General features: G+C 42.5%; 1 protein-coding gene across 4 annotated transcripts; it reads left to right on the top strand.

Annotated features, from left to right (window-relative positions):
* Positions 1-28403: 28403 nt before the first annotated feature.
* Positions 28404-71747, top strand: GK (glycerol kinase). 4 transcript variants are annotated; one of them, XM_045003930.1, is made up of 21 exons: positions 28404-28603; positions 34698-34771; positions 35556-35662; positions 36176-36253; positions 37267-37346; positions 38158-38295; positions 38866-38975; positions 39765-39831; positions 40965-40982; positions 42863-42898; positions 43888-43955; positions 49824-49866; positions 50925-51005; positions 51850-51928; positions 54114-54210; positions 56401-56485; positions 58168-58288; positions 60207-60350; positions 62210-62290; positions 64482-64568; positions 68973-71747. In XM_045003930.1, exons 1-21 carry the CDS (start codon positions 28526-28528, stop codon positions 68984-68986), a joined length of 1686 nt encoding a protein of 561 aa, XP_044859865.1. In that variant the 5' UTR covers positions 28404-28525; the 3' UTR covers positions 68987-71747. The 4 variants fall into 4 exon arrangements, with proteins under 4 accessions (XP_044859865.1, XP_044859960.1, XP_044860063.1 ...); XM_045004025.1 differs by lacking the exon at positions 40965-40982 and having other exon boundaries at positions 28406-28603; XM_045004128.1 differs by lacking the exon at positions 64482-64568 and having other exon boundaries at positions 28406-28603.
* The last annotated feature ends 342 nt before the right edge of the window (positions 71748-72089 follow it).

The following is a 72089-nucleotide window of genomic DNA, read 5'->3' as shown; positions in this document are numbered from 1 at the left end:
CCAGAAATGGTTGGCACCTTTAATGAGTTGGCAAATAGTTTGCTTTAGGAAGTAACCTTAGAAATCATTAGTTTTAGTATCCGCACCATTTGAGTATGTTTTTGTTGCATAATTTCATACCTAGATGAAGTCTGGATAATGATTTACAAGGATTGAGAATGTAAATTGGTTTCAGCTCCAAACTGAGCAGGCACTTTAAGAAGACTTATTGGGCACTCAGGAACTCAGAGATGTTGACTCTATGCACTTTGAATGCTATTGGGTATCAAAGTAAAAGTAATACAAAAATGTTTGCAATGTAATTATTCACACCCAAATACCATGGTAAGATAAGGAGCACCTAACACTAGGAGAGCACTTTGCCTTCTGCTTTATAGCTACTATTACAAGTATGGCTCAAACTCATCCCCCTCCCCCCATGTGATATATTGCACAATGTCCTATACTATTTCATTCAGAGCAAAATGAAAGACATGTTGCAATGGTTTCAGCAATTTTTGTTAGTAATAATTCCCCTGTGTGAGGACACAGTAGACATGAAGTTAACCATGTTCTTTCCATGCAGGATTCAGTCCTCCTCCAGGATATGCAGGACTGCTTGCTGCCCCGAAACAGGACAATTGTCTAGCACTTATGCTGAGCATGTGGGCTATTGAGCGGAGAACAGGCTAATTCCACACGCCGTACTACAGTGGTGTCCATCATGTGGCTCTGGAAGCTTAAAACCATGGCCCTCAAGGGCAACTGTGTTTGAAAAGAAAATTTGTATTCGAATATGAATTGGGGAGATGGCCCCTCAGCTGTGCCCTGTGGTTTTTAAACTAAAATGGCTGACTCACCCCTGTCACCATGGAGAGGAGGTGGGGCACCAGCTGTCTCCCTAGGTGCCTCCCGTTACATGCTCTATAGCCCATGAGGCAGCTGTAGTGTGAGCTGGGTGCTCATGAGCAGCGTGCTCATGAGCAGCTGCTTTCCCTTTGCTGCTACAGCTGCTCCTCTGCTAGATTAGCTGATCCCCAAAATTATTTGAACTGCTGGTCCAGTAGCTCCTCCCCATAGTCTGGGGGAGGGGCCGTCAGACACAGGCGGGCTTGTGCCTCCCAACTCCTGGCTTTCAATAGCTGCTCCTCTGCTGGCTGCCCACTGCATCTAAAGGGAGGGAGGGAGGGAGGAGTAGTTCTAGCTGCTCTGTGGCCTGTTTCCCTGCCAGGCTGTGGGATTCCGCAGGGAGAGCTGACTTGACTGTCTCTGCCTGAACACATGGAGACGATCTAGTGAAGGATGGTTGTCCTCCTGCATACAGTCATCCAGGGCATCCTAGGAGAGAGGAGAGGAGAAGCTAAGATCTATCCCCCAGTTACAGCCTCCTGAGTCTCTCCTGCAGACCTGGCACAGGTTAGAGCACCCCGTGGACTGCTCTAACTTGCACAATCTGGCTATGATACCCACAGCAGAGCACAATGGGAGCAGAAGAGGCCAGATAATCTGCTTGTCAGTATTAATTTTGGCCTTTTTGAGGTAATATGTTTGACCGTCAGGCTTAAAAGGTTGCACACCCTTGCTGTATTACGTGGTAAAGGGCCACAATCTACTTCATTTTGTGATGAGAAAAAGTAGGCATGTTTGTAGTGCAGAGCAGGGGAGGCGAATACCCAACCAGTGACACTCTGTTTGCCCTTTGTCAAAAGTGTCTGTTATGCAGCCACTTGGGAGTCCAGAAATTGCTTCACCTGAAGCCCAGAAGAAACAGCCCTTTCACGGTTATTCCTATTGAGGATCAGAAGATATTACTTCTTTCCAGGGCTGGTTGAGCCAGGCTGCCAAGTCTGCAACTTCAGAGGATTAACGGCCAAGGGGGATGTGAAGACAGAGGTTGTCCATTCCATGGACACAAATCAGACATTAGGAATGGCAATATACAAAAACCTGTAGGAGAACACTTCAACCTCCCTGGCCACACAATAGCAGATCTTAAGGTGGCCATCCTACAGCAAAAAAACTTTAGGACCAGACTTCAAAGAGAAACTGCTGAGCTCCAGTTCATCTGCAAATTTGACACCATCAGCTCAGGACTAAACAAAGACTGTGAATGGCTTGCCAATTACAGAACCAGTTTCTCCTCCCTTGGTTTTCACACCTCAACTGCTAGAACAGGGCCTCATCCACCCTGATTGATCTAACCTCGTTATCTCTAGCTTGCTTCTTGCTTGCTTATATATACCTGCCCCAGGAAATTTCCACCACTTGCATCCGAAGAAGTGGGTATTCACCCACGAAAGCTCATGCTGCAAAACGTCTGTTAGTCTATAAGGTGCCACAGGATTCTTTGCTGCTTCTACAGAACCAGACTAACACGGCTACCCCTCTGATACTTCATTCCATGAAGGAGATCTAAAGGTTTTTATCGCCATCTTATGGCTACTCCAGGGACCTGAGCACTGTTGAGTCTCATGCTGGTACCACATGGAATCCCTAACAATCAGTATACAAAATCTCCATCCTTACCTAGTGTCCTTGGCAGCTCCACATTAAGCTGCTGCTCATTTGACCCTCTGGCTGGTATATCTGTGCAGTTAGCTTTCCAGTATCTAGTGAGACATTTTTTTAAAACCCAATAACCATAGATGACTCATGGCTCTTGATACTGGGGTGGGGGGGAAGAGGTAATCTAAAGGGGAGGACACCTGACCACCCCATGTCTCTCCTCTGCCCAGCAACACCCCACCCTGTACCCAGTTCAGGGCTGCCACACTCTCCCTGCCCCATCAGAATTACCTGTGGGGTGAAGAGGAGCTCTGTCCTTCTCTCGCTGCGTCTCCTCTCTCTCCCCCCCACCTCTCTCCCACCGGCATGTTTGGCCGCTCTTCCTAGCAGCCAGGCCCAGGTAGGGACTGGAACGGAGCCACTGCTTACACAGCTGAAGCTGGCAGCTCCAGGTTGCTGCTCTGCACAACACAATGGCTGCCTGTGAGAGATCCTGGCAGAGGCAGTGGCCTGCCCCACCCCCTCTGCTTTCCTGCCCAAACTGGCTGCTGGGGACAGGGGCTGGAGCTCACCCTTTCCCCTCCAGCACGTTTCCGGCTTGCTCGGCCCTGGACCCGGCAGCCAGCCCCAGACAGGGAGCAGAGGGGGCAAGGCAGGCCGCCACCCCAGCCAGGCTCTCTCTTAGGCAGCTGCTGCGCTGCACAGAGCAGCAACCCAGAGCAGCCGGCATGAGAAGTGGCTGGTTCTGCCCCTTCTGCTCCCTGCTAGAGCCCAGCTGCTAGGGACAGGGGCTGAGCGTGCTGGGGGGCAAGCACAGTGGGAGAAGGACAGAGCCTCTCTCCCTCCCCCCCAGCAGGCCAAGCAGAAATCTGGAGGGGCGCTTGACTCCACATGCCCCCCCACCATGCATCATTTATGCCTAGGGTTGCCAACTTTCTACTCGCACAAAATGGAGCACTCTTGCCTGGCCCCCTGCCCTGCCCCTCCCCTGAGGCCCTGCCCATGCCCCACCCCTTCTCCAAGGCCTCGCCCACTCCATCCCCTCCACTCACTCGCTCATTTTCACTGGGCTGGCTCAGGGGGCTGGGATGCAGGAGGGGGTGAGGGCTCTGGCTGGGGGTGCAGGCTCTGGGGTAGGGCCAGGGATGAGGGAGTTTGGGGTGCAGGAGGGAGCTCTGGGCTGGGGGGTTGGAGCCAAGGGGTTTGGAGTATGAGAGGAGGCTCTGGACTGAGGCGGGGGTTGGGGTGTGGGAGGAGGTACAGGCTCTGCACTGGGGGTGCTGGTTCAAGGATGGGGCCAGATATTAGAGATTCAGGGTGTAGGAGGGGGCTCCAGGCTGGGGCAGGAGGTTAGGGTGTGGCAGAGCTGAGGGCTCCAGCTGGGGTTGCAGGCTCTGATGTAGGTCCAGGGATGAGGGATTTGGGATGTAGGAGGGTGCTCTGGGCTGGGATCAAGGGATTCAGAGGGGAGGGGGATCAGGGCTGGGGCTGGGAGTTGGGGCCGGGGAGGGGTCGGGGTGCAGGCGCTGGACTCTGGGCTCCTGCGCGGAGGCATGGCCAGACAGCTCTACGCGCTGCCCCATCCTCAGGCGCCGCCCCTGCAGCTCCCATTGGCCCTGGTTCTGCTTGGGGTGGGGGTAGCCCCCTGGCTGCCCCTACACGTAGGAGCTGGAGGGGAGACATGCCGCCTGCTTCCCAGGAGCCACATAGTGCAAAGGCTAGCCAGGAGCCTGCAAGCCCCGCTGCGCAGCGCCACCAACCAGACAGTCAACGGCCCAGTCAGTGATGCTGACAGGAGCCGCCAAGATCTCTTTTCGACCCGGTGTTTCAATCGAAAACCGAACACTTAGTCACCCTACCTATGCCAATAACCTCTCAAACATACCAGTTAAAACCAATCAATGGAGAGGTTGGTTTTGACTTTGTGATAAACATCTATGTCCATGCGCTACCCCCTGACATTTGGCGACGAATGTAGAACATACCACGTGCAGGGGAAGTGAGCGTCTCCCTTTTTTTGGGATCCCACCCAGCTAAGTATTTGCATATCTGACTTTTACATGATATGTAGTTGTTTCATGTTTACATCATGCAAACATCAGCACATAACCCTCACCATATAAAGACAGTTCAGAGCTTGCTTCTACATAGTTCCTGCACAATGATGTAAGCCCCATATTTAATATTATTGGATTCCTGCTTGAGCAGGCCACTTAATCCAGTATTCTGTGCTGAAAACAGATCTGCCTTGGGTTAGCAACACATACATTTTCAAGAAAAACGTCTCCTTTGGTTGTCAAGATATGTCGCTGAACTGTCTTTTTGCATTAGGCCCCAGATCGAGCCTTCATGTACAATCCTTAATGCTATTGTGTAATTCTTAAATCTTTCACTCTTGCCCCAGAAAGTTACATGTGCAACATGCTGCATTAGCAGAGGCCACCAAACATTGCATAGACTGCCTTAATCATCAAATTCATCAAAATAAATCCTTCAGCACATACATATAGAGTGAGCATGACATAACTGCACCACAAAGTTCCTTTTTGATTACAGGGATCTTGCTATTATTATCAAAATCTACAAAGAAAAGATAAGCAAATGGAAAAATAGCAGCAATTCATCCTGGAATAAATATGAAAAACATCCTCCTGTTTTGGTGCCATTCGTGCACATAAGTTTAAGGAAAAGCGTGCCTGGCTCACTACAAAAAGATCACCCACTCTGAGAGTAGCTTTCCAGTGATTTGGGTGTAGTGTCTTGACGATGGATGTTGAGGTGCTCAAAGAGAATGAGATCAGCATTTTCAGAAACAATTCAAAAGTTACCCCCCAGATTTGAAACAAAACTGAATATTTGTCTCTGTACAAAGCCCTAATATAGATTTAATTGCCTAAGTATGATAGCATATAATTCTGCTTGTTTCACAAATATTATGGTCTATAGTAATTTGGGGTTTGGTCAGTTTATCTGGGCCCACTTCCAATACATGTATGATTCTGTGTGCTATCTGACCAAGTTTTCTTCTTCAATTTCATAGTTTGTACTGTGGTCTTCTAGCAGCTCATCAACGGGGGTTGTATTAGCCCATTGATTCAGACATATGGTTTAACTCCTACTAGCATGAATGGAAGTTACACACATGTGGTTAAATAAACCCTATATATATTCCAATAATCTGGAGGATTATTTACTCATGGTAATTAGTTGTCTTTTTACTATTTTCACTGTGTTCTTGTACTACCCTAATGCAAAAACAAGCTCTTTGTTTTTAACTGCATCAGTGTGTTTTTTGTTTGTCTTGTATTATAGAATCAATAAAGCTTTTAATCACAAAGGGTCAAATCCTGTGAAGTCTTCAAACAGTTTTTATTCAGTCCTTATTTAGGCAAGACTCCCATAAACATAAGTGTAATCAGTGCATGAGAATGGACTGATGGCTTTGTCCTCTGATGGGTGCTGCATACCCTCATTTCTCATAGACTTAAGAGTGTTCAACATCTTCCAGGATGGGACCCTAAATAAGGACTGGGACCAAAGTATGTTGTAAAGTAGGTAATGAAAAGAAGGAATACTAAACCCATGCAAATGTATCATTGTATACTGTTTTGGGTATATAATGCCTGAATTCTTTTGACTATGCCACGATATAATTTCTGAGTAATTTTGGTACTTATTAGCAGCATCCTCTATTTAACTGCAGACTGTGCCTTCAAATATTGTTCATAGTTTTCATTAATCAAAGCATTGTATCAAATAGTTCACATTTCTGTGTCTGTTCCTGTTAACAATTCATGTACAGCAGTCTCATGGTTCTCTGTCATTGCTCTTATGAGGATTAGGTGGAGAGAAGTCCATAACGGATATTCTTTGTTTTTTAATGTAGCCACTATTCTATTAAAAAATAAACACAACAAACATACAGAGATAATGAATGAAGCTCCTCAAGCAAAGTATTATTTGCTGTAGTAATTCTGTAATCAAGGCTAATTCTACAATAAACATGGCAAAACAAAAGAACACACAAATTTCAATCCAACACAAACACCAAACAGCACATAGACTGGGCATAAATTAAGGCAGAGGTCCCATGCTTGTTCTTTGTGAACTCAATGAAAAAACTCCCATTGACTTCAACGGGAGCAGGTGCTGGCCTATAAATATTCTTGAATATTCAAGCAGTGGTGAACTAAGACTCCAGGCACCTAGTAGCTTGTCTTACTAGCTGGATAACAGCCCAGCGGCTATTGTGTATAGCAGAAATAATAGAACTAGGTATACAGCACATGAAATCAAATCTCAAAGACATGGCCCATGTTCAGTGTGGGCTGAAGCTGACTTCTTGCCTCATGAAGCATGATGGAAGTGCCAACATAGAAGCAGGTAAGGGTTGCAATTAAATGTCTTTTATATTGGTGTCAAGTATCAGAGGGGTAGCCGTGTTAGTCTGGATCTGTAAAAGCAGCAAAGAGTCTTGTGGCACCTTATAGACTAACAGACGAAGTGGGTATTCACCCACGAAAGCTCATGCTCCAAAACGTCTGTTAGTCTATAAGGTGCCACAAGACTCTTTGCTGCTTTTATACTGGTGTTATCTCATCATAAATATAACCTGTGCGTGCCGAATGAACAGCCAGGTATGAACTCTTCTGTAGGAGTCATGTCATTGCATAGGTCATTTTCCTTGATTTGCAATAAAATCTAGGAGCCAGCTCTTTAGCTGGTGTAAATCAGCGTAGTTTCATTAGCTTCACTGGAGCTATACTGACTCATACCATCTGAGTACATGACCCTAGGATTTTATCTGATGCCAACATCATGAAATATTAATTACCCCTCAAAAAGGGAATATACAGGCAAACGAGTCTTTTGTAGTCATTAGAATGTTATTAAATGACATGGATGTAATCAACTAATAGAACTCTAGCTTCTAAATTTAAATGACTTACACAGGCTATACCCATTCCTTAGGCTTTGTCTAAATTAGCACTTTAGTCAGCAAAACTTTTGTTGGTCAGGGATGTGAAAAAAACACTCCCCCCCCAACTGACATAAGTTTCACCAACAAAAGTGCTGGTGTGAACAATGCTATGTTGGCGGAAGAGCATCTCCTGCCAACATAGCTACTGCCGCTCATTGGGAGTGGTTTAACTATGCTAATGGGAGAGTTCTCTCCCACTGGCTTAGAGTGGCTACACAGGAGACCTCACAGCAGCACAGTTGCAGCAGTACAGCTGTCAGGTCCCTAGTGTAGACAACGCCTTAGACTGGTAGCTTCACTACGTAATGTGTGAAAGGAAACATTTGAAACTATTCAAAGAGCAGAGATTGCTAGATTGTTTGTATTCTTGACGGATACATAGTATGTTATTAGATGGTTCAGTCCTGCTCCAACTGGGCTCAATAGAAGTATTGTCAAACATTTCTGAGGGAATGGGATTAGGTCAACAGGAGAAGTTTAAGGACATGAGACTCTAATCCTACAAATAGTGACCCACTCTAAAGATTCATTCCTGGGTGGTTGTGCACGTCATCTCAATAGAAGTTGAGAGGGCTCAGTGCACTGCAGCATTGTCCAGTGGTTTGAGTACTAGCCTTGGACTTTGAGAGAGCTTGGTTCAATTCCCTGCTCCATCACCACGGACTGTGTGTGTGACCTTGGGCAAGTCACTCAGGCCCAGATTCTCAGAAGTCAGTGGGAATTAGGTGCCTAAATAATTTTGAGGATCTGGGCCTTAGTCTCTCAGTGTCTTGATTTCCTATCTGTAAAATGGGGATATTAGCATTTCCTTACCTCACAAGGATTATACATTAAATATTGTGAGGCATTCAGATACTATGGGGGTCACATAAGTAACTAAGATAGATCAATAAACTCTAAAATAGTGGGCAGTTCTGAATTTCCAAAACCTTGTGTGAAGATAAGATATCATACTGCGGGATCAGCAACATCTTTGCCACTCTGTAGCAGAACAGCAGAGGCTTGGGAGAGAATGTTGGTAATGTCTTTTTAAACATTTTATAAATGAATATATTTCTATAAATGATGCTGTCAGATGTTATAAAATAACCTACCCTGCAATGCTGAACTCCATTTCACTCTTGGAGCCCACTGTAGACATGTGATTGCTCCAGCCTGAAACCCGACTCATTTATTCTGCTTTATTTAATTTGTATTAGTTGTATGTGAATGTGGAGCTCAGACCAGCAAAGGATTAATAAAATTTGCTTGAGACAGAGTGATAGCCTCAGGGTTTTCACACAGCTCAGCTAATGCTTCTTGTTCCTGATGTGTCAATCCCTACTACTTCAGTCCTAGATTTTTTCAAAAATTTATTTATTTATGCACGCATTTCAGCTAGAGTTTAGGATGAAAATCACCAAACTCATTTTCAGTTCTGACCTGAGCCAGAGTTTACAGAGAGCAGACAGCTGCTGGTGTTTACAATAATTCATCCTTTTTTAAATGTTGCTATTAATCACAATCTATCAGTTTTACTTGCACATCATTTTTGGCAACATTCACCTGTTTATTATAAAACAATGTATGTGAAATGAGGCACTGTACAAACTCTCTCTGCCTTGCTTCTGTGGAGTTAAACTGGAAGACAGTGCAAGGAACAGAGCCTATGGAAAACTGTACTCTTCTCGTGTGCTTTTGGAATGTGAATAAGCTGAATTCAGTTGACTAAAGCAGTAAGATAGAAAACAAAACATGGCTTCTGGAAAACTAGCAGAAGGCTCAGTCTCACCTAACACTTCTCTTTAATATGATAAGCTTTTTCCTTCCAGGATCCTACAAACTGTCTCTTACAACAGTCAAATGCTTCTGAACTAACCAAACTATTGTTTGTTTGTATAATTCTCTTCATTTCTCCCCATGAGGAAGCAGAGGTCATACCCTGTATGATGAAAGAAAAGACCCAGAATCCCCTGCAATAAATGAAGTACAGCTTACCAAGGAAAGTGCTAGCATAAACAGTCTCTTAAATCGATAGTGACCACTAATTGACCAGTGAAGGCATGAAATAACCTCCCAGGACAGTACAGGTCAGGTCAGGTCAGGTTGAAATAATTATTATCTAAAGGTTTGTTGATCAAAATGTTTTGCAAACTTTGTGATAAGATGCAGTAGATATTATTACACCAGTTAGTGACTGTGGGCAGATGCAGGGAAACCCAATGGTACTTTTAGATAAGCCTAAGCCTTGTTGCAAGAAACATTGCAGTTCATTTTAAAACTTCTGCAGCACAATACAGAGAAAAACTTTCATCAGTGTGGATGGAAAAAAAAGAAAACAGAAAAAACAGCTCAGCAGAAGAGCATTGGTGTTTTTATACATTTCTAAATAAAAGTTTCTCCATGTTGATTTTAAAAGCATAGCATTTCATCCAGTTACTGTTCAGTTATCATAGGTTTTATGGTAAATGACTTACAGAATATAACTCAGATATTTGCTATGAAAAAATACACTTCTTTATCAGTTCACTGACTGATAATACGGCAATTAAAGTGGGATTTTATTTCAGTAAATAAATCCTTTTTGCCTGATTTCCCTTAGCAGTAGCAAAAGAGGACAACATATGAATGAGAGATGCTAGTACATATTCCAGCTGTTCTTTGCTTGAGCCTTACTTTTCCTTTCCTCTATTAAATGCCACCGTCCACCTTTTACCATTCATTTTATAAAATCCTCCACACACTTACTAGCATTTAACAAAGAACAGATGGTAGAGCTTCTAAGAAGGGAAAAAAATATGGTTGTCTGCCTAAAGAAACTGATAAGAACAGATATAATTTAGATAATTTTTTCTTCAAGGTTCCCAAGACACAGACCAGGTTTTCATCTCGAGGCCAAAAGACCAATAACATCAAGACGCTTGATCACGGCCTTGGATAGGCCAAGAGACTACTCACCCCATCTGAGCTCAAAGAGCCAAGATCTCTAAATGGCTTTGTCCAAAGAAAGCCTGGGGTCAGAGGAACTGAGTATTGGCAATTTCCATTTGTGCTACAGCGGGAGCTTAGTATGCTGGCAAAGTCCCTTTTCCTGCTGTAATAACAAAGATAAAATGAATCAGCCATATGAAGATAATTTGCATAAGCACATAAAGATGAAAAGTAGGAAGGAAGAATTATTTATCTGAGGGCTCAGTCAAACCTACTCTGCAGTGAACTGACTATGTCTCTTTCCCCTCCTGTTATGCAGAACACAGTCCTTCCCTGAAGAAGTAAATGAGTTTCCCCACTTCATTCTTTCTGTCTTTGAACACTAATGAGTGGTGAATTTAGAGGGGTTAAAGGCTCAGTTCTCGTTGAATTTCATTACTACCAGAGCACTTGGACCTATGTGTCTATTTGCACTGCATTACTGAATTTACCTTAAGAATTTTACAGTATGTTTCCTTTGCACTTTTTTAGTTCTTTCCATCCATGTATCCTGATTTTCTTTACCAATGTAAAGTAATCTAGCCTCACAACAACACTACGAGGCAGGGTAGTCAATAGGTGGACTGGGGGCCAAATCTGGACTGCCAGATGCTTTAGAACAGACCCCCAACTCTTTTTATTTACTTATTACCATTATTTTTTTTTATTATTATTTTCTCTGGAATCTGCACCTTGACTAGACCTTGCCCAAGAATTTTGGACCTTGCCAAAAAATAATTGACTACTCCTGCCATGAAGAATGTCTGATTATCCCCATTTTCCAGATGAGGAAGTTGAGGCACAGAGAGTTTAAGTGCCTGAGGACAGAACTGAACCATCCCTCTTGACTCAAAATCCTGTGCCTCAGACACAAGACCATCCTTTGTCCTTGGTTTGTATTTTTTTCTTAAGCCATTGGTCTTCCTTTCAAAGCTAACAGGTGTGCCATGAATGCCAAGACTTCACAAGTACAGTTCTAAAGTAGAATATTCAAATGTACAAACCCCATGTGAAATAACTGCATGTGAAAAAATTGCGTTTTCCAGAGCTACCTGCAAGCCCTAGGTTGTGCTTCTACAGTAGCTCTGCAGTGTCCCAACTGTGTGGAGTTTGGAGGGAGTGGAGTGGGAATGGGTTTCTGTCCCCAAACCTAAAGAGGAAAAACAGTGGAAGTTTTCACAACTTGAAACTATATTCATTTGTGCTGCTGTCCCTCTGTGCTGTGGAACCTTCTTCTGGGGACATTGTGGGGAGTGAAGTAGAGTGTCCAGTAGCACTACTCCTGCAGAAGCCCTACTTACCAGGGATCATGCAGCAATACAGGGGCAAAGGGCATCCACAAAGATGCTCTCTGCCTTCTGCGAATCCCCTGAAATATGAGAGTTCAGGGGTTGAACACCCAGCTTCTTCCATGGAGCACACAAACTCCACATCCATATGCGACAACATATAGGAAAATCCACACGTCAAACCTGAGAGCTCTTTCACCCCTTCCCGCCACTCCATTCCCCCAGCAGGTTCTTCCCATAAAGAAGCAAATGCTCTTCCCCAAACCATGAAGAAAAGCTTGCAAGAAGAGAAACATCTTCCTCACAATGAACATATAATAATCTCAGACGCTATGAAGGCCCAAAGCCCCTCTCATTATACATAAGACACAGGAATGTTGCCTCCCTTCCCCTACCTCTTAAAAGCTTCCCTGCACCTTTACAGATTTTGCAGTTTTCTGTAGTAACTTTGATTTACAGGTCTTGAAGAAGTTTTGGTTTTGCCCTGACTCCTCTCACATTTCCAAAGACAGCACACACCCTTCTTTGATTTTGCAGATAGTTTGAGGTTCTGCATAGGACTGTTATAGTACTATTAGCTGGTTTGGCAGCATAAGAGGTTTCAGCTTGTACATAAAATTTGGAAATGGATTTTATAGTAAATGGCAACAATTTTGGCATGCAAACCAGGGGATAAAATGTTTTATAGCTATAAGTTCTGAGGCAGAGAATACCCAACACCTTGCTCATAAGTATTTATTTCTCCAGTAATTATTTATTCTAGTTTTCCAGAAATGTTCATTTTCTAACTATTAGATTATTTTAATATATTATTTTTGCCTGGTTTTCCTTTTTTTCCTTTAGTTATATGACTGTTAATTGGTTTACATAGAAGAGTTTATTGAATTAAGCAAAGAAGCACTCAGGATAGTCCAACATATTCGACTTCTTAAATTTGAATTAATTTAATCTAAGATTTGCTTTTGGCCACAAGAATAATGCAAAGACTGACCAATGTGTGACAGAGCCTTTGTGTAAAAGGTCATCATGAGGCAAGAGACAAACAATTCTTTCATACCAGTTCAAAAGTAAAATGCCTACATACTACAACACAGCTATAAATTTCAACACTACAATTGCAGCTTCATGACTCAACGCTTCTGGCCAAATGCTGGCAGGGTGCTGCACATAGAAAAAACCCAGCACAGGGAGCATGGATTGGAAGTTTTCCACTCTAATCTTGACTTCCCCAACATCCACAGAGAAGCTCCTGCATATTCTTTATGACAGGAACTATAAATTGTCATTTTATGGTGGGGCCTTAGCATTTGGAGCATGATCTATTTGTAGGTGCCGCCTGACCCTAACAGAACCTGTGTGCCAACAAGTGCACTCCGACACACATTATTCATGCTCTCAGCAGGGCACTGGAGCGCATGTGACCAATGACCCAGAAAGTGGGTATGCATCAGTGCTTATGATGTGCACCTGTCTTGGAATAATGTGCAAACTGAGTTGGAATATGGTCAATACAAAATCGGAACAAATCTGTGTGGGATGCTGAATATTTGGATTCAAGTCGCTGGACTCTCACTCACATGAAGAGCCAGCATGGAAAGATGTGTTGACAGCTGACATCTATGCCTTAATTTACACTGTCACATGCTAGGACAAGCCTGGTGCAGTCACATTTTGCCCTTTACTTGGGTCAAGAGAGAAGAATCAGTTAGGAAGAGCAGGATTTAATTAGATGAATTCATCTCATTTTGCTGAGATGAAAATCTGCTTCTCTTCTATTAGATTATGGTTCTTTAGCCACTGGATTTTGTGCATGTGTTTAATTCCTCTTGTGACTGTAGCTTGAAACAAAAATTTTGTCTGAAGCTAGTCAGTGTCAACCAGAAACTGCATTTTGGGCAAATAAAGCATCCGTCTGAAAAATTTTGTCAGTCTCTACTCCCTGTGTAATTGATACCAATATGTACCAGGCTCCAACTCAGAACTCACTAGAAATTGGTTTAGATGGCTCTTAATATTTGCTTTCACAGTCAACTTTGTCATTTTTCTTGTGAAAGAATTCTTTTGAGTCACTGACTTCATCTCAAAGAATTATTTCACAACAAAGCCAACACCACCCACAACTGCTATGTCACCACTGATACGCATAAGAAAAAAGAATCGTCTGACAGGATACTTACATTGCAGACAAAACCACACACTTGATCTTTACATTATTGTTTCAGGAAAATAATGGACTAAATACTTGACAAACATCACATCCACCACAATCTTTCCAGTCCCTGAAATCCATCCACCAGATAATGATCACATCAGCATACAAAAGGGGCACCATTGTCATCCTCAACTGTGATGACCACATCAATGAGGCCGACACTCTGACTCCAACTCAGAGAAGACCCCACACTTCAGTTCACCCAGGAATTCAAGAATACCATCAAATTCCCAAACAACTCCACGAGAAACTCTACAACCTCATCCCCCCATGAACCCACCCCAGGGATGTACTACACTCTTCCCAAGATACACAGACAAGGGAACCCCAGACAGAGCCATCATATCCGGCCACAGCTCTCCTACTGAAGGAGTATCAGGACTCACAGAAACCATCCTCAAGCCATTCACCACATATAGGGAGAGTTTTCTCCAGGACACAACAGACTTCCTCTAGAAACTCCACAACATTATCAGCCTTCCTCAGAACAACATTCTTGCCAGTATGGATGCCACCTCCCTCTACACCAACATCCCTCACAAAGGTAGCCTCACTGCCTGCCTCAAATATCTACAAGACAATGGACAACACTCAGATATCCACACAAACATGCTGCCAAACTCACCCATAACAACTTTACATTCGACAACAAACATATTGTCCAAACTATGGAAACAGCCATGGGTATTAGGATGGCTCCCCAATATGATAACCTCTTCCTGGGCCACATGCAGAAAGAATTTCTGGACAAATGCACAATTGAACCAATATCTGACATGGATCAATATTAAGCTCTCTTTACAACACGCCCACACAACTACCAACTTCCTGCACACCACTATCAGTTTCAGCAGTGGAATCCTACAGATAACTATATACAAGATACCTGTGGATCACACACTTATCTTCACAGATCCAGTAACCACCCTGAACACACCAAAAATTTTGTTATCTACAGCCAGGCACTCATGTACCACTGAATATGCTCCAAGGAGAAAGTCCAGCATACACACCTCAATACACTTGAAACTGTCTTCACCAAACAAGGACACTCCACCAGATTGTAGATCACATCATGGAATGGGCTAACCAAATACCCTGAAAGAACTTGCCTCAATACAGAAAAAAAAAGCCACTTCTGACAACCTGAGTTGTAACCTACCATCTCCCACTGGAACCCATTCAGGGTATCCTTAAACAGTTACAACCCATACTTGATGGAAACCACATCCTGAAATAAATCATCCAACAGCACCCCCTAACTCACTAAGGCCTTGTCTACACTACAGGACTATTTCGAATCTACTTAATTCGAATTTGTGGATTCGACCTTATGAAGTCGAATTTGTGTATCCATACTAAATACACTAATTCGAACTTCTGAGTCCACATTAACGGGGCCGGCGTCGACTTTCGAAGCGGTGCACTGTGGGAAGCTATCCCACAGTTCCCGCAGTCCCCGCTGCCCATTGGAATGCTGGGTAGAGCCCCCAATGCCTGCTGGGGGAAAAAATGTGTCGAGGGTGGTTTTGGGTAACTGTCGTCATTGAACCGTCAATCACGCCCTCACTCCCTCCCTCCCTGAAAGCGCCTGCGGGCAATCTGTTCGTGCACTTTTCTGGTCAGTGACAGCGTGGACGCCACAGCACTGCAAGCATGGAGCCCGCTGCGATCCTCGCCGTTTTCTCCTCCTCGCACTTTATCGTCCACCTCTTCCACATTCAGCTGCTGAGAAATTGGGCTACTTTTCAATGGTTCTGCAAGCACTGGGGGACCATAGGGGACGTTTTACCAACATGAACGTCGTATGGCCGGGCAAGGTTCCTGATGCGTGTGTTCTCAGGAACTGTGGGCTGCTCAGACGCCTGCTGGAAGGTAGTTTCTTCCCGTACCACGAAATAACTGTTGTGGATGTGCATTTGCCTATAGTGATCCTCGGTGACCCAGCCTGCCCGCTAATGCACTTGCTCATGAAGCCCTATACAGGCGCCTGGGACAGCGACAAGGAACTCTTTAAATACCAGCGAGCAGCGTGACCTGTGACTGTTCAGTTTCTTTACAGAGAAGCTGAACCTGCCCCTGTTTCTTTACCCAGTTACTGTTGACTCTCCTCTTCGGTTAAATACCCCGTTCTCCCCGTTTCCTCCACTTCCAAGACACGTGTAAAAATAAAATACATGTCACACTGTTACTGAGGAGAGGTTTCTTTATTCATGACTTTTCGTTAAAGGGTCGAAACTGGAACGCAGACTGCGGTGGGTAGGGTGTGCGCTGATGTAAAGACCGCCTCTAAACTCAAGGAATGACAGGCTCCTGCTCCTACAGCGGTCCGCATTGCTGGACTGCTTGTTTCAACGGAGCCTGCCATCCCTCCTTTTTGGGATTCTGTGTGCGGGGGGCTATGTGGCCTTGTGGCGGAGGAGGACGGATACAGATTCCTCTGCTGCGTGACTCAGCGGTCCACGACAAGGACCGCTGTATAAGATCTGTACCTGCCCTCCCCCGCTAAAAAGTCACATCCCCACCGCCCACACAGAACCTGGAAACCACCTCCCATACCGACCACGGTGCCTGCTGACTGCACTGTGTGTGTTACCCGCTGCTGATCCGGCCCCCGTGTCTGTACCCTGCGAAAGGTGCCTGTCCTATGCAATTAGCAACGCACTTCCCCACGCACCCCATTCAAACACAGTCTTCAGTGAAGAAACATGACGGAAACAGTACTTAACAGCAAAGTATTTTTATTACTTAAGTACACAGTTATGGGATGGGACTGGGATTGGGACTTGTTTGAGTCCGGAAGGGAAGGACTTATGCAAACGTAGGGTAGGAGAGCTTTTGGTTACTTGAGCACTCTGCTGGGGTGCAGTGACAGTATTCACGGCCCAGGGCGGGCATCCTCCTGGTTATTTGAGGTGAGGGGGGAATGTGACTTTGTGGCGGGGGAGGGCAGTTGCAGAGATACTGCCGGGGGCTCTGTCCTGCAGCGGTCCTGCAGAACATACACAAGTCGCCGGAGCGTGTCCGTTTGCTCCCTCAGTAGTACAAGCATTGCTTGAGTCGCCTGCTTGTGTTCCTCACGCCACCTCTCCTCCCATTCGCTGTGTGAGCGCTGGTACAGAGAGACTTTCTCCCTCCACTGCCTCTGCTGGTCCGCCTCGGCTAGGTAGCAGCCCACACATTCATCGAAAATCGTGTCCCTTGTCTTTTTCTTTCGCCGCCTAATCTTCGCCAGCCTCTGCGAGGTGGATGCTGTGGCAGGTCTGGAGACAGTGGAAGCTGTGAGATGGGAAACAGTTAGTTAATTCCTTGCAATGATACTTTTTTGCGAACAATTAATTGAGTCTAGGCTGTCTCTGTGAATTTTTTGTTGAGACCCCTGTGCCTGCTGTTGCACAAATCATTTGCGCGGTGGATTCTGGGTAAATGTCGCCAGTCATTCCTTCCTCCGGGAAAGCAATGGCAGACAATCATTTCGAGCACGTTTTCCATGAAATGCCCTGGCACACGCCATAGCGTGGCAACAATGGACCCTATTTTGCCTTTTGTGTATGTCACCGTATGTGTACTGGATGCCGCTGACAGAGGCGGACCAGCAGCGCTACACAGCAGCATGCTTATGCTTTTGCATGACAGCAGCGATGGTTACCAGGCATACTGCACCGTCTACCATACCATGAACTGGTAAGAAGACGGTAATAAGATGGTCATGGTTACCTGTCCTTTTGCACTGCGCCATTTGGTGCTGTCATAAGTGCCCCTGGTCGATCAGCCAGGGGCGCAAAAGCAAAATTTGGGAATGACTCCCCGAGTCAATCCCTCCTTTTTGGGTATCTAAAAATAGAATCAGTCCTGCCTAGATTATGGGCAAGTGTACTAGAGAACCACTGTATCATACAACCAGAGACCACAGCTGCTCTCTGTCCAATCCTGCATAAATTTTGAGCTGAACGCTATTCACAGGGTGTGCTCCTGAAACAACCCCACCTGTTCATTCCATTCTTCCCCCAGCCTTCCTGGGTTCCAATACCATTGTCCCCCCACTTGTGTGATGAAGTAATATAGAATGCATGAATAAGACACAGGTAGTCGTTTGTGAGAAATGAGTGGAAGGAAGCCTCCAGCTGCAATGATAGTCCAGAGATGACATTAAGGGGTGTGGAGGAGGGAGCCACTCATCCCTCTGCTAGTCCAGGGGCAATTGAATCTTTTCTTTACAATGAAGGGTGGGGGCTGATGGAGCTCAGCCCCCTGTTGCAATGATGAGGACGGTTACCAGCCATACTGCACCATCTACCATGAAAAATTAGCAACAGGCGGCCTTGACCGACCTGTTCCAAGCAAGTTGGTACGGTCGTTATGGTTACCAGTCCTTTTGCACTGCCCCATGTGCTAATAGGCTGATGATGAGGATGGATTTCCATCTTATTGTACCATCAGCCATCCATAGCGTGGGGGGAGCAAGGATGTTGGTGTTGAGTGCTGCACCATCGCGTCTATCTGCAGCATTCAGTACAGATACGGTGACATGTAAAAGAGTCAACAGAGGATTGTTTTCCCTTTAACTTCTGGGGGTCGGGGGGCTGCGTAAATTGCCGAGCTATGCCCCGACCCACCGCGGACACTGTGTTTGACCCTAGAAGCATTTGGAGATCAGCCAAGAATGCAAATGCTTTTCGGAGACAGCAGGAACTGTGGGATACCTTGCGTCCTCGTTCCCCCCTCCCTCCATGAGCGTCCATTTGATTCTTTGGCTTTCCGTTACGCTCGTCACGCAGCTGCGTGCTGAGTCTGTGCTATGCCGTCTGTCCGTTTATTTATTAAAAATACTTTGGACCAGGCGTAACGTAACATTTCTTCCCCTACTTAGATGCAGGAGTCTCCGAGCGAGATCACCGTGAGGACGGGCACTGAAGGAGATAGAGAGCGCATGCTGCGTGAAATCTAGCACGAACCACGGACCTATGCAGCCGTGCTCTGGGAGGCAGTGCTCCCTGAATACCGCATGAAAGCCTCGCGCGGAAAAGTGTGCTACCACGGAGCACCCAATAAGGCAGCTCTCCCCAGGAACCTCCTGCTGATGCTTATCGATTAACGGCAGGAGAGCTTCGTGGCATTCTCCCAGGAGGATTTCTGTTCTATCACCATATATACAGAGACCTCCTTTTCACACACTTCAGATTCCTGTTATATTAAGAATAAAAGTTAACATGGTTAAAGCACTTACCGACAGATCCTACCCCTGATTCAGGATCCGGGTTCCTGGCCGGGGAGGGTTGGTAGGGGATCTCCGTGACGGTGATGAATAGATCCTGGCTGTCGGGGAAACCAGCGTTGTAAGCGCTATCGCCTGCCTCGTCCTCCACAAACCCTTCCTCATCTTCCCCGTCCGTGAACATCGTCGAGGAACTGTCCGTCGACACTGTCCCATCATCAGAATCCATGGTCACTGGTGGGGCAGTGGTGGCAGGCTCCGTAGCGTCCGTTGGCCGCTTTGATTTTTTGGTAGGCTTGTCTGGGGTCCTTGATTTTCACGCGGCGCTGCGTTGCATGACGGCTGTATCCTCTGTCTGGATCATGGCTTTGGAGACCTTCTCGTAGGTCTTTGCATTCCGTTCGTTGGAGCGCAGCTCCGAAAGCACAGACTCCTCGCCCCACACATCGATCAGATCGAAGAGTTCCCGGTCAGTCTATGCCGGGTCCCTCTTTCTATTCAGAGATTACATGAACTCCTCAGCTGGAGAGCTCTGCATTGCTGCCGGTGCTGCGGAGCTCGCCCCGATGTGCAACCAGAACGTCAGATTCAAACCGCCCAGACAGGAAAATGAATTCAAATTTTCGCGGGTCATTTCCTGTGTGGCTGGGCAGAGAATCCAAGCTCGGGCTGCTGTCCAGAGCGTCAACAGAGTGGTGCAGTGTGGGATAGCTCCCGGAGCTACTAAGTTCGATTTCCATCCACACCTAGCCTAATTCGAACTAGCCATGTCGAATTTAGCGTTACTCCACCTGCCGGGGTGGAGTACCAAATTCGAACTAAAGAGCCCTCTAGTTCGAATTAAATGGCTTCCTGGTGTGGACGGTTGAGCGGTTAGTTCGAATTAACGCTGCTAAATTCGAATTAAAGTCCTAGTGTAGACCAGGCCTAAGTTCATCATCAGAAGCAAACTCCTCACAGACTAGGACTCACCAACTCTAAGCAGTACCAGACCCTGACAGAACAACAAATGCAAAACCTGCAGACATATCTCCACTGCTATAATGATCAATACCCACCACAACACCCCTTTCAAGATCCATGGGTCCTACACTTGCCTAGCACAACATATGATATAACTCATCCAGTGCACTAAGAGCCCCAGTGACAACTATGTGGGTGAAACAAGATAATTACTACAATTGGTAATAGACAAAAACACCCTGTGTCCTGTGGGAGAACGTTCAACCACAAATCATTACATATCTGACTTATCAGTCCTCATCTTCAAAGGAAACCAGCACAACACCGTCAAAAGGTGAACCTAAAAGCTTAAATTCATAACTTTGTTAGATACTAATGTAACCCTTCTGCCAATCAGAGTTGGCAGCAACAAGGGCTGGGTTCAGTATCTTGGGGTTCCTTTTCAACAATACCACACAAAACTGCCTCGAGCCCCCACCCAGTGATCTGGGACAATTACACACCTCCCCTTGGGCACCTCTAAGAGGCAACACTTCCCCTCTCACAAGCACAGAGTCTGAGTGTAGCAAAAAAAAATTAATAAAAGAAGGGAAATAATGCAGCATTAATTTGGGGAAAACACTGCAAACAGGATTTATAAACATAAACCATGAGCAAAAGATCCACCACCAAGTAAGTTGGGCAGTGTCCTTTTCCCCTCAGGTTTTTAAGTCCAGCAACCCAGAAAGTCCCTTTAACGTGCGCGCCCCTTCTCTGCACCCCACTCACAGTTGCTGTCCTTGGCCAGTGCAGCCCCAGAGTTCAGAGGTAAATCTGCAGAGTTCACTTCCCAGCCTGGCAGCTGGGGGGGTGGGGCGGTGTTAAGGGGCTCTGCTCTGGCACTCTCCGCCAGCTGCCCTGCTGGCTGTTCACCACACCTCTCTACCAGCTGTGTTTCTCTGCCAGCCGCCCTGCTGGCCACGCCTCTCCACCAGCCATGCCTAGATGTCTTCAGGGCCCCCCACTTAATACAGCTCTCAGTGATTTCAGTTGTTAGTGGGGGAGCCTCACTGCTGGTGCACACTGGGAAGTCTCTTGCATCAGAGACATTGTCCCAAAGCAGGTCTAATACTTCGACCTAGGTATCAGTGATTTCAGCTCTGCAGCATGTAACAAGACTCTCAATTGGGTCTATATTAGCTCTGTTATTACACAGTGGAGAGAAGAAGGGTCAAATGGTGTCTGGGGCCCTTAGGCAAGGCCCACACCACCTGGCACAAGTACCTGTCCCCACTCTCTCCCAACGCACTGGGCTTTGGAACCCATGTCCCCTACCTAGCGAGTGTTGTTTAGTTGAGGGTGAGTCCCTCAATCAGGAAATGCCAAGCACAGTTCTGCTGCCTTGGATTCACACAACAAGGATAACAACCCTTTATTACTCCTGCCCCAATAACAAGGAGACTGGCTTTGTCAAAAGAAAGCCTGGGGTCAGAGGAACTGAGTATTGGTAATTTCCATTTGTGCTACAGCGGCAAAGTCCCTTTTCCTGATGTAATAACAAAGACAAAATGAATCAGCCATATAAAGATAATTTGCATAAGCACCTAAAGATGAAAACAAGGGAAAGGAAGGATGGAAGAATTATTTATCTGAGGGCTCAGTCAAACCTACTCTGCAGTGACCTGACTATGTCCCTTTCCCCTCCTAGTATGCAGAACACAGTCCTTCTCTGAAGAATTAAATGAGTTTCACCACTTTATTCTTTCTGTCTTTGAACATGCCAGCCAAAAGTGACTATTTGGGCAAGCAATGCCATCATGCTGAGCACCTAGGCAGGGTGAGTGTGCCCATGCAAACAAGATCAGCTCCTGAAGTCCTTTTCAACAGCTCAACACTAGATGTCAGGGGAGAGCTCATTCAGAGTCTGCTTACACTAAAAATCGTGAACTTAATAAAGACACCAGATTTATGGCTCATTACAACAATCTATAACCCACTAACTATAAGGTGATGAGTCATCCCTGAACTAAAGCCTGATTAAGCCACATGCACTGAATAGTTATTCCTGTGCTAGGCTCCAACCAAACCACAAACCAAAAGGTAGTCTGGTGACTATCAGAGCAGATGTATAAGCCACTATCAGAAACTGTGATGAGGATGTGGGGCCTAGTGGCTGGATCTGTGGCAGTTGGGCCTAAAGATCAAAACCAGGGGGTCAGAGCTGGAATCAGGAGTCCACAGCAGGATTGAAGCACAGCTAGAGCAGGACTAGGAACGTGGCTGAAGCAAGAGCAAATGTGGAGCAGGCGAAGGCTAGTGGTTCTGTTACCACTATCTGTTACCAATATCTATCAGGCAGGGGAGAGTTCAAAGCCATGAAGTGACACTCAGCAGACTGAGTTTCTGTTTCTCCTGTGAAGCTAATATACCTGCCCGGAGGGTCATCAGACCAGATCCTGGCTTGTGGACTGGCTGGAGCCTAGCACAGGAATGACTCTTCAGTATGTGTGACTTAAAAAGGCTCTTGTTCAGGGATGACTTGAAGGTCCACCAGGTTAATCTGTTGAATGATCCCATAGGGGCCTAGGTAACGGGCATCTAGTTTCCTTGAGGGTCAAGAGGTATTTGAGAGCCATACCTTGTCTCTGATGGCCATGGAAGGATGGTCTTGTTGATGGTCAGCGTATTGTTTGTAATCCTCCTTGGCAGAGTTTAGGTGTGATTTTAATTCCTCTTGATTGCAGTGGACATGTTGAATCAAATCAGAGGCCACATGGACATAGGAGAACAGTAGTACAGATGTATGAAATGAGGGGTGGAAGCCATAACTGGCATAGAAGGGACTGTGGCAGATTGATCTGTGATCAGAGTTATTGTAAGCAAACTGGTGAAAGCCAAAAGTCAGAGCCAGTCATCTTGATGATAGTTGATGAAGCAGCAGAGATATTGTTCTAGAACAGTAGTTTACGACCTGAGATCCATGGACCCCCAAGGGTCCACAGAGTATGTCTAAGACAGGGTTTCTCAAACAGGGGTCACCACTTGTGTAGGGAAAGCCGCTGGTGGGCCCGGTCGGTGTGTTTACCTGTCCCGTCTGCAGGTCCGGCCGATCACGGCTCCCACTGGCCGCGGATCGCTGTTCTGGGCCAATGGGAGCTGCTGGAAGCGGCGGCCAGTTCGTCCCTCGGCCTGCGCCATTTCCAGCAGCTCCCATTGGCCCGGAGCAACGATCTGCTGCCAGTGGGAGCTGCAATTGGCCGGACCTGCGGACAGAGCAGGTAAACACACTGGCCCGGCCCACCAGGGGCTTTCCCGATACGAGCGGCGACCTCTGTTTGAGAAACCCTGGTCTAAGATTTCCAAAGGGGCCCGCACCTCCATTTGAAATTTTTTAGGGGTCTGCAAATGAAAAAAGGTTGAAAATCACTGTACTAAAACTTGATTTACCCATTCTGTCTATCCATCTGGAGGTGATAAGCAGAGGAAATATGCAGGGTTTGAACCATGCTCCCTAAAAGCAGAATTCAAATTGTTGCCCACTATTGGATGTAATGCCAGTTGATAACCCAGGGTTATCATGCCAATCACCAAAGGAATTATTCCTCTTTAACACTGAACAAGGCACTTCAATAGAAGAAGAAATACAAAGCTACAACTCTGCTTCATGGGAGAGCTTCTGCCTAGAATATTCTCCTTTGTCATTCCTGCTTGACTTCCTGATATAGATTTTAAGGAGTGAGTACACATATCATCATCAGCTTTCCAACTCCATGTCTCTGAAGACCTCTAGTTCAGGGGTTCCCAAACTTGGTTTGCAGCTTGTTCAGGGTAAGCCCCTGGCAGGCCGCAAGAGGCTTTGTTTATCTGAGCGTCCGCAGGTATGGCCGCTCCCAGCTGCTGCGGTTCGTCAAGTTTGGGAACCCCTGCTCTAGACAGTTCAACTTCACCTCCCTACTCTCCTCTCTACTCCCCAACTTTAATTTCAAAATTTTAAAAATCTAATTCACTTTTCACAATTTAGTTATCTGGTGATTTTTTTTTTCTTCTTCAGTGGTGGGGTTGTTTGGTTTGTTTGGGTGGGTGTTTTGTTTTGGTTTTTTTGCTTTGTTGGGGGATGTGGGGGCTGTATTGCACTAATGTACCTCTTGTAAACTTAGGAAAAAATAAATGTTTTCACTGAAATTCAAAACAAAATTATTTTAAATAATTACATTAATATTGGAATTGGACTTGTACATATTGTTTCTTTTACAAAAGAAAATATTAGGCATATACACATTTACAAAAGCCTAAATGTTACACATAGACTGATACTACCCCTTTAAGTTTAGGTGAACTTTTTAAAGTTCATTGAGTTACTTAAGTGTGGCAGTACTCTTTCAAGTTCCTGTTTTGCGTAAATACCAGTAACTCAGCTGGAATGATTACAAATCATAGTATTGGCGTCATTTCATGTAGAGGAGGAGCAGTAACCGTAAGCTTTGTAAATTGTAAGATTCAACTCATTCCAGTAGAAAAATATTCAGAAATATCTCAAATTACTGTCTCCACATCAGCAAACTGTGATACATTTTTCTAATGACTGCAAGCAGATACGATTCAATTTTACTTATTCTCACTTTAACATTTCCATTTCCATGCTGCCTTGTGTCTCAACTCTCCTCTATAAGGATCACTATAAGAGACATTCTTCATTTTAGACTCAAATTTACTTCCATCGCACACAAAAACAAACTGTCCTGTCCCTTTTGTTATGGGAAGCTGCTGTCTCCTTTTGTCCAAACTAAAAACATGGCCTGACTCTCCTCATGGATGTCTATCCATCAGTTCAAACTCAATATGGCTAAAAAAGAGCTCTGAGGCGGGGAACTGAACCTATGTTTACACCATGCCACAGTGCAGATTACAGGGGTGTGAACTGAAGAGTGTACCAAAGTGTTGCGGTGTATTTCCCCCATGTAGATGCTGCTGGCCCAAACTAAAAGATACTTAGTTCGCATTAACACACAGTCCTCTTCAAACAGGAGTATGTTAACACAAACTAGGTACCTTTAGTTTTAGTTCATCTTAACACCATCCACACAGGGCAGTTACAGTGCAGGACTCTGGTGTGCACTGCAATTCACAGCCCTGTAGTCCAAACTGAAGAGCTGTGTAGACAAGCCTTTAATCATAGAATCATAGAATCATAGAATCTCAGGGTTGGAAGGGACCTCAGGAGGTCATCTAGTCCAACCCTCTGCTCAAAGCAGGACCAAACCCAACTAAATCATCCCAGCCAGGGCTTTGTCAAGCCTGACCTTAAAAACCTCTAAGGAAGGAGATTCCATTACCTCCCTAGGTAACCTATTCCAGTTCTTCACCACCCTACCAGTGAAAAAGTTTTTCCTAATGTCCAACCTAAACCTCCCCCTCTGCAACTTGAGACCATTACTCCTTGTTCTGTCATCTTCTACCACTGAGAACAGTCTAGATCCATCCTCTTTGGAACCCCCTTTCAGGTAGTTGAAAGCAGCTATCAAATCCCCCCTCATTCTTCTCTTCTGCAGACTAAACAATCCCAGTTCCCTCAGCCTCTCCTCATAAGTCATGTGCTCCAGCCCCCTAATCATTTTTGTTGCCCTCCGCTGGACTCTCTCCAATTTGTCCACATCCTTCTTGTAGTGTGGGGCCCAAAACTGGACACAGTACTCCAAATGAGGCCTCACCAGTGCTGAGTAGAGGGGAATGATCACATCCCTCGATCTGCTGGAAATGCCCCTACTTATACAACCCAAAATGCCATTAGCCTTCTTGGCAACAAGGGCACACTGTTGACTCATATTCAGCTTTTCGTCCACCGTAACCCCTAGGTCCTTTTCTGCAGAACTGCTGCCCAGCCATTCGGTCCCTAGTCTGTAGCAGCGCATGGGATTCTTCCGTCCTAAGTGCAGGACTCTGCACTTGTCCTTGTTGAACCTCATCATATTTCTTTTGGCCCAATCCTCTAATTTGTCTAGGTCCCCCTGTATCCTATCCCTACCCTCCAGCGTATCAACCACTCCTCCCAGTTTAGTTAATCTCCCCCCACAAAATCCTTCCCACTATCTCCTTTCTCAATCACTGTGGACAACACCAGTATCTTGACTGTCAGTCGGAGCTTGACTAGACTTCACAGTTGTTTCAGATCAACTTGATTTTTGGAGGGATAAACTGTTTTGCTTCTACATACAAAAGTGTTTTTTTTTTTTCAAATTAACTGATTCTCACCCTCTTTTAATTAATCCATTTTGGAAGCAAGTTACCAACATTTGGGATACGTTTTCCCACAATAAGGTAGGTGAGGATACATTCCCATTATAATTAAACTGCTCTGCCTCTGGCATCTGCTCCTGGAACTCGGTTCACTGCTTTAACATAGGAAAGGAGCTCTGCTAGGGTACAAAAATATCAGGGACAATAACAGGACCTCTGGCAGACCTTGTATGGCCAGCATCCACTATGAGGAGTTGTGCTATATTTTTGAAAGGAAGGCCACCATCAAACCCTGGCATGTTGTGGACTTCACTGAGGATGCTCCCAGGGACACGAACCAGGCTACCTAGCAGAAGGAGATTGACCAAGACACCCAGGATCTCTTCAACCCACTAAAAAGTAAAGCAGAGACAGTACCAAAGACCCAGGAGATCCCTGAATCACAGGTGGAGAGCCATCCTGACTGAGCTGAAGTGGGGACTTCTTCCAATAAGTATGATATGTTATATTACAATACAAATGTGCAGGGTTATTTAAATAACTTTAAATAACTTCCGGGTACTGTCAGGGCACCACCATTTTTGGCAAGACTTTCTCTGCCTCCTCAGATTTTAGCTGTGCTGTACTGAAAATTGTGTTAAAACTAAAAGCTCTCACTTTAATTTGTAAGGGATTTCCTGGTCCTGTTTGCAGGCTAGGGGACCCTGTAGGGAAGCATTGAACTGAATCAGCCTGAAAGGAGCCAGCCTAGATCAACGTGGATTGAGCTGTGCCTTTCTGCCTGCTTTGTCTATCTCTGGTTTTGGTTTTTGTGTGTTAGAGTTCTGGATTCTAAGAAAGTAATGTTATGTTGCAACCTTCCAGAAAAAGAAAAACATAAAATACTCTAACTTCTCTGTGTGTATGCTGAAAACATAACATTAGCTATCCCCTCTGGCAGGCTTAAATGGCAGCTGCGCTGGAGAATTTAAAAGCTCCATACAACGTATTCATCTGAAATATCAAATTCTACAAGCATCAGGAGCAAGTGTTCTTAGTCCCTGTGACCCTAAGAGCCCCTTTATGCCAACTGGGAAACCCAACATACTGTTGTCAGAATATTTAGCCAAACAGCATCATATAAGGTATCATATCATACAGGGGCGGCTCTAGGTATTTTGCTGCCCCAAGCCCGGCAGGCAGGCTGCCTTCAGCAGCTTGCCTGCGGGAGGTCCCTGGTCCTGCGGATTCAGCGCCGTGCCTGCGGGAGGTCCGCCGAAGCCGCGGGACCAGCGGACCCTCCGCAGGCAAGCCGCTGAAGGCAACCTGCCTGCCGCCCTTGCGGTGACCGGCAGAGCGCCCCTCGTGGCTTGCCGCCCCAGGCATGCGCTTGGCGTGCTGGTGCCTGGAGCTGCCCCTGATATCATATAAAAACTGGTGAGCCACTTGTCATGGAAATCATTGTGATATGCATATGGGTTGTGTACAAAGAGTTATGTATGTATGCTGGTAATATGGTCTCAACACATGGTGTGAAGGCAGCTGATAAACAAGTTTATTCTAGACAAACAAATGTGGTTTTGCCTTTGTTTCCATTATAAATCAAGCAAGCCAGTGCTGTAGACAACGGAAGTTCATTTATACCTGAAGCCACATTAAAAGCAAATTAAGCGGGGGCAAGGAAGGCATCAGCTTCCTGGAGCACAACCCGCAAGGGAGAAAAACTGTATCAGGAATATGTTTGTTTGAAAGTCATCTTGGCTTGACTCGGAACCAGGTTAGCACAGCTCTCTGAAGGGAAAGGGCTGAGGGCTGCTTTGCCACAGAGAGAGGCACAGGGAAGGACTGGGGAGGGAACTACAGCACATTTCCCGCACTTTCCCTCTCCCCACCCTGCGACGTTCCCGTCCGGCCTCTGACACCCAGGGACCTTGGCCAACCCGCTCCCAGAGCCAGCTGTTTGCAGCACGTGACCGCCTCCAGGCGCAGGCGCACCTCGAACACTGGCCCGTTGCCCGCAGCCTGCGCCTCGCCCCCTCCGCGCCCCGCGCGCTGATTGGCCGCGGCGGCGCAGCGTGTCGGCCGGCGCCCCCTTCCCTCGCCCCGCCCCCTGAGCCCGAGCGGGAGCCACGCGCCGGGCGCGCACGTAGGCAGAGAGCGCGCTGGAGGCGCCGGGGAGCGTTTTGCCCGGCAGTGCCCGGCCAGGGTCGCCTAGGAGACGCGGCTCGCGAGCGGCTCCCATGGCGGCGTCGGACCGAGCGGTGCTGGGGCCGCTGGTGGGTTCGATCGACCAGGGCACCAGCTCCACGCGCTTCCTGGTGAGTCACCCGCGCGGTGCCCTGGGGTGGGAGCCGGGGTGTCCACACGGAGCCCCGGCGCTGACTCCGGTTTGACCTCCCTGGGATAAACCCCCCCCCCCCCAAGCCCTCCCGTCCGTCTACACGTAAATCGCTGTGACTCAGGAGCTGCAGTCCCAGGTGCCTGCTTAGGGGTGGTCAGAGCCTCAGTCCCCTTGTGAATTGGGTCCAAGCCCTGTCCCTTTGCAGGCCTGAGTTACAAGGTCTGCGTAGTGCACTATGGCCGAGTTAGCAGCACTGTGAGAACTGGGTCTAGCAATTGTAAACCCAGGTTCCCAATTCAGTGTGTGTGATCAAGCGTGGGTTTGGAAACACGGGTACACCAGTGCTGCAATGAGAGTGTCTCGGAGCCTGGGTCAAGTGACTTAAACTCATGGAGCTCAGGCTCTGGGGCTAAACATAGCAGTGTAGACATTTAGGCTTGGGCTGAAGCCTGGGCTCTGAGACTATCCCCTTTTGAGGTGTTTCAGTGTCTGGACCCCAGCCTGAGCCTGAAGGCTACATGGCAGTTTTTAGCCATGTGAGACCACATCAGCTTGGGGTCCCATGGACCTGGGCTTAGTGTGCAGTGCACCATTGAACCCACTAGATGTTTTGCCACTCAGTTCAGTGGTGGCAGGATTCTCCCCATGGCTCACATTCTCTGCTGCTATATTGCAGCTTGTGTTGTTTCTGACAGATATGAAATCTTGCTTTTCTGATCTGGGAGTGGCTTACATCCACTGTGCACCCAGTCAGCATGTGTGGATGTGAAATGAGTAAACCAGGTGCCTACACAGAATCTGGTCCCATGGCTTGCCTTAAAGTTACTGATAAGGAGTAGTGTAAAATAGCACAGTGACTCAACTGCATTGCCACCCTGAAGCCTGTTTCTGCCTGTCTGAATAATGACTCCTGCTAATGCCTCGGGTAGACCCCGATTCTGCAAAGACTTAGCACACACTTAAACTTTACGCACTGAGAAGTTCTAGTGACTTAAATGGACTTTTCACAGTGCATGAAGTTTAAGCATATGTGTAAGTCTTTAGTCTACAGGCCTTTGATAGGTCCTCAAATTATAAAGGCCCTGGTATGCACCACAGCTTACCTAAAAATATATTGGTGCTGAAAGCTAGTGCACAAAGCTTAAGGCCAGTAATGGTTCTTTTATCTTATTTATTTAAAAAGCCAAACTCTGTTCTGCTTCTTATTGCAGAAGTGCTCAGAGACCACCAGTAAAAGTTAAGGCCCTGTTGTGCTAAGTACTATACAAACACATGGGAAGAAATGGTTCCTGTTCTCAAAAATTTAATGCCCTAGTCCTACAATTGGGTATGCTAGTAACAGCTGTATTGCAGTAAATGAGGCATAGCAAGGATGTGGGGTTTCATGCTTTTAGATCCCATTGCAGGACTGAGGTCTAAGAAGACCAATAAGCCCCCTTCCCTTTCCAAAGTGAAAGGGTACTAAAAAAATCAGTGTAGTGGTGTGATAAGCATCTTGTCTTCTGTGAGTGAGGGTTTTTTGTTTGTTTGTTTAATTCTGCCCCTCCTCTGAGAAGAACCACATGAAAGGTGTCTGGAGGGGATATACTCATAACATAGAGAAATGTGACTTTTATAACTGGTTTTGGATGTTCATTGAGCATTTTTTTTTGTTTGATTACTCCAAAGCAAAGGCTACCTCTACAACCAAAATACTCTTACACATAGGGTATTAGAAGCAAAGTAAGTGAATGGGCCATTTTTATTTCTTCATCTCTGGGTGTGTGCTCTAAAACTACACAAGTAGATGTGGATGGCCTGAGTTGGGCTGGGTAGGAAGAGTAGTGTAGCCTTTTGTGGAACCAGGAAGCTTGCAAAGGGAAGAGTTAGAGAGGTGCTTTAGCAGCCAGGAGCTGGGGGAGGGATACCCTACACTTTTTTTTTTTAATGTCATTTTGCAGTTACAGAAATATTCCAGATATTAATTTTACTACATTTTATCTTTATATGTTGGAAAATATTCCCTTCCTTCAGCATTCCCTAAAAGCATTCAATTTCCAATATTTATTTGGAGAAACAAATAATTTTGTAAATAAAATTTTGTCTGTTGTATTTTAAAGGCTTGTTAATACTTCAGTGTGTGATTTTTATTATAAACAAGGAAACAAAAATCCATGTAACATGTCCTGTTATCTTAGGGGTTTATGAAGAATGTTTCTTTACATAGCATATGTGCTGCAGTATCTCTTTAAAGCAGGAGTGGGCAAACTTTTTGGCCCGAGGGCCATCAGGGAATAGAAATTGTATGGTGGGCCATGAATGCTCACAGAATTGAGGTTGGGGTGCGGGCTCTGTGGTGGGGTTAGGGATGAGTGTTTGGGGTGTAGGAAGGTGCTCTGGGCTGAGACTGAGGGACTCAGAGGGTGGGAGGGGGATTGGGTCGGGTGGTGGAAGGGGGTGCAGGTTCCAGCTGGGGGTGTGGGTTCTGGGGTCGGGATGGGGATGAGGAGTTAGTTTTGTTTTTAAATGTGTGCATTTGACAGCTTTTTGTATATAGTCAGACTAGCTTTCAACCTTATAAGATTAGTTTGGTTTTATTATAAATACACAAAGAAGAGAAAATATTTTTAAAAAACAAAAGTGTGATTGTAAATTTCCAGAAATATATGTGCAGGTGCAGGTGTAGTACCTACAACCACTCCTAATTCTTTTTGAACTTAATAAATTGCAAAATGTTGCTGTTCTCCTAAAATAGCAAGGTGATTGAAATATTACAAAAATAAAAAGTGCCGTGAACTTGAGTGTCAAGAAATCTCCTTTTACCTCAGTGAGCGGAGAGTTAACTCATAAACACCAGCATGGTGAAAAGAGCATAGAGGGACCTAGCCCCTACCACCCCATTCACTCAGAATAAATGAATATGTATAAAAATAGAAATAACACTAAATGGAGGAGACTGTGCTGAGGATTTTACAAGGATAATGTTTCAGGTGCTAGTCTACTGTTACAAGTCTAGTGTTCCGTTAGTCTGTTTTTCACTAGATCTAGCCTCTTCTTACCTGTCCACCTTATTGTCTTGGCTCCTATGCATGTTTTCCTCTTTATATATGTCTTTCCCTATCATTTCCAATTGTGTTTTTCTTTTTATATCTGCATCATCCATCTCAGTAGGAGGCAACAGTTACTTACCTTGCTTATGCCTATTATTAATACAGAAGCACTTGTAGCAGCAGTGTGAATATTACTCTGGCCATGTGATTTTAGGTAACTTCCAAGTGATATTTGCTATCGTCAGGAATAAAAATATGGTCATGGAGCTAAAATGCTGTGCGATTCTCTTCCTTGTGTGAGTGAGAAAAATGTGTGTGAATCCTACATTGCATTTAAACCCCCTGGATACTACTAAAACGTATTTCAAAGCATGGCTGGAAAAATCAGGTAGTCAAAACAAATGCTCCTAAATGGATTAAAATCTGGCCCAGGTGTGTAACTCATCACCAGGAGTATTTGGCATTTGACAGGGAATTAGACTGAGGGGTTTTGTTTTGTTTTTTTGACTTATCCGTGTTCACATTGTACAGGTTTCCACAGCACAAAGTTACCAGCACTACCATCACTAATTGGCACACTTGCTGGCAGTTTCAGATTGATGGCTATCAAGACTGATTTACCATCTTGCCCACAGAGAGGGTCCCTGTTGAGTAAAGGTTGAGGCACTTTGGCTGGGTAGAGCAGAGAGCCTCGGTGGCTGTTGCCTGTGTTGTGACTAAATCTGTTACCCCAGGTTCTAGGTCTGTCCGCCTGCCACGTACTCACTTTAAAAGAGAGGTGGTGTTACAATAGAATATTTATTCTGTTTTAACATTTATATAATGAACACTTACGGTAAAATTGCATCAGACTGTAAACACTCTTCCTTTGAGTAACCAAAAATGGCAACTAATTAAAAGAAACGTTAGCTTCCAGTAACTAAAGTGACCTTGTCAGCCTCATTCTGTTAACTAGCTGACAAGAGTAAATAGCGTCATCTAACTTCTTAGCGCAAGGCAGAATTTATGTGAACCTAGCCAATCAGAAAATCTTAAGAAAATTAAAATATTGCAGATATTCTAACTGGTACCTTGTGATATGTCTTGATGATTACTTAAAAGTAAAAATAAAGTAAAATACTGCACAGCTGCAGACTGTCACCTTTTGTCCCTTAAATTTGTTTCATCCTTTGTCAGGTGGTGCTTCCTTTGTGTCCGTCAAGTGGCAGCCCTGCAAGCAACAGTTTATGGGAGAGGAGTTCTTAGTCTGTTCCTTTTTTACCAAAAATCCCATTTTGTTTGACACCCTTTTCTACTTCTTTTTAGAGGCTGATGATTGTTTTTATGAGGGTTTTGTTTTCTTTTGGGGTGGCCTTTGTGCAGTTCCCAAACAGCATAAGACACAACTTAAACCAACAAAACTGGTCTAACTTAAAAACAAAACTTTTTCAGACTAACAAGGAGAATCACATTAAAAGAAAAGAAATGGCATACCTAACATATGGTTTGACACTCCCTAGAGATGATAGGTAGATTCTGGAATCTGGTAAACTTTTTTTCACTGCAAGTAATATTCACCAAGCCCATAGTCTCTGTAAACAAAATGACAAATACAGTAATAAAACAACTGACCAGTTTGTTCTCATATTCTATTGTTACCTTCCACTTCTGAATAGAAAGATTTTGACTTACTCTTAGGGTATGTCTGCACTACCCGCCGGATCGGCGGGTAGTGCTCGACATATTAGGGATCGGTTTATTGCATGTAGTGTAGACGTGATAAATGGATCGCCCATCACTCTCCCGTCAACTGCTGAACTCCAGCTCCGTGAAAGGTGGAAGCAAAGTTGACGGGGGAGCTGCGGCAATCGACCTCGCGCTGCTTCCCCCCCCCCCCCCCCCGGGTATAGACCAGGCCTTAGCCACATTAGTTTATACTGCTTCTCCATTCTTATTTATACCTTTGGGGACTAAACATTATAATGGAATTCAATGTGTGTGTAATCACATGTGCTGGGAATTGAATGAGCACGTAAGTCTGTGTATTGCAAAATGACTGCATTGATGACAGCGTCCTGCCGGGGGTAAATAGTTATGTGGGAAACAACACCAAGGCTGGCGAAATGGGGATGAGTGCACTTCCTTCCCCATGCTTCAGCCTTTGTTGGCTTAGGAGTGAAAGCTTGGCCTGGCTTAAAATGTGCTGACATTACACTGTCTGAGTGACTTCACCCATTTGTGCCAACAGCCTTCTTAGCCGAAAGAAAGACAGGAATATGTTGTCCTCCATTTGGGAGCATGTATGAGAGTATGAATGTTGCTAATGTGCCAAAAGATGTTTTTTGTTTTTTTTTAAAGAAAGTCTGATCTTAGTGAAAGAAATGCTTAGCAAATGGTTTTGTTACTAGGCTTTTGACTTAAAAAAAAAAAGTCTCATCTTTTTCCTCTTGATGTGCACACACAAGCCCTCGTAATCATTAATTGAAGTTAAATAGGTACACTGAGGAAGAGATTATTTATATTGTCATAGCACCTAGAAGTCCTGATGCAAGGCACTGTACAGACTTGTAGTAGTATAGGCAGTCCCTTCCTATCCCGAAGAGTTTAGCGTAGCTTAATTGCAAGACTGAACAGGCGGCTGAAACACAAGATGCGTAGATGGAGGGAAGAGGAAGGATGACATAATCATAGTATATTTTGTGTAATGCCACATAACTACCAGGCAAGGGGCAAGTTAACAACTGGCAGTGTTCTCTGGAATCATAGCAGAAATGAGTCTCTGAGCTTAATTTTATCACTCTGGACAGTACAGAAATGAAATCACTTTACCACCTTATGACTAGCTACTTGACTTGGAAGCATGGTGGGGACAAAGAAAGCAGCTATCACATCTAACATCACTTGGGGTAATTTTACACACAGGCCTAGGTTGCTCCTTTAGTGTTGCCACGCGTCTGGTTTTCAACCAGAACACCTGGTCAAAAAGGGACCCTGTCTCCTCATATATGGTTTGTCTAATCCAGTAGGCATAAATGTATTTAATCTGTATCCTTTTATCTGCAGGTTTTTAATGCGAAAACAGCAGAGCTCCTGAGTCACCATCAAGTAGAAATAAAACAGAAATTCCCTAAAGAAGGGTATGATCTCTGTATATCTTCTATTCCGTTTCTGTCTACCTTTCAACATGGCAAAATCCTATTTAATAGGATCTATGTATGCATAATTACAATTGAAGCCAGTGAGTAATCTGTTGAAAATATGGAATCGGTTGCTAATGTTTGAATGGTAGGAAAGAATAATTTAACAGATCCTTTTTAAAAAACAAAAAAAATTCCCTCCTTTGTGTGGCCTAATGGAAATCTTATTAACTCCTAAAAATGTTTATGAAAGTTCAATCCTCACTATAGTCACTCACCCATTTTCTTCCACTGTCCAATCTTGCTTAAAATGGTGACACTACTCATTCTCTTGACTAACTTGCCTACATTTACATTCTCCAGCTTCACCTATGAAGTCTTCACAACTTATTCTCTGTCTCTAAATTTGCTGTACACTGTTCACCTGGAGTTATCCCCAGACTCTTCCCCCTCTGTACTGAGGCAGTATACATGTATCTGTAGAAGATAGGAAAAAGGCTCTTCCGATTTTGAAATATCCACATCGCATTTTTAGAGAAAGTGAGACTGACTATTCAAACTATTAGGCTGCTTGATTAAACAAACACTTTCTATATGATGCAGAATAACGTTGGTCATTCTGACGTGGAATCAGAACAAGTTGACCAGAAGGAAAAACTAATTGAGTTAATTTTTTGATACTCTTTAATAGTGTGAACATGTGACTCTTTATGCAGCTCTCCATAAATGTAACATCTGCCTCATGTTTGCTTCTTTTTTGATTGCTGTCTAATATTTGTTAAAGATGGGTGGAACAAGATCCAAAGGAAATCTTGCAATCCGTTTATGAATGTGTGGAGAAAACATGTGAGAAATTGAACCAGCTAAACATAGACATCACCAACATAAAAGGTATTACTGCAGTTTCTTATGTGTAACTAGCCACTTTTCAGAATATGTTTTTGGGACTGGGGATGGTCAGAACATCCAGTAATGAAGTCAGTGATTAGAAAAGACGCAGGATTTAGCCCCGTGTCAAAAAAAGCTCTGCATGTTGGGGAAATAAGGTGTTGCTAACACTTACCAGCAGTGCATTGTTTTGCCAAATAGACCCAATAAAATTCTCTGTCTGGGAGTTGCAAAGAGGTTAGAAAGCTAATGGATGAAATACTGATGACATTACACTGCAGTGCCTTCTGTTACAAAACTTTAGTTTCTTTGTTCATGTCAGTTTGTGATCATCAAACAGAAGAATAAGAGATGTAGAGCAAGGTTCAATTTTTTTGAAATGATAGAAAAGTGCTATACCAAGAAGGTAAAAGGCATAAGCCAAAAGGGTTTTATTTTCCTTTCACTTCCTTTTCTTCCCTGTCCTCTAAAAATCTCTAAAGTGTACTCTATCCCCCTCCCCCCTTTGTTTTCCAGCTGTTGGAGTCAGCAATCAGAGAGAGACAACTGTGGTTTGGGACAAGACAACTGGAGAACCTCTCTATAATGCTATTGGTACGTGTATCAGTGCCTACCTGGTGTCTATAGCTTCTTAAAGCTTATATACTCTTCCTTTCAGTACAGCGTCGCTGCAGTTGTACTAGCAGATTTTTAGAAATCCCATCTAAATCTTGTTAAAACCTGCTGCTAATAATGACAATTTTTGGTGGCCTTTCCCAAAAGCCGTATGTTTGCAACCACTGAGGCTGCAGTTACACAGAAAAATATCCTAGTTAAATAAATAAAGATCAATAATAAAGATGAGCTATCACTTCACAATTTAGCTTAATAAATCTTTTAATAGGGCTTCAGTAAAATAGAATGTTCACAGTTTGTGTTTGTCAGAGGTCTGAAGTTCTGCCTTGTCTTTTTTTGTAGAATTGAAGGGTCCTAAGGACTTTCAGAAACCTGAACTTGGCATTGCTTTGAGAGAGGGGATTTAAGTTCTTTCTTCCGAGTAGCTTTTTGTGTTTAATGTTCAAGTGTGTGATGTTTAAGACTTTATCTTAGGTAAAGCTGAGCATCAGTAATTCTTTAACACTGTTTACTGCTGTACCTGAGTGTTTGCACAGAAATAGTAAATAATCAACTTAATACTGTATGTACTTTAAGCTTTCTAGTTGAATGGCCTTGGTCTTCTGGTAAGCTATTAAGTATTGTTACTCACTCACTTGTTTGACCTCTGTATTGTTCACGAATAGACTGAGAAACACAAAATATATCCATGGTAGCCTCTTTTTGTAGAAAGTCACATTGTTATGTTACGGACCAGTTAGCCTTGCAAATAGAACGAGGTTACCTGTCCCTCCTATATTTTTACAATGACACAGAAATATGCATATGAATATTTCTTTCCTGCCAATTTTTTCTTTACTAAAAATATTTTAGTGTCAGTTTTCTGACTTTAAGGACTTCAGCAATTTTTAGCAGAAGCTATACAGTTCCACTGTCCTTTGGCTCTGACAAATAGCAAATGGTGGTTGAATTATTATAAATGTGTTGTGTGTGTGCTCTATTTTGGTTTGTAGTGTGGCTTGACCTGAGAACCCAGCCAACAGTTGAGAGGCTTCTTAAAATAATTCCAGGGCAAAATAAATCCTTTTTTAAGGTAAGGGATTTTTCTAGAATATCCAGTTAGTAATGCTTTAAAATAAGGTTTCCAAATAGTCTGTGTGTTTAATTATTTTCTATTTGAAGTCTTGGGCATTATGTACCAGATGCCTGTTTTAAACCCACTAAACTGGGAGTTAAGGCTTCCACTAGAACTAGGAGTTAATATCGTCTTTAGCCCACTTTCCCATCCCATGTTTTTCATACTAAAAATTAATTATTAGAGTAACTTTTAATTTGTAGCACTAATTTAATATGGCTAATTTGAGAGTTGAGAAGCTGTTTCACTAGAGTCCATCTTCCTTTCACATTCAGCTTTTAACCTGGTGGCTGTATACTGGCCAAATGATGTCCTGCTTCTTTGTCCTGTAGCCACATTTGATTGGAGTGGGTTAGTGAACCAGAATATCCACTTGCTTGGCTGTCAAGCTACAAATGTAACTGAAAGTTCGTCCTTTCAGTGTCAGGTTGCTCATTGCAACATCCGTGTTTGCTATCTTATCCCAGGCAGCTATCATAAACAAGATAGGATGTCTGTATATGCCTTTATCTTGTTGCCACGTGGGAGGTCTTTGAACTGTAAACTGATCAGTTGTGATCTTTGTTCATAGACATGTTGGTCTTTGGTTTTGGTGTGAGAGGGTTTTACGGTATTGGGAATGCTTGGTCTTATTTAAAAAAAGAAGAAAATGAGGTTTAAATAAAGAATCTTGAGTTTCCTTTCTCTTTCCCTAACTTCATAGACAAGTACAGTAGTTACTGGAGGGGATTAACTCATGGCATGTCCTAAATTACTCTCACTCTTGCAGACCAAGACTGGCCTTCCACTTAGCACATATTTCAGTGCAGTGAAACTTCGGTGGCTCCTAGATAACGTGGAAGAGATCAGGCAAGCTGTTCATGATGGGCGAGCTATGTTTGGTACCATTGATTCATGGCTTATATGGGTATGTGTATGGGGGGTTCTTTTCTTTAAAAAATTTTTTTGTACAACAGATTTTCATTGTCCACCTTTATACCAACTATTGATGATAAAGGCATTCTCTGGAGGTCACATAACCAGAACTATGCATTTTGTGGAACTTTCTTGGTACTTGTGTGGCTACAAGCAAAATTTAAAAAAAGAAATCTTTAAAAAAAATATATATCAGATGCCTTAGATCATATGGGTGGAGGAGAAATTAAAACTTACATAAAATTTAGATCGATAACCTTTTTCTAATCTGTTTTGTGTATATGCATTATATATTCTGTCCATTATGGATATTCTTGTCTAGCTCTTCATTCGCGTATTGCAAAGATATCAAAGTTCCAACTTATCGCAAGGGTGAAAAAATACTATTTCTATTTCTCAAAATACTTTATTGATTTCATTCTTACTAACTATAAAACTGATTATTAAACTGTGGCTTTTCAAATGTTCACCTGTTACTGGAGGGCTAGTAACTGGATTATTTTGTTTGAACTGTTGACTAATTTATTTATTTTTTACTAGCATTCTTGGTTGCTTTTTCCAGAGTTTGACGGGTGGGAAGAATGGAGGTGTTCATTGTACAGATGTCACCAATGCCAGTAGAACAATGTTGTTCAACATTCATTCCTTGGAGTGGGATTCTGAACTCTGCCAGTAAGTTTAATTTTTCATTTAAATCTATTGAAATAGCTGTATTAATCAATGATGTGTAAAGACAGATACTAATTGTGCTTTTCAAAATAAAAATCTTCCATCAATGCTTGTCTGGTCACATTTGTGACTAAGAGTGATTAGTTGGATTTATTATGAATATAACAATTAGGCTTTATTCTCTCTAAATAGGGTGACCAGATGTCCCATTTTTAAAGGGACAGTCCCACTTTTTGGGACTTATTCTTATATAGGCGCTATTACCGGTCCCGTTTTTCCACAGTTGCTATCTGGTAACCCTATCTCTAAATATCTACATAACTTCTATTTGAATCAATGAAGAGGCCAGATCTTAGGGTCTTTCTATATTGAAAACCTGGTACACAGAAGTGATTGAAATATTAATAGTTTTCCTTTAATTTCTGAGTTATCCGACTACTCATTCAGCATATTATACAAATATAGTACAAAATGGTAGTCTCATTGCTTTAAATTTAAACTTAAAAAATTTGATACCCCAGCATGTATTCACTTTATTTTATTTCAAAATAGGAATGATTTTCCAGCTGTAAAAATGGAGTTGGATCTGTTTATAAAAAAGTTCAGCAAAGCAAATATTGCTTCATAACTCAAACATTCCAATACTTTCCCACATCTTTCTAGGAAAGACATTAGGTCATGATCTAAGATATGGCTATCAAAGTTCCCTTTACATTATGTTTAATTTGTCTCAAAGTAGAAAATGTAAAACAATGTCCATAGCATAACTAAATGCAAAATATTTTTTTCCAGTTTTTTTGATGTTCCTATGGAAATACTTCCAAAAGTGCGGAGTTCCTCTGAGATTTATGGTTTGATGGTATGTTTTCTTAAACTTGCTCTCAAAGATATAGCTATTGGCGCTGGGCGGTGGAGGGGTTGAATGACTTTACGCTGATTAAAAGCAAGCTAATAGCTCTCTAGTTTTCTAGAACAATGTGGGTTGCTTTATCAAACGGTATGAATCTGATGTCAGCATCTGTTAGCCTTTTAATAGTATGTCAAATTAAGATAATTGCAGATAACAGCACTCTTGATGAGTGTCAAACTAGTAAAACTCAGTTGGAAGTTTTTGAGACTAGTAAATATCTGATTCTTGTGAACTGCTTATTGAATTTTGATAAGTAGCTGGTGAATTAATCTATAAGCAGCAGATTAAAAGTAATAAGATAGCTTCAAATAGTGCCTTTCCTGGGGCCACCATCCCGTGCTCCCAGAACAGCCAAAACTCCAATGGGCAGCTTCCATGTGAGTCTTACCGTGGCAGGAATGCTGGGTAAGTCACGTTCAGTGTTTTATCCCTGTGGGATTGAATAAAGGATTTGGTAGGGTTCTGTGGGAGTTGGAAGAAATGCAGGTTCCATCTTGGATTGCCTACTTTTGAGAAGTACATTCTAGTTGATTGTGTGTAAAGTTTGTTACAAAAACATGTTGGAGCATTGCTGATGTGTTTGTAATCAAACGGTGCTTTTAGAGCACCTGCAGAGAGGTTCCCCAGGAGTGATTGCTGAACCGTGGTCATACAGTTGAAAAGAGGTGGTGCACAATTGCAGAACTTAGTAACAGATCTTCATGTTTGGATAAAGGCTGCAGGACAGGATCCTGTTTACCTATTGCTTATTTTGCTTTCAAGGATGTCCTTTTATCTTAATTCCAGAAAAAGATTCTGAATTGCTCTTAATTTAACAAACCAAAAAGAAAAAGAAACCACTTGTAGCTTTTTATTTTTATTTTTTTAAACCAGGTTCTAAATGTGAGTGCTACTAGGAGTCTTAGTTGGTGTCTACTAATTTTGAAGGGGTTAGATCAGAGTGAATTTTATTTTGACTTGAACCAATGCAGCAATTGGAAGAAGAGAGAGAGCTGTTCATGGGAAATGAGACAGGATAGCTGATTATGATCTTTTTTTGTCTTTCTCCTTCCTACCTATTATTATTTTCTTGCTGACTGTAGAAAATGTGCCCTAGCCTGGTGAGTAGAGACATTCATTAGGCTGTCCACAAGTTATGTCTCATCCATTCCGTTCAGATACAGTGCATTTCCATTTACTTAGAGGCATGCAACATAACATTTGTAAAACTAACAGATCCAGCTAGCGTCTCCAGATTGAGACATTGCAGTTAAGTGACCAGTGTTACTAGTATGTTTGCATAAAATTTGACAATTTCATATTTATAAAGAGAAACAGGTCTGTCTGTCTTTGTAATGAGAACAACATGTGGTATTTCAGTGTAATAGAATTAAGGCTTGTAATGTTTGTTTAAATAAATTTAATATTAAACTATCAAAAAGCCCAGTCAGTTAAAATGGGACTTGTGGAAACTACTGAGATTTCCTAATTGGAAATGCACTGTCATGTTTTATGCATGGCTTCAATGAAAATGTATAGTCACATCTCAAGAAAGAATCTACTAGTTACTTAAAACAGACTGATTCCTGGCGATGCCTGTGGTCATTTATAGAAATACAGCTGAAGAATCTTTCTAGCACATGGTTGTTTTTTGAAGTACTGCTTAGATTGAAAACACTATGTGGTCTTAAAATAAGATCTGTTATTGTTTACTTGTTAAATCACCTTATCACAATCACTTTTAATAGGAAAGTATCTGTTCATAGTATCTCATTGAACCTTATTGTTATAGGCCACATGCTTGCATACCTCAAATGACAGTCTGTTTTTTATTTTAACAAGATTGCTTTTTATTTTAACTGTATATGGAAAACTAACAACTAAAACTGGTTTCTGGATTCCTCTATCTTAGGCTATGGAGTAAATGCATGAATCTTGCTATTTATTGTTTTGATTTTAGGCCTGATTTGACAGATTAAGCAGAGGTGCTGTGCACACAAGAATTCAAACCAAAGTGCTGTAGCAATCCAAATTCCTCCTGTAAACACTAGGACCTGCTCTGTCCCTTAACTGGAAGGCATCAGTCTGCCTCAGTACTTTTCTCTTCTGTTCTGCAGAGGGTAGGAAGCCACTCACCCTACCTCCCCTCATAGGGAATGTTGCTTTGGGAGGTGGATTACCTACGTTGATGGCAAAATGCCCTCTGTTGATGTAGAAAATATCTATGCAACAATGGTACAGTTGCTGCTGTAGTGCCTGTAGTATAGAGGCTCCCTGAGAAGGCTATTTTCTGGTGACAATAGCCAGTGGGAATTATCTGCATTCACTGTGTTAGATGTTGCTGACTGACTGGTGGAGGAATAAATTGGAGTAGCTTTGAAGAGATGTCATTATGATATAAAGTGAAGTCAGTGGGAGCTGGACCAAGTAATTTAGCTCTCAGTGACACTTTATGGGTTCCTGAGAGCAGAAAGATCTTTATCTCAAAATTAGCGAGCAGACTGTTGATCTGTAAATGCCATTTTTATCCATGACAGTTGTTACACCATATGGCATTGATAGTAAAATGAAAAAGCGTGAAAACACAAACAAGCAGAAAGAGTTTACAATATTTTTGTGGAGCGCCTCTGAGTGAAAGAAAAAGCGTTATTGCAAGCTGGCTTCTACAACATAATATCTCGCTTGTGCCAAGAGGCAAATTTTCAGTATTGTTGAAACTCTTTAGTCAAGGCACAGATTTCCTTTAAATGCAAACTTTTCTTTTTTTTTTTTTAAATTTTTTTAAAAGCAGCCTTTTGAAATGGCAGTGACACGCCTTGCTTTTAAGTTACTACCCATTCTGGTACGAGGGCTCTTTGCTGCAACTGTTTCTGTCCCCACCTGAAGCATGCATATCTCCAATAAAAACTGAGGACTGTCTTTCCTTTATTGCTTAAATGTTACAATAATTGATAAGCAAGCAGTGTGAAATAACTGGTTTGTCTTTCTGTACTTTTGTCAGAAATCCGGAGCCCTGACAGGTGTGCCAATTTCTGGGGTGAGTTCTTCTCCAATTTGAATTCTGGCATGAGGACTTGGCTCTGCTTGGAGAGACCCTTACTGGATATAATTTTAAAAATAAACTGATTATTTTAGAAAACTGACTTATATTTGCAACAAAATGCAATCATTTTAAACCAATACAGTATACTTGCTAACTTACATTAATAATGAAGACCATTGTGAATTAATGAATTAAGGCTGATCATGCAAACAAGTACAGTAGAACCTCAGAGTTATGAACACCAGAAGTACGAACTGACCAGTCAACCACACACCTCATTTGGAACTATAAGTACATGATCAGGCAACAGCAGAGACCAAAAAAAGAAGCAAATACAATACAGTACTGTGTTTAACATAAACTACTAAAAAAATAAAGGGAAAGCAGCATTTTTCTTCTGCATAGTAAAGTTTCAAAGCTGTATTAAGTCAATGTTCAGTTGTAAACTTTTGAAAGAACTTCCATAACGTTTTGTTCAGAGGTCCAACATTTCAGAGTTACGCAAAACCTCCATTCCCCTGAGGTGTTCATAACTCTGAGGTTCTACTGTGTTAGCAATTTAACTCTCACAAATAGTGCCATGGAAATCTAGGACACTTCACAGTAAGTAAACATCATAAATGGATAACTCATCAGAAAATGAAAGATTGTCATATGGCTACCAGATCTACATGCGCAAATCTTGAAGTGAGCTGAGAATTTGGTGACTGTCAAACACATGCAGATATTGCACTTGATCATACTTACTAAATGAATTGTTACCATAGCTAGTGGTACTAATTGGCACTTTTCGTTTGCGGTTTCAGTAGAGGGGAGAAGGAATGAATATTCATGAAGACTGCGCTTGTGTTTACTACATTCTAATTTACAATGTACACGACCCAAATTGGGATTATAGGCCTAGAAGTAATTGATTTAAGGTTACTGTTGTTATACAGCGATTCATATGCACTTCTTTGCTAAGAACATGTCTATCCTTTCAGTGCCTGGGTGACCAATCTGCTGCTCTAGTTGGACAAATGTGTTTCAAGGATGGACAAGCAAAAAACACGTAAGTTAGCACAACAATATTGAAAGCAAATACTAGATCATCTTTGTCCTCCATTGTGAATGCAGTGGGGATGGGGGAAAACTGGATAAGGTTACAAAGGCTAAACACTAGCAGTTTGAACACAGGTGTCTGCAATTCCTTCTCCTTCTTGCTCCTTTTCCTTTTTAAAAAGATATTAACAGAATTAATTTTTTTTTTTTTTTTTACCATTTAAGGTTGCCTGGCAATAGCTCATGCCCTTCCAGAATATGTACTTCAGCAAAACTCATACTTGTGAAAACCAGGAAATATTTAGTTAAAGTACGTGTCCATTCAACCTTAACTCTGCCTGCTTTGAGTGATGCCACAGTAAGCCCATGTATTTGCACTCTGCTTTTGCCCTGTACTGAACAGGAGCTACCTATGCCTGCTCTGCACTCACACACTTAGCCTACTCCACAGAAAGACCACCACACCTACTAAACTCCCTCAGCTCCTTCATCCTTATGGACACAATGCCATCAAATACTGGCCTTCACTTACCAGACTCTCTGACTACTCTTATCTCCCACCTAACTGCTGACAGTTCCCCTGGCAAAACCACCCCATGCTCTGCTAGTGACATCGCCTACACAACGCAGCGCTGAAATGAGGCATACTGGATATCCCAAGTTACGTGTTGTGATGCTTCCCAGGATTATGAAGCACCTCCTTACTACCTGCCCGTAGCATGAGGAATCCTTGTGTGTGCCTGCTGTGGGTCAGCTCCCTCCCTTCGCTGGCCACAGGCAACACAAGCACTCTCCTCTCAGCACACACAGGCTCCACTATCCCTCTGTAGGTTATCAATAGGCACATTCCAATTTCCGAGCATCTCTCTGGATTGTCCACTGGACACTCACAGTATTCACAGCTTCCAAAAAAACAGTACATCCTAACATACCAGATACACCTCGGATCACCGCTCCACTTAACACACAGCACTTGGATAAGTCCATAGTGAAAACAAGTAAAAGTTTATTTAATGGAGTTAGAGATTCAAGTGGTAGCAAGTAGAAATATTGGAAACAAATAGTATCAGAGGGGTAGCCGTGTTAGTCTGGATCTGTAAAAGCAGCAAAGAATCCTGTGGCACCTTATAGACTAACAGACGTTTTGCAGCATGAGCTTTCGTGGGTGAATACCCACTTTTTCGGATGCAAGTCTTGCATCCGAAGAAGTGGGTATTCACCCATGAAAGCTCATGCTGCAAAACGTCTGTTAGTCTATAAGGTGCCACAGGATTCTTTGCTGGAAACAAATAGTTGCATATAAAATAATAGAGCACGCATTCTAGAGCCTACACTGACTTAACTAGTTACTGTCATGACTTACAGTGAAAAGCTCTCACAAAATCCTTCCAGCATTTTACAGTCAACCTTGGCTGTGATTGTCATTCAAGAGACAAGCATGCTGTTAGCTTGCCTATCAGTGCAAACATCCAGGGTGTTTCCCTGTACCTTGGGTTATTACCCACCCCACCCCTGAAAAAACCCTGTTGTCCTTACTCAGAAACAGGATGTCCCTCCTGCTGGTTATGTTTTCCTTTGTGTCCCTTTCTTGTCAATTGCTAATCAAGAGATTGTGAATTCAGCTCAAATTGTAGCTAGGCCTCCATTGTGAAACACACCTCACAATATGCACATGACCAACCAGAGAGAGAGAAATCTCTCTTCCCTTCTACCTAACAAGAGCATGTTTATCCCCTTCTGGGGACATACCTTAGCTCTCATACCTTAATAACATATTTTCAATACAGATACATAATTCTCTCAACATTATATATACACATACATTTTTGAAATGATTATGACAACCAGTTGGCTACTGGTTCTTGGTAGATGTCGTCAGATGACACTGGTGTGGTGCTCTGCTCTGTTCAGTGTTGATAACAGTCGGCTGCGTGCATGTGTTCCTTTGTGCTGCCCGGCTCTGCAGATCGCTGGCACAGCAGACTCCGAGAGAACCCCTAATGATCACAGACTCCGATAAGGTACAAAGGCACCCAGCCAGGTTTATTGTCAAATGAAGCACAGTAATAGTTCCTCACAGACTCTACAGGACATACTGCAAATATGTGCTCCCTGACAATGGACCGGTTCAGTCAGTGGTGGGACTCTCCACTGTCCCCTAGGCCAGACAAAGACGTCCACTGAGGGGTACATTCTTATACCCAGGTACAAACAGGTTACACATCATTGAACGCACTGAGGTACAGCCCCTCCATGCATTAGGATGCTCCCTTTCTCTTGGTACAGGCTGGTTCGAACAAACAAATCTATCCATCGTATTGTTCTTTTGACCATCTTTAGGCTGGGTCTGCCTGTTCCTTGTTATCTTTGTGGGACGTCCTGGCACACGTTCTTTTAGCAGCCTTCCTCTTGCCAACTTTTGTGAGCAGGGCCTGCCTCTGGCTCACAGCCTAACTTTGCTTTATGTTAGCAACGTCTTGACCATTACTTCAGTTCAGGCCTCTGATACCAAGGGTGTATGTCTCAGGGCCTCATCTTACTACAGTAGATACCTCGCATGCCACTTTCTGGTAAATATAATGGTGCATATATCTAACCTATAGGATCCCAGTACCCCCTCTGCCAGTTGACCAGGAACCTCTTGCTACCCCACGTGTCCCTTTTTCCTTTGGTCTCTCTCACACAGGAATCAGAGAAGGGGCTTACGCACACATTCACGCACACGCACACACACACCAAGGGCCAAAATCCCTGATGACCTCCTATTGCAATCACATCTCTTTAAAGGTATTCCAACTTATTTCTCAACCAGCTACAGCTAACACTGTGAATGCAGATAATTCCCAGTGGCTATTGACCACTCCACAGGGACAGAGTTAAAGTTGCATGGACATTTACCTTAACTCACTATTTCCTGTTTTCCACAAGTTTGAGTTCTGCTGACTTAGACACTTTGAAGGAGCACAAGCTATGTTTGGGCAACCTTCACTCTAGGTTAATAAAGCTTTTTAATGTTTGTTTTCCTATGGTTAGGTTTGGTTTGGTTTTTTTAAGAAAAATGTTGATAGGATTTAGTGGTCACTTAGGCATTTGTAATTACCACATAGATGTTCAGTTCAGATGCTTCTGTGGACAGGTAATAAGTGTTAGCACTTACAAACGCTTTACGTCAGATCTCAAGGAAGTAAAGTTATTTTTCTCCTTGTGTAGATGGGGAAACTGAGGCACAGAGGTGACATGACTTAGCCACAGTCACCCAGCATGCCAGTGACAGAGCCAAGAATAGTCTGAGTCCTAGCCATTGGGGGTCTACACATCCAGCTGCAGCATAGGAGGCTCAGTGGTGTGAAGTGGCCTTTTCCTTAGATGTTCTTAGCTGAATGAGAACAAGACATGGAGATGAATGTGGCCTACAACAATGCAGCTCGGAGACATGTGAACTCATAGGAGGGTTGTTACCATCCCCCTCCACAGTGCAAGGGAGCCTGTGATATGCACATATCCTCACCCTAGTCTCAGCAGTGTTGTCTTGATGCATTCTTCAAGCATGCTTGTTCTAAGCTTACTCCACCCAGAGAGGCAGGGCTTCACCACATCCTATCTCACACCGGTGGGTGGGGAGGATAGAGAGAGATTTCTAGAGGGATAAGCCTCCCACATATCCCGACTCTCATGTGGTTGGGGGCAGGCAGAGGGGCTCAGATGCCCTCAGGAGGACTAGCCCACTAGCTCTCTGCTCACACAGGGATGTGGAAAGGGTCAGATTCCAGTAGTTGGGCAGAGGCCCCTACATCTCCCAACTCACAAAGGGGATCAGGCAGAGGAGCTCAGATGCCTCCTCAAAATAGCAGTGTATCTATGGACAGCCACTTGGGCTAGCTGCTCTGAGTACGGTCCCACCCGACACTCCTGGGAACATAATTGGGCAGCTTTCCCTACCCACTGCCCGTGCTGCAGAGCACACATTGTTATTTTTCGGTGCTAGCATGGGTACATCTGTGTGAGCTGGGAGTCACCTCCCAGCATAAATGTAGACATACCCATAGAGTCAAGCTTTAAACAAAAAACTGGTCTAGTCCTTACTGTGATGGACCTGGTCTGTTGTACTGACATGTGGTAGGTAGGTCAGTCATGTTGGTTTTGGCTCAGTTTAAAATACTGAACACACTGAAACTTGATAGCTCCAAAAGTTTACTGCAAGGAACTAAATCAAATTGGAATAATCCCCAGGATATAGTGGTGCATCTTGCAAAATCTGAAAGTTATAAAATCTCTTGTCATAAATTGAGTCGCCCAAGCACAACAAACATAGGTGCTGGAGCGTGGTAGGATTACAGTGTAAGGGTGAATGGCAAGAAAACATTTCAGTGCTCAGCCAGCAGGCTAGACCAGGAGGGAGGATTCCATTTTGGATGGAGCATTTAGCCTAAAGCCAGAAATGTTAGGACATCTTCACCTCTCAGCCTTGTCCCTTGGTAGAATAGCTGATTAATTAAGTTGGAGAAGTACAGTTTCAAGACATACCTGAAGTGTTTTTGGAGGTGGAATTAAACATTCAGCAGATGCATAATTCTTTGCTTAGTTGAGTTATTGTTCAGTTAAGCATCCAACTCTCACACGATCGCGTGCATTATGGAGCAAATGGGTACATGCAAAATAGCCTTGAAACCTGATGCAATCTGACTAAAAGTGTCGGGACTGAGTTGGGTAGGAAAAGAACTAGACCCGATCAGGTCAATGTAGGAGCAGCTGTCTGGCGCCCAACAGGAGCTGGGCACTACCTTGCTGCGCTCACATGTGCAGCAAGGCGAGTATGCCAAAGAATTTCAGTACACTCGCACAGAGCAGTAGAGGGTGGTGAATAGTAGTACAGCCACTGCTGCACTGACACCACAGGCAGGAAGAGGAAAGCTGACCCTGGGGCAGGCGGTAGCAGTGGGGCTGCCTGAGGTTCAGGGGGAAGGGTCAGGTCGGGTCCGGGTCAAGAAAAATGACTTGACCTGTAAGCATTGGGTGAGCTTAGGTCCGGGTCAGGTCTAAAAATTAGGCCTGAGCTGCCAACCTAATGCAAAATAGGTTTTTAACACAATATAAGAATGTGTGCTCATTGCTAGTTGCATTTTGATCATTATCCTTTCCTTATTAATCTCCACTTTACCACCTGTTTATACCCTAAGTTACCATTTAATTGTCTTCTACTTTACTGGAACACACAATGATCTACATAACTGACACACGAATATTTTAACCTATAAGAGCTTTTTTTTTTTTTTTAAACAAATGCAGTGACTAAAAAGTGTCTTTCTGGATGCATTTTACTTGTTTCATATGCACATATCAATTGTTTTGTCAAAATATACCTCTGAAATAATTCATGCATTACTCTTTTAAGCTAACCTGTTGCCTGCATGTTTGTTACAAAGGAATTTCTCACTGTTTTTAATTACACATGATGAAAACCTATTGTAGTTTATTTAAAAACATGTTTGTCAGCTTCATATTTTCTTAGAGAATTTGAAAATGCACCACTCCCATTGTGTGGTGTTTCTGAAAATGTTCTCTCTCTAGTGAGAGTCTCTTGTAGTTAGTCTTAAAATTACTCTTCCTATTACAAGCTCTGCAAACTGTCCTTCTTCCTTAATTGCTCAGTTAAAAGTTGGAGACATAATTCAGCTAAGTTTTATACGAAGCTCATTTTACAAGTTACTCCTAGACTAATTGTAAGGTGGTGGTGATGTTTTGCTATATTAAGTTGCCTTATCATGACATTCCTAGAACTCAACTATGATAAATGAATGTCAAAGATGTCTGTCTTCTGTTCCTGGTTCTTCATTTTCTGTTTCTAAATTACTACCTTATGTCTTTTTTTCCACTACAGATATGGAACAGGATGTTTCTTGCTTTGCAATACAGGTCAAAAGGTTGGTTGCTTGAATTGGAAATAGCTTGCTAGGAGTATGTATTTTTTCAGTCAAGTTGCTTCTCTTGCTAAATAAGCAGGTCTTGTTCCATAAGCCCTTCATACATTTTCCTAGTGGGTATCTCTTGAGTCACTTCATTTCCTTATCCCCGTATAATTTTTTTGTTTTTTTTTTTTCTTTTGGTGCAAGGTCATAAAGTGTGTAATGTGCACAAGATTAAGTGAAATTATTTTATGTTTTAAAATGGAGAACAAATTATAATAGCAGACAATTGAATATACAGAAGGTCTAAAAGGAAAATAGCTCACTTGTGTGTGCTCATGTGCTGTCTTGTTAAGCATGAGTCATTTAAAATAACCAACGTTTTTCTTATTCCACTTAAAAGTTGCTCATATAGTTCCTACAGGTGTGGAAAAAGGGCATCTTGTAAGCTACAAGACTAGAAAGCAACATTTCATTCAACATGTGGCTTGCCAAGGCTCCATTTCCTTGTTTTATGGTTCCTAAATTGCTAAAAAGGGAAATGACAAACTTTCATAATCTCACCCTGTTCTTTTGCATATGCTTTTCTGCCTCTACCTACGTGATTCTCTGCCTGTTGATTCCCTGTTCCCTTAGCTGTCTGCTCCTCTTCTACTCCCTTGGCAATACTTCTTGACTACTTCCCTTCCCTCTGTTTTCTTGGAAATTTCTTCCTTGCCTCACAGCTCCAGTCTAGAGGCAGCTAAGCTTGAGTCTGATCCTCGTTACCAGCTGCTTCTGCAGGCCTCCAGGTTCTTCTTTGTGGTGAAGACCCTGGAAGCTTCTGGAAATAAGCAGCATCAACAATTTCCATGGGTTTCAGATTGGGAACTGTGCTAAAACATTGGCTAATTTAGTTTCTGAACTTACTTACCTGTTATACTAAAGATCGTTTTTTCTCCTTTATTCTTTATAAATAAGGACCTCTCCCAATTTTACTATTTTACAGTATTTTATGCAGTAATTTCTCTTAGAAATGCGACTCCTGACTTTTCCGATTCAAGCACTTGATGGTTTATCCATATTTTATTTTTTAGCCTGTTTTGTCTGAACATGGCCTTCTGACCACAGTGGCTTACAAACTGGGCAGAGACAAACCTGTATGTTATGCACTAGAAGTAAGTATATGTGGCAATTGCTCCCGCCCCCTCTTTTTGACACCTTTTTTTTTTTTCTTTTCATTCTTGGAATCTTGATTCAGAGAAACTTGTCGAGCAGATGGAAGAGTAAATCCTTCTATGTGCACAAAAACCTTAATTATGTCAGAATGTTTCCAGCCTTATGACAGACCTTTACACATACAGTAAACAAAAAGGAAAAAATAAGAGGAAGTCCTAACGTTCTGTTCCATTCTTAAATACACACTGTTATCCTTAAAACTAACTATCTTCACTCAGGGCAAGCGTGACTAGGTATTGCTTTGTCATCTAATGCCGTGGTTTTTTAGAGCAAACTTCTAAAAGATCAGGAGCATCTACCAAACCTGTGGGAAGGCTCAATGTTCTTAGACATTGATCCTCCAAACACTAAGCACATGAATAGTCACTCCGAAGTCAGTGGAACTATTCATGGGCCTGAAGTTTAGCACACCTTTGTATCATCAGGATTTGGAGGCCTTAGGTTGAGATACGTAAGGCATTCAGACCTCGCAACTGTGTATACCGAAGTCCAGATGTGACAGCTCGGGCCTGGGCCATAAAGCCAGTCTGACCAATATCTTGACAATTCTTCGAGGGGAGAATCTCCATGTGGTAGAGAACTGGAGTAGTGTTGACTTCCCTGCACTACTGTGCTCTGACGCTCCCCCAGCCGCTGGACTGCCTGTGGCTCCAAAGGGTTGTTCAAGTACAATTTAGAGCTCTGCAAAGCTGATGGGCATTTTTGTCCCACCTTTCTGGACTCTTGATTTTTTTTATGCTAGAAATTAGTAAACTTCATGTATGACTGTTCTTGTTTCCCTAGGGCTCTGTTGCCATAGCTGGTGCTGTTGTTCGTTGGCTAAGGGACAATCTTGGTATAGTAAAGTCTTCAAGTGAAGTTGGTGAGTATTCATAATTTGTAAAAGTTTTTCAAACTGAATAGAGAGCGAACACGGTCTAGGAGTCTATAGTGTTGAATAAAAGGTCAAAAGATGCAAGTAAAACTGAAGAGAGGGACTACAGTAAAACATGCATAAGTGTATACCAGTCCTTTTTGCAATTACTAAAAAAGATTATGTAAAGTTACATTTTTTACATATAGCATTGCTGCTAGTCTAGCAAAACCTCATTACTGCTGAAATATGTAGAAATTACTAAGAGCTGTGCTACACTGACATAGCAGATTTATTGGTTCATTTTAGTATTGAGACGTTTGGGATAAATAGTATACACATATCGCTGTGTGGTCCACTGAAAATTGTGTCACAACACCTACAAACTTGTTCCCGGACTAAGAAATGGGGGACTGAAGCCCGAGACTTGCAGTGTGCTCTGTGCAAGGGGTGCATGGAGTTCATTGAAAGATTAAGACCTCTGTTTTCAGGACTGTACCAAATGGCATTTAACTTGGAATGTGAATGTAATATCTGAGAATAATCCATTTTGCCTGAGAATGGATTAGCCAGTAGAAACTTGGGTAGCTAACACTTATATTCTTAGAAAATTAAACTAAAAATGCAAGTGTGTAATGCTTTGAAATTTTGGAACAGAATTGACTTCTGAAAAATTTACCATATACAAAGGATAAAATTTTGAAAAAGAAAGGAACCTTTGTTATTGACCAAAGTCATTTGGACAGTCTTGTCAGTTTTACACCAAGTCTGAACAGATTTCATGTTTTTGTATTACAATTTAAAAAAAAATGGTAACAGTCAAGTATTGAACCTATTTTCTAAAGTTAGGCTCCTAAATCCATATTTCGACATCTAAATAGATATATCCTGAAGTGCTGAGAATCCACAGTTCCCACTGACTTCAGTGGGAGCTGGGGTTGCATAATTCCTGCGCAACTGAACTTCTGAAAATTTTAATGTTCAGTTTTTGTCAGCATTACTCAACATTTAGGAACATACCTTTATTATTCTCATGTGTGGTTGATCCCAGAGAACTTCTTTAGAGGGAAAATGTATTGTCTATACATGAATGCTTTTTTAAAAGGACATTGTCGGCATAAAATCTATTCAGTTTCAGAAGAGTTGAAAGTAGTTGCAGATCCTATGCATGACCCTAAGTTCTCCTCACCAATTTTTACCATTGCATATTCTTATTCTTGGTTTCTAAGTTTTGATCCACACAAATGGGAAATTTACTTCAGGGGAAACTATGAAACAGACCCTACGGTATTGTCAGATGCAGAAAGCAAATAAGTTGGACGGGAGAGGAAACAAAGCAATACTCTTTTCCATAATTTTTCAGTTAAGGTTGGCATAGTTGCTACCTTTAATGATGATAGGTAAAACTTTCAGAAGTGCAACTCTTAAATATACTGTCCCTTCCAAGAACCAAATGAAATATCCAGAATTGCAAAGGGAGAAATAAAATGGCTCCTCATAACTGAAATCTAAGGGTATGTCTACACAGGAGTTGAAGGGGTAAATTCCAGCTCAGATAGACATACCCATGCTAGCTTTGATTTGAGCTAGCATATTAAAAAATAGCAAGGTAGCCTTACCTACACTGACAGCCGGATAGGCTAGCCACCCTGAGAATATACCTAGGATTTCAGACGGGATTGTACTTGAGGTGACTAACCTGTCCCGCCACTGCACCAATCTTTAGTGTGCTAGCTCTGATCAAACTAGTGCAGGTATATTTATCAAAACTGGAAAAGACACCTTCCAGTTCCAGTGTAGACATAACCTAATCAGGCATTGCTCAGACACTGAAACAACTTGCTTTTCAGAAGCAAATAGATCCTAGTCCTGTGATATCAGTTTTTTGGTGTGTTCCTGGTAACAAATTTCAGCTTGTTTTTTCCACAGGGACCTATGTGGGGTTCAGTGCCCAAATTCCATTGAATAACATTGTAACTGGCTGAATAACAATAATACAACCATCTAGGTATCAGAGTAGCCATGTGGTATCTTCTAACTGCAGTTGATTTTGTTAACTGTTTTCATAAATGTGTTGTGTGTTTGAGCATTTTGTCTCTTAAATAATCTCTGGAGCAGATGGCAAAATCAAACATTTCTTTAGCCTTAGATATTGTATTTGTGCAAAACTAAAGGCTTTTTATGTGTGTGCTAGAAAAACTTGCTGCCGAAGTGGGAACTTCGTATGGCTGCTACTTTGTCCCAGCATTCTCAGGATTATATGCACCATACTGGGAACCCAGTGCACGAGGGTAAGGATAACTATTATATTTGTAGGAATGGCTAATTATACTATGAAAAATCCATAGGTGGCTGCTAGAGGGCAACCAGAACCACTAACCATCCTGGACCTTTCAAAACACAAATTTTCTTGAATTTGTTTTTGGGTCCCCCAAGAGCACCGCCCCCTGTTGTCTCACCAAAAGGGGCCTGGAGCAGGGGCTGCTTGTGGTACGCAGCTGGTAGTAGTGATGGCAGCTGCTGCTCAAAACAAACAGCTGTCTACAATACATCCATGAGCAGGAAGTTCTGTGTTCAGCATCCTTCCCCAAAACAAAAAACTCAGTAGAGAAAGCAGGGAAGAAACCTACCCTTGAGAGATGCAGCTGGCTGTGGAGAGGGGAGAACAGGAGAAGCCAAAGTCTCCACCTTACCCCAAGAGCCTGGCAGTCTGTGGTAGGAAGAGTGAGGCAGAAATTAATCGTGATGGGTGAGTTTTGAGGGCAATGCTGCAAAAGATCTCAACCTTCATTACGGTTGCTGTTGCCTGCTGGTTTCTGGTGTGCTTTTAGTCTGCCACAGGAAGAGTTAAGGAAGCAGAGCTTGTGTGTCTTCATCTCCTTGGACATACCTCTGCACATACAGTACATGGCCTACTTCCTCTCTTCTAGAAGAGTCACTAGGAACCAGCAGGCAACAGCAGTAGGAAGTGAGGAACTTGGTGCTGAGAACTGTCCATGTTCAGTTCATCAGTGCTCCCCACACGTCCTCCGGGTATTTTTAACTACCCCATGGCGAGAAGGGTTCTCAATATGGATCCCGTAACTGTCATTCCTTTTGGGGAGGACGTATGCTCATGGCCAACTCTCCCTCTTTCCAGCCTATTGGATTCTGTCTGGTGTATTCCCATGCCCCATCTTTGTTTCAGATTTAACCAGCTGCTGTTTCAAGTAGCAGTCTCTTATGTTTGTGCTCTGCTGCTGCTGACTTTCCCCGGTCTCAATGGGCCTTGGCAATGGGATATGTGGGAGCACCACAAGCATTATTTAAATGTGAAATAATTTTCTTAAAATTCTTAAGAGGTCACTTACTCTTCCTTGTGGGGGAGAGATAGCTCAGTGGTTTGAGCATTGGCCTGCTAAACCCAGGGTTGTGAGCTCAATCCTTGAGGGGGCCATTTAGGGATCTGGGGAAAAAAAAATAGTCGGGGTGTGGTCCTGCTTTGAGCAGGTGGTTGGACTAGATGACCTCCTGAGGTCCCTTCCAACCCTGATATTCTGAGATTCTTTTTTGGGGGGAAAAAAAAAAAAAAGGAGGAGGAGAAAGTGGGAATAGGGTAGCCTCACCTGTTAAAACTTTAAAATAGGCATCCCATTTAGTGACACACCTATGCAGTCCTGTTGAACCTCTTGTCCGCCTGTTTAAGATTTTTTTTATTAATACAAAATTCTGTATAAAAATACTGATGCTAATTTTTCAGGCCATTGTTTAACATTTATTAGCTGTGACCCATGCCAAAATCAATTCTAAGATAATGTCTAAAATAATATATAAATTGGCTTGTACTCCTTATGGTGTCAAACTGGGTTTATGTGTACAGTATGTTAATGCATCATTCAGATGCAGAACTGTTGGAGAAATGAGGTTGGCTTATCATATTCGAAGTACCCTAACTTGATGCAATTTATCTAAGGGCAAATACTACATTACTTAGACCCAAAACTCCTTTTGTTGGAACTCTTGACTATTACTTATTTAAAGCAGACTGGGTAACATACCAGTTTTACATACCAAGAACATAGTCCTGTCCCCAGTGAAACCCTTATGTGAGAACTGAAAGAACAGATATATAGTATACGGTGGAAATCAGAGGTTCTTTTGAAACATAAGATGGGGAGGTCACCCTGTTTGCACACTTTTTTGGGGGGCGGGGGAGGGCAAATTAGTAGAATGTAATATTAGTTGGTTTGTTTTTTCCCTGTGAGGCAATGAAATGAAGTGTCCATGTTATAAAGATAATCATGTTCTCTATGTGAAACAGAAATTTTTAGTATTAACATCCAAGGAGAGGTTTTTTCTATTTTTAGGTCCTCTAACTTTAAACCACAGTATCTGTACACAGTGAAATACAAATGTGCTTGAAAATCTCAGGTGTAAGATTTAAACATAATCTGATCAAGATTAGTGATCCTAGTCACTTATTATCTGTTTTGTCTTAACAGTATTATCTGTGGCCTTACTCAGTTTACAAATAAAAACCACATTGCCTTCGCTGCATTAGAGGCTGTCTGCTTTCAAACACGAGAGGTAAAGGCAAACTTGCTCCTAACTTCTGGGGTTTTCTTGTTTTTGAGTGTGACTATGAACAATAATGACTTGTGGTATTTAAAAATTTCTCCTACAAACTGAAGAAAAGATCCAGTTAAGTTTAGTAGCCCCAGATTTGTAAAGCTATCGAAGCATTGCTGTGCTCAGTGTTGCAACACCTACCTGATTTAAGAGCCTAAATTTCATTTTTAAAAAATGATTTAGGCATTTAAGAATCTAAATCCCATTGATAGTGAGATTTAGGCTGTTAAATCAGGTAGATGTTGCAATATTGAGCACAGCAATGCTTCGATAGCTTTACTAATCTGGGCCATAGTGCATATTCCACCTCTAGAATTGTTCTCCTCTAAGTGTTTCACCTTGTAGTATTGTGGCTGAGGGGTGAAAACATGATTTAAATACTTGTTATAATAGTGTCTGGTGCTACTTTGGGCCCCATTGTGCTGAGCTCTATACAAAAAACAACACACAGTCCCTGCTCTGATGGGCCAACAGTCTAACCCTGAACCACTCATGTATCTTTATACTGATAAAATGCACATGCGTGCTCACACATACACCCTGGTTATAGGGGACTGCAATTTGCAACTTCTGCGGTTACAGGCCTGGCTGTAATCACTGGTGGATTAGGAATATTACTGGAGAAAGGCAGCTAGAATTTTACCTCAGGATTCATACAGCTTCAGTGATGTAGGCCCCCTAAGAGAGGTTGGAATCAGTACGTCTACTGGTTGGCCTGGTTCCAGCCGCTTTTGAGGTTGGGCTAGCTGGCACACTGAGCCCCCTGAGATAAGAGAGCAGTGAGTGAAGGTGCAAGCAGCTTGGTGTCCCTGCTCATGCTGTCAGGAGTAAATCTGACCCATTGATTTTGTGATTGTTTTAAGTAGTCTTGTCTCTCTCTGGTGCTTATTTGGTCCTCATCACAACAATATATGAGCCCCTCGTTAGGGGTCTGACTGTGCTAAAATAGTAAATTGAATCTCCTCATTTTATTTTCTTTCTGCTTGGAGGCTCACACAAAATGCAGGTAAACTTGTCACAGAAATACTCTTCCCCTGTCCCTATTTTGCTTTTTTCACAATCAGAACATTTTTCTGTGCTTTAATTCCAGTTGAAGTTGGAGGTATTTTACCCCTACAATAAATCCCAGCATTACAAGTTCATTCTTTTTATGAACTGCCATCAGTAAATCCTTATGATCCTCTTTCACCTCGGTTCCTCTTCCCTGCCCAAGGAACTCTGGAAGACCTCTGAACAACCTGTCTAGGCAGTCAAAGGTCTCCATTTGGTAGTCTGAGTCTCCGGGGTCAACTTTGTGTGAAGATGAAGCCATCTTCTCACCTCTAGAGGTTAGATCTATTTTTATTCAGGTCCTATGTATACAGGCCTTTTAAGCATGGTTTGTAGACCCTCTCTACATGTCTAGTAGTAATAAGAATATAACACTTTTCCCTACACACATTTTAAGAGTATATTGGAATATGTTTGAGTAATGTGGGAGCAAACCAGTATTGTGTCTGCCTGCTTTCTGTTTTGTGGAGGAATAGGACTTCAGAGGAATGTTCTCAGTCTGGAACTCTTCAACAATCTTTCTTTTTGTTGAAAGAGGATCTTGTGTTTCTGCACAGTGAACTGTATAATATGTAGTGCTCTTCTTTCAGATTTTGGATGCTATGAACAAGGACTGTGGGATACCACTGAGTGAGTTACAAGTAGATGGAGGAATGACCAACAACAAGATTCTCATGCAGCTTCAAGCAGATATTCTCTGTATTCAAGTAGGTAAGTGCAAACTGACTGTTTAGATTTCTTAAAATCCGAGTTCAGATTCTAAACCCACATATAGGTCATTGGAGTCTGATGGTAGAGGCCAGTTTGCAAGACTGCACCCCAGCTGCATCATACATATGGGGGAGCCCTAAACAAAATCGCCAGTAGGGTGGCAGCTGCTAGGAGTTACTCTTCCCCCCCCCTCCCCAATTCTGCCTCCCCAGCTCTTCCATGTGGCTTAAGGGGAAGGAAGTTCCATGACACAGTGTAGAACAGGGGTCGGCAGCCTTTGGTACGTGGCTCGCAAGGGTGAGCACCTTGGTGGGCTGGGCCAGTTTGTTTACCTGCCGCATCTGCAGGTTCGGCCGATCGCAGCTCCCACTGGCTGCGGTTCGCCGCTCCAGGCCACTGGGGGCTGCGGGAAGCGGCGGCCAGCACATCCCTCGGCCCGCGCCGCTTCCCACAGCCCCCATTGGCCTGGGATAGCAAACCGCGGCCAGGTAAATCTGCGGATGTGGCAGGTAAACAAACCAGCCCAGCCCGCCAGGGTGCTTACCCTAGCGGGCCGCGGGCCAAAGGTTGCTGATCCCTGGTGTGTAGAATGTGGAAAGATGGAGGAGAAATGTCACTGTCTTCTGCACCCTAATGATGTGGGGAGGAAGGGGTCTCTCCCGCATTAGCTATGAAGAGGTGGGCTGAGAGGGAAGAGAAGCAAATGGCAAATCCCTCAACTATGTATTAACATGGTGAATGTAGTGTAGAAACCTAGATAAGATGCCTCCCTTGGAAGAGGCAGGTCTGAGGGAAATAAAGAGCCACTTCTTCAGCAAATGAAGTTTCAGAGACCAAAGGTATTGATACAACAGCAGCGCAACGTGATTATAATAAAGGGTATCGAGCTGTGCCTGCAAAGCCATTGTATGGTGAAAAGGCTCTTCAGCTCTTGAGACTGAGTGCCATTGCTCTAAGCAAGTTGCTGTGTAAAGCCTCTTGCAGTATTACACCAGAAAACTGTACAGGTTTGCAGAACTTCAGCAGCAGTGAGAACAGAACACCTTTCCCAAACCCCTATTGTCATACTGTTGTGACAGATGTGGAGCTGCTGTGAATACTGATACATAATTTATTAATGTGGTATCTGACCTGGCCAGGGTAGTTTCCGTATAGTTGTATTGAGTTAATAGAATTTTCTGTGTCAGTGTATTGAGCTAGCTTAATACGGGCTGCTGGAAAAACAAGCAGGAAGGCAACACAATGGTTCCTCTGTAAGAAAGCCCTGGCACACATTTCATAACTTTGAGAATCCTATATTCTGTCTCCATTGAAGTTGCCAGCCTTGTTTTCACCATTGCTGAGAGTTAACAAATCGAAGGGTTGTAAAGAATTAAAGTGATGTATTCTCTGAGAAGGGAAGTGATCAGAAAGACTGAGCAGAGCCAGGAGGGAGAAGTGTCTCCCTCCTGCTTCTCTTCCCCCCTGTGGAAGATGGATAGAGACCTGTTTAGCTAGATGTGTGTGTAATAGTTTGTCTATTTTTAATAGTAGTTTTCTCTTAAATGTTTTTGTTCTAAATAAATACTTAGCTTTAAGAAGGCTATTATATGGTCACTGTGATAACCACAAGTCACTGACCAAGGGCACAGAACTGCAGGACTGAACCTAAGTCATGCCTGTTGAGGTAATAGTTGTTAGCATCTGGGAACCACAGCCCGAGGCCCACTCTGAGAGTGAGAGAAGCCTAGAAGCTTGGGGGGCGGGGGGGTGCTCCAAAGAGGTCAGACATATTAGACCAGGAACTGTGACAACTGTGTTAAGGTTTAAAGTTTGCAAGCCTCCCTTTAGGGAAGCTATAGTAGCCCAGTTAGACCTCTTTGTCTGTGCACTTTGACCCATAAAGAAAAATGGTTCATGGTCCTTTGTTTCACTTTAGTGAAGCCATCAATGCCTGAAACAACAGCACTAGGAGCTGCAATGGCAGCCGGAGCGGCAGAAGGAGTTGGAGTTTGGAGTCTGAATCCTGGGGATTTGACAGCAGTGACATGGGAACGATTTGAACCACAGATCAATCCTGAGGGTAAAAGAAATTTGAAGTTTGAACTTTAAAATGATCTGAAACCCTCCTCCCCCTACCCCCCAAACCCTTTCTGTCATCATACATGTAAATTTAAATTGAATGGTTGGCCAAACTCTGTCAGTTCTTGATGCCGTTGAACACCCCAGTGTAAAGATGGTTATTGGTAATTAGCAGTACGAGTTCTCAGACTGTGGTGACCAAGTCTGCAGTGCTTGATGCTCTGGCTTTTTAGGAGGGAGGTGTGGGTTCCAACTGCTCGCTTTGCCAATAGTTGGGCAGTAATGATGGAGCAGGCAAAAATGACTTCATATCATAGCTCTTTATATAAGAGCTTGTCATTTAGTGTGGCTTGATTTGCAGGCTTTTGATTTCAACCAATTGAAAACTGATAAAATCCCACTTCCCCCTCTGATTCTACAGTGTTTAAAATTGTTGGCAGAGGATGCTAGTGGTCCCTAAAGATTCTAGGATTTCAGGGCTTCAGAAGGGGCCAACTTTTTATAATTTTAGGGCTGTCTGTGTAGAGCAGGTCGTTATCTGTAAAATTAGCTCGCTGTTCTAACTAACGTGTTATCTTGCATCTGTTCTTAGATAGTTCTGGAGACAGAAACTTGGCATTATAATTAATACATATGCAAGACTCAAGCATTTCTCCCTTTTCAGTAGAGGTTTTAATATTTGATAGCATATGCTCTTTGCACAACCTTTCTGTCTGGGTGTTTTTAACAGCAATAAATTTCTATCAGTTCCCTCTCCTGGTATATTAACTTCAAAGGATTTGAAACTGATTATTACTGCTTCAATTTGGATTATACTTCCAAATCTGCCTAGGGAATTTGTAGGGGAAAAGTTGAGTTTTAAAGTCTGAGTCTCCACTGCCCATATCCCAGCATATTTAGTTTCACCTGTATTGAGTCACAGTTGAGTCCGAATGACAGCAAATAACTGCCTAGGAACGAGAACCACAGAAAAGGATGTGAGGGTTAGAGTGGATAATAAACTAAATATAAGTTTACAAAGTTATACTGTCTCCAGAAAAAAAGCCAACATCATTCTGGGATGTATTAGCCAGGGGTAAGGCCTCAGGTGAAGTTCTGTTCAGTTCTGGGCACCACACTTGGGAAAGATGTGGATAAATTAGAGAAAGTCAAGAGGGAGGAGAGCAACAAATGATTAAAGGTCTAAAAAACATGATCTAGGAGGACAGATTGAAATGAAAAAAGCGAATGTGTTTAGTCTGTAGAAGAGAAGATTGAGGGGCCGGGGGGACATGACTACAGTCTTCAAGTACTTACAAGGTTGTTATAAATTGTTCTCCTTAACCACTGAGGATAGGACAAGAAGCAATGGGCTTAAATTGCAGCAAGGGAGGTTTAGGTTGGACATTAGGAAAAACTTTCTAACTGTCAGGGTAGTTAAGTGCTGGAACAAATTACTTAGGGAGGTTGTGGAATCTTGGTCATTGAAGGTTTTTAAGAGCAGGCTAGACAAACACCTGTTAGAGATGGTCTAAATAATACTTAGTCCTGCTGCAGTGCAGGGGACTGGGGTAGATAACCTACTGAGGTCCTTTCCAGTCCTACATTTCCATGATTCTAAGTGAAGTGCAGTAGAGAATAGAATATGTAATCCTTACTCTGTAAATATTTGGAGTTGTGAAGAATTGATAAATTGCTAGTTGTTCATGCATTATTTGTTGGTTTTTTTATCACTTCAGACATTCTGTTAGAATGGGGATGAGTTCTTAAGTAACTGCTGTGTATGCTTTGGAAAATCCTTGCAGGACAAAGGTTTAATAATGAATTTAATGTGTGGAAAAACTAAAGTTAAAGTACATTAATTCCTCTTTGTGATTCCAGAGAGTGAATATCGCTATGCCAGGTGGAAGAAAGCTGTAATGAAATCAATGGGCTGGGAGATATCTGAACCTCAGGCAAATGGTAAACCATTATATTTTATACTTCAGTGACTAGCACAAGTTGGATGTCCTTCAAAACCTCAATAGCCCTCTATTACAGAAATGTATTTTTCTCCTGTAAAAGACAGAAAAAAAATCCTTACTTCTTGTTTTTTAAAAATTGCTTTTTGTTAAATTTTAGCACTTTATTAAATTTTAGAACTGTCTAGCTCTGCTTCTAAGAAAACGGCATTTTAACATTTAAAAATTTTTATCGCTGGAGCTCTGAAATCATGTAAAAACAAGCTATTTAACTTAAGGATGAATTATTCCTTTTAAAAAATAAACTGTACAGTTGAAAGGATAATGGCCTATTTCCTTGTTGGCATTATCCTTTAGCTTAATTGAAAAAGAGATTATTTGCAGTAAAAGGGCTATAGATGTAAAACAAATCAAACAGGAAGTAAGTGCATTTTACTATGTAATTATTAATGAGATTTTACTTCTAATGTTTGAGTCACTGCAAAGATATTAAAATCTTGGGGATGTAAACCAAGAGCAGACTGTAGCTTCCTCTGAACTGCATCAGTAGAGATGTCTGCATTAAGACACAGTATAAAGCTGGGACAGCTATGAGTTAATACAGTGGTTCTCAAACAGTTCCGAACATGACCCCATGCTACAAAAGGAAAATGTTTTAGGACCCTCATGTCCCTCTTTTTTTTTTTTTTTTTTTTTTTAAGTGGATAGGTGTGAGAGGAAGGTGGTCACAACCCCTTGAAACCTGAATTGTGACCCACAGCTTGAGAATCCATGTACTAATTTTTATGAAGTAAAAATAACGTGGGACTGACTATATGCCCCATACAGCGAAAGCAACAACTTTCTGAACAACTAAACAGTAGCTACATTTTTAAAGTAGCATATCATTTCATACTGTGTGGTATTAGCAAGGTCAATTTAAACAAAAGCTGGCCCACAGCTGCTGCCGGACTTGGAGTATAATCATCCACTAATGAAGAATAGTCTAGATTCAGGCCTATAAAATAAGGCTGATTTTGATCTGAGCTAAATGAGCAATAGAAATGGTCCATGCGGCATGCTGCCCTCTCTCAGTGAAAGGGCAAACCTTCCTCAGAGAGGGAGAGAGAAAAGCTTCATGCAAAAGACATTTTCAGACCATGTTAGTAAGGTACACGAAGCACTGGCCTAAGATCAGTGAAAGTATTTCTGACCATGTTTGAGCTAGATTACTCAAATTAGGATTATAATAAATTTATTTGGGGAAGGAGAGAGATTTAAAGCACACAATGCTAAATGCATTTCTCTAGAGCACACAAAAAATACAACTATATTGCAATGTTATAAAAACTGGATTTAAGAACCAAATTCAAGAGAAAATGAAGAGCTTGTGGGGGAAGCATTTTGAAAGAGGGAAGCTGCAGCAACTAGAGGGAATTACCTTGCTCCTGGGGACAGCTTAAATGCATATTAATTGGACATTTTATTAATTCAATGTACATTTAAACACTCAGTTCATTGTCATTTTTTTAAAAGGATTGGACTAGGTAAACATACTTCAAATGTCACAAGCGCAAAAAAACAAATTTATCTGGAATCCCTAGAAGAGCAAATACATAACCTTAATACAAATGACAAAAGTTCTTTTTCAGTAAACTGTCAGTTGTGACTGGGATGCCTTACCTGGGACAATCACTAATGTTATGTACCCTAAAATCCCCAATAGCCAGATAATGAAGTGTGTATACAGGGTGTTTCCCCATTAACAGAATTGAAAATTCTGCCAGCCCTCAAAAAATATGCTTAATTCCCTTTTCACCTGAAGTGATAAGCAGAATATAAGTATTTACCAAAATCTGTTTACAATCATCTCAGGTTACCTCTGGGAGAATCTTTGATATTTGCCTTCCCTCTTGTTTTGGAATTGTTGCACTTGCTTTCTGCTTGTTGCTTTATGCTGAATAATATTAGAGATGGGCTCTACCTAATAACTTTGAAAGCTAGAGGATTCTGGATCCAGATTCAAATGTATATGGCTTGGGCTTATCTCTATATGGTGTGCATGTAACACTTTTAATAACATTTTGGCAGATGTTACTACTTTTTTGTAACTTTTTTGCTGTTCATGTGATTCTTAACACAAATATTGCAATTTATATATATTTCTCTTTTGATTTGCTTGACTGGAAACTCCTTCTACTGGATGACATCAGGTGACTCTAGTATCTTCTCTAGTCTGCCTTTGGGTTTTTATATAGTGAGTAGCATGATAATGTTAATCGGAGCAAAGTACATCTCAGGTTAGTTATTTGAACTAGATAATTCTACAAGGTCTCTACACTAGTTTTAAATGTATTTATCTTCCATTTGTTTGTTCTCAACAAGAAAGTTTTCAATGCTCTTTGTTGCTCATGCACACAAAGAAAAGTTAAGGGTGGGAATTAAACCTATAATTAGTAAGAAAATTCAGGTGAATGCTGGAACTCTATTTGGAACTCATCCCATTGTGCTTTAAGTTTTTATGCAAAATTCTGCATAAAAACTTGGACTGTATTGTCCATGGTGCTTTTTTTATTTGATTTGTACATCTAGTATACAAGATGTACCCTTTGGAGCATGCTGACAGAGGATCATATTCTCTGCAGTAGCATGGCATAACTGAGAGTTAAAATAAGCGTTTTAGCCTGTGTCCTGTACTACTTTTCATTTAAAATACATTGAGGGCCTGGCTTAAAGTCATAACAGGCAAATGTATTTTCAGCTGTCCCTGCAAGAGATATAGGAGTTCAAACAATTTGAATATGTTTTCTGTTCTGATCCACTTGGAGCTATTGGTCTATTTGTACAGACTTAACAGACTAAACAGCTTCATTATTTTGCTCATATACACTTTGCTTCCTCCAATCTAACTAACTAGACTTGTCCGTGTGTATAAAGAGAAGAGAGCCTAGTAGGCCTATGCATTTAAAAAAAAATTTTTTTTAAATAGGAAGAATTGTGTGCATGTGCAGTAAATATTTATTTTCAGTCACAGTTGATCTTTTGTTTAAAAGGAAGTTAACTGCAGATCAACAAGGTTTAAAAATAGTGTACTTGAATACCAGAAACACACATGTCTTATTTATATACTTTATTTTGCTTTCTTACAATATAGAGACCCACGTGGCTTATTTTGAGCTTTTTGTTTTAAAAAAATACAAAAGGCAAACTGTCAGCCTGAAGCAGCACAGTGGCCATAAATTTCTGAAATAATGTTTCTGAAACACTGACCCAAACCCTTAATGACTCTGGAACACTTTTCTAATGATCTGAAAATAATTTGTTTCAATTCAGTCTGTTGCTCATACTGTTCAATGCTATGTTTTTTTCCCATGGTCTTTAAAGACTGTGTGTGGTCTGCACTTGTCAGAAAGTTTTATGGTAAAAATCTGGAACATATCTGAAAGTGAGTTTGATGAGCTGCCGCTTAAGTGGATAGTGCAGCACTCGAAGGAGGGCCCTGGCTGGAAAACCCAGTTACAAGTCAATACTTTATAAAAACAAATTTATACAAATAGGTAAATTTTTAACAAGCTTAATGAGAAAACTCTTCAGTTTTAATTGCAGTACTGATTCCTGACCACACGTGGGACACCTACAACAATATGAAATTTGACATTAGAAAGCAAGTTAATACTTTGCCCACTTCTGCTTATGATTATTATTTTTCAAAATGTTGGGTTTCTCCAGTAACCTAAGTGCATATCTAAACTCACATGCTTGGAACCAATGTCAGTTTTAGTGGGTGGGGAGGAATTAAGATTAAGTCTCGTCAGCTCTCACATGACATCTGCAGGAATAAAGGCCTGGGAAAACAGAATCTCTGAATCACTCTGACCTTCAGATCATGTTCCTCCTCTTGTTTTCAAGTTATCATGAGGTGAGGGTTCACTAAAGACAAACTTTAAAAATATAGCTGAAGTGTTGAAAAGAAATTAAGGCAGGCATGCACAGATGGGCTTTTAATGTATTATTTACACGGTAGGCTTCAGGAGCAAAAATGTAAAATTAAAACTGGTTAACAAACTCAAAAGGAAAAAAAATCCCTTAATTAGAAGGGACTTCCCTCTTAAAACAGTCACATTTGGTCATATTCTTATTTACAGCAGTGTAACCCCACTGACTCATTTGAGTCTTGATGACTGCATTGGAGCTGCAGTGTCAGTTAGAAGATAATTTACTTAATTTAATAGAGGGTTAAATTTCCTGTCTTGTATGCAGTGAATCAGCACCAGGCAACAACACAGTTGTTAATCATGTGCCTTCAGGGCAACCTTGTGATGCTACACCAGGGTTTCTCAAACAGGGGTCGCCGCTTGTGTAGGGAAAGCCCCTGGCCAGCTGGGACGGTGTGTTTACCTGCCCTGTCTGCAGGTCCGGCCGATCGCGGCTCCCTATTGGCCACGGTTTGCGGCCAGTAAGTCCCTCGGCCCGCCTTCCAGCAGCTCCCATTGGGCCAGTGGGAGCCACGATCGGCCGGACCTGTGGACAGGACAGGTAAACACACTGGCCCGGCCCGCCAGGGGCTTTCCCTACACAAGCGGTGGTGACCCCGTTTGAGAAACCCTGTGCTAGAGCTACTACAGGGGGAGAAGAATCTCTCTCCTTGCTACTACAGTATCTGGAGCACTAGTGCAGCAAGGACATTTATACTGAAGCTGCCAAATTGGAAATTATCCTTAATTTAGTAACTTCATCACAGCGTTTCACTGTACCAGAAATCAAACAGGAATCACTTAATTAACAACACCTAAAGACCTCAGAGTATGACCTTTTGCTCCAGGGAAAAAAAGGACTAATGATGCATCTAATAAACCGTGTTTTCATTGTAACTTATGCAGCATGCTGAGTCTTGGTGCTGCAGTCTCATTAGATTTATTTTTTTAAGCTTAGCTGTTTGACTTCTCACTTGATGTGAGATCTCTAAAGAAATATAAAATAAAATAAAACCTTGCGTGCTGTTTGAAGTTGCACTAATTATTTCTTGTAGTGATTTTCTTATTTTGACGAAAATTGGCATTCTTTCCTTAGAGCTGGAACTGAAGCAACGTCTCTGCATGGTGCATTGTGCTGTCCCAGTTGCTTCCTCTGAAAGATGGTATAAAATAGAGGGGTTAGCTGCATCTAATTAAGATCCCACAAAAGGCGGCATTAGCCCTGCTGATGAGGCCATGTTCCAAAACATGTCTCATAATTCTGCCTACCTAAATTCCTGTGCTATTGCTCATGGATGAGACATTCTTCCTCACCTTTTGTCTCTTAAATTGGTGGGTGTTCTGGTGGCTACTGCATTCAACCACAGAGGTGGCTATGAAATTGCAAACTAGTACAGATGGCATAACAGCACCCACTACGGAAATGCAGAAAATTCTGTGCAAATTGGCTCAATTAGGATTTTAACTGTGGAAAAGCTGATCCTCATTTCAAGAAAATGAAGCTAAGAGCATCCCATGTCATCCCCTCCATGTGGTGTTAAAGACTTTTACCCATCTTATGTGTTGTCTCCTCTCCCCCACCACACAACAAGAGACGCAGCCCAAGCTCTGGGGCATAGTGAGTTACAATAGTATAGTGGAGTCGCATCATACGCGCATTTAACTTATGCAAATTCAACTATATGCGCTCAGCAAAAAAAAAAGAGAAATAACAATTCCACCCACCATTCCACTCAATGAGTGTATGCCCCGGAGTGAGCGTGAGATGGGAGACATGAATCTGCTGGTCCCTCAGTCTGTCTTAGTTCCCAGGTGTCTCTCATAGTGTGAGCATCTCACTGCACTGAGTGTGGTTCTAGTGTTTAAAGATACTGTCAGAGGTGAAAGTAAGCCGGTACAGTCCGGTATGGTGTACCAGCGAGAGCTGGTACGCCATGCCAGACCAGAGCAGATCAGCTTCCACAGGCTGATGATTTAAAGGGCCCGGGCCTCCCTGCAGCAGCTGGAGCCCCGGGCCCTTTAAATCACTGCAGGAGCCCTGTCACCGCTACCCCAGGGCTCCAGCAGCTGGGCTCTGGCGGTGCTTTAAAGGGCCTGAGGCTCTGGCTGCGGGTATTCCCGGGACCTTTAAAGCGCTGCCTGAGCCTGGCTGCCAGAGCCCTGGGGTAGTGGTGGCAGGGCTTGGGCGGTGCATTAAAGGGCCAGGTTCCCTGCAGTGGCCAGCACCCCGGGCCCTTTAAATCACTGCTGGAGCCCTGCAGCCACTACCCCAGGGCTCTGGCAGCAGGGCTCGGGAGGCAATTTAAAAGGCCCGGGGCTCCAGCCACTGCAGGGAGCCCCGGGCCCTTTAAATCGCCAGCCTGGGGAAGCCGGTCCAGTCTGGCATTGCGTACCGGCTCTTGCCTGTACATCGTACCGGCTTACTTTCACCTCTGAGTATACTGTGCTGTATGGGCAATTTTACGGGATTTTCAAGGGTAATTTTGACTATATGCGATTTTCGCCTTACACTTTGACTTTAGAACCTAACCCCCGTGTAAGATGTGACTCCACTGTATGTATTTGCCATGTGAAACATCTAGTTATAGCCTCATTTTTGTAAATTGGCTAAGAGCTAGTAAAAAAAAATATGGCATATTCCTTTTATAGCATAACTGAATGATTCCATGTTATAAAGATATGTTTTATGGTAAATTCTGTACTTCTGATGTATAATCTTTTCTGTTTAAGGAATTGACAAATGAGGCTACTTAATGGATTACCAGAATTCAGCCTGTTTGGTTTATGTACGAAGAGAGAAGAATCCAGTTATCTCCCAATATGATGGCCTTGTTTGTATGATTAGTTAATTTATAAACCCATCTGTTGTCTGACCTAGAGAGACATCCAAGACGATGGATTTCTAACCTGAAATAAGGAAACTAAGCTTCCCCCACCCCCTCCCCATAATTATGCCCGTCTTTTCTCCTCCCTGATTTCCCCCACACACACCTTTTTAAGTAGCCTTTCAGGGTCCATAGGCTCTAACTTTGTTTGAGGACGTGCCATAAATAGAAGTTGTAGCCTTTCTAATTGTTGGTACTTTATTATAATGCACTATAGTAAGTCATAAAACAGTAAAATTATTTCCCAGCTACTGTGAATTACCATAGTTATATTTCTATGGTTTCTAAAAGCATTTTTGGTTCAGTGGCCATTGGATTGAAACATCTCTATTGATATAGGGTTTTTTTTGTGTGTTTGTTTTTTTAACACTAAGTGTATAATCCGTACCGGGCACTTTAATATCTGCTGGTAATGTCGGCAGACTCTTCTTAAATATTGCTCAAAACATTAAATGAGGTTTGTTTTATTGTCTCTTGCATACATTCATGGGATGATCATTGATAAGAACTATTTAAGACACTAAATCCTAACTGTCTCTTTTGGAAGGGGGTAGGCAAAATCAACTTTTTTGTAAAGGCCATTTTTGTACGTTTGCATTGTTTTGAAAGCTAGATTTTACACAGGTACACTGTCCACGGGGGAGCCTGGTAGTCCTTAAAAGCCAGTAGTCCTTACAGTTCAAAGGATGTATTGACCCTTGTTGTCCAGTGCTGCATTTGGTCTTTTCTCTCCCGGTTTAGGATACTATATGATGCACAAAACTTTAGAAAGATGCAGCTATTGCTGTTTACAAAACAGGATCCACTCTAAATAAGTTGTTCTCCCTCATCACTTTCTGTTCTTGATCACATGTAGTGTATCTTAAGGACCAAAAGCTGCTTCTGAAATTGCATCACCATGTTTTTACTTCACAGTGAGCTTGTTTTGTGTCTTGAATAGTGGTGATTGCAAGCCCAAATCAAAGTTTTGGGATACACAAACTTGAGTATCCAAAACTAGGCACTTAAGGTCTAAGCCACAAATTTAGAAATTGCTTTCAGTCCACTTAAAAGTTTAGACCCTGTATATCTGAACAAATAGTCATCTAATATGATTATAGGTTCTTCTCACTTTTCCTGTTTGCATAGTGACAATCTGACAGTAGCAACATAAATTATTTAAAAGTTTATTTGGTAGGGCAGAGAAAATGATTCTGCAGTTTCTACATAGGCAAAATGATACTAATGTTACAGTGACACTGAGGAGGAGGGTCAGTGTGGGAACTCTCCTGTCATTTATTTTGAATGTTTCTCATAGATGCACTAGGAGCTAAAGGGAGTGCTTTTGTGTTCAAAAGATCTCTCCTGGTCTGCTTTATGCAAAAGCAGTCATTCTTTAATAAAGCTTTATTTCTCCCATAAACTGTAAAGGAGGAGCTAGTAGAGAATATGAAGTATTGGAGCTGCATAAAAGTTCAGGTCTGAACATGTATTTAATATAAACTGCCTTTTTATTATCAAGTGCAATGAAGTCTGAAAACATCTGCTTTTTAAATGTTCACTGAGGAATATATTTTCCCATTGGTGCTTGTATAACTGATATTCATGGGAGTCTGATGCATTGGTGGAAATATATAACCTCCCTTCATACCCATAATCTATTCACTCAGTCCTTATGTCACTTGAATGTACTTTGTCCACACTAACTTCTGTAAATACCTAGTCTTTGAATATGTGTAGCAATGAAGGTTTCTGGTTTTCAGTATGTATTCAGATGTATCTGTAGAAGTATACTGAAGGAGTGTCATCAGTAAATAATGGTAAAACAACAAAGCTCCTCAGCTTTACACAATTCTTAATCTTCATACCCTTTGTGACTTCCTCTCTTCAACCTCACATCTATACTACAGGGACTACATTGGCATAGCGACAATGTAGTTATGCCATCTTAATTCTGTGCTGTGGCCGCAGCCTGCTCCAGTAAAAGTTTTTCCATTGGTATAGGAGCAGCACCTTGCCAGGTGATGGTATCTTGGTTGACGGAAGCATGCTTTTGTTGACCTAGCTGCATCTACACAGGGAGTTAGGTCGGCATGGCTACATTGCTTTTGGGAGGTGAGTTTTTCACATCCTTGAGCAATGCAGCTATGTTGAGCTAACCACCAGTGGTAGGCCAGACAAACACCAGGAACCAATGTCGTGCTAATAGCCCTTGGAGGAGGACACTGATAAAGAGTGGTGCATACCCTAGAAAATGGGGTTTCTGGATAGTTATTTGCCAAAATTACTTCCCAAGTGGTTATTTTCTCCAGATTAATGCTGAAACAGGAAACCTGTAATAAGTAATTAACCGGAAATCATTAATTTCATTGTGTTGCCTTTTACACTGGTGTATCTGTCTTTTGCAAACAGTATTGATTCTGCTGGTTTTCTGACAAATCAAACCTGTTGTGAGATGATGCTGTTCCAATTGCAGTTTGTGAGTAAATGACTGTAACTTATTTTTTGAGAGATTCAAATTACTGTTGCAGATATTTTTTTAAAAATTGTTACTTCAACACCATTGTTAATTTTCTACCAAAATAGCTTATATTAACCGTAAATAACTTGAAAACCTCTTCAAATAAATTGTGTGAATAGACGTTGACTCTTTTTTCTATGTTGCCAGATTTATAAATTCTTACTCGAGAAACACATTGACATTGAAATACCATGAATAAATTGGCTTAAAAATTTCTCAGTTCTTGCTTGCAGATATGTATTTGCAGAGGAAAACATGAATGAAAACTTAACATGCAGTATACCATATGTACAGTGTATTCCTATCTAAATCACCCCCCATTTATTCAGCTCTTGATAAAATCTTATTTTCCAAAATTCGGTTAATTGGTTTTGCCGCTTGCTCTCACTTGGGCTGATCGGTGGCATTTTCAGTTGTAAGGATCAGATTTGAAAGTGCTTTGATATTTTTCTGTTTCTGGGT

The sequence above is a fragment of the Mauremys mutica genome, chromosome 1 (genome assembly GCF_020497125.1).
Source record: "Mauremys mutica isolate MM-2020 ecotype Southern chromosome 1, ASM2049712v1, whole genome shotgun sequence".
In the NCBI taxonomy this organism is placed as follows: Eukaryota; Metazoa; Chordata; order Testudines; family Geoemydidae; genus Mauremys; species Mauremys mutica.
This window is presented reverse-complemented; position numbering and strand designations above follow the sequence as displayed.

Coding starts and splice junctions, on each gene's coding strand:
- GK (XM_045003930.1), top strand. CDS start 28,526: ATGGCGGCGTCGGACCGAGCGGTGCTGGGGCCGCTGGTGGGTTCGATC. Junction 58,289..60,206: donor TATTCTCTGTATTCAAGTAG/GTAAGTGCAAAC, acceptor GTTTCACTTTAG/TGAAGCCATCAATGCCTGAA. Junction 60,351..62,209: donor ACCACAGATCAATCCTGAGG/GTAAAAGAAATT, acceptor TTGTGATTCCAG/AGAGTGAATATCGCTATGCC.